General features: G+C 27.7%; 2 protein-coding genes and 2 long non-coding RNA genes across 4 annotated transcripts; 3 read left to right on the top strand and 1 right to left on the bottom strand.

Moving 5' to 3' along the window:
• Nucleotides 1-15,102: 15,102 nt before the first annotated feature.
• LOC112685067 (nicalin-1) lies at nt 15,103-18,254 on the top strand. The gene is made up of 12 exons (XM_025556837.1): nt 15,103-15,542; nt 15,619-15,803; nt 16,074-16,221; nt 16,288-16,382; nt 16,448-16,531; nt 16,593-16,793; nt 16,861-16,968; nt 17,035-17,172; nt 17,234-17,377; nt 17,560-17,780; nt 17,967-18,045; nt 18,106-18,254. The coding sequence occupies exons 1-12, from the start codon at nt 15,371-15,373 to the stop codon at nt 18,202-18,204; spliced, it is 1,674 nt and encodes a 557-aa protein (XP_025412622.1). The 5' UTR covers nt 15,103-15,370; the 3' UTR covers nt 18,205-18,254.
• Nucleotides 18,255-35,857: 17,603 nt separating this feature from the next.
• LOC112685078 lies at nt 35,858-36,761 on the top strand. Its single transcript, XR_003148757.1, has 3 exons — nt 35,858-35,969; nt 36,049-36,194; nt 36,666-36,761. It is a non-coding gene; the product is annotated as an uncharacterized LOC112685078 (long non-coding RNA).
• Nucleotides 36,762-41,884: 5,123 nt separating this feature from the next.
• Nucleotides 41,885-42,929, top strand: LOC112685071. The gene is made up of 3 exons (XR_003148753.1): nt 41,885-41,995; nt 42,081-42,228; nt 42,810-42,929. It is a non-coding gene; the product is annotated as an uncharacterized LOC112685071 (long non-coding RNA).
• A 2,713-nt stretch (nt 42,930-45,642) lies between these two features.
• LOC112685080 lies at nt 45,643-47,760 on the bottom strand. The gene is made up of 3 exons (XM_025556849.1): nt 47,757-47,760; nt 46,400-46,555; nt 45,643-45,762 (listed from the first exon to the last, which is right to left on the bottom strand). Exons 1-3 carry the CDS (start codon nt 47,758-47,760, stop codon nt 45,713-45,715), a joined length of 210 nt encoding a protein of 69 aa, XP_025412634.1. The 3' UTR covers nt 45,643-45,712.
• Nucleotides 47,761-72,089: the final 24,329 nt, after the last annotated feature.

Genomic DNA, 72,089 nt, shown 5'->3' on the forward strand with positions numbered 1-72,089 from the left:
GCCAAACTCTGTTTTATTATTTTGCCGTTTTAAATATTTCATCATGTTTACATTAATGTGTTTTAGAACATGTTTGAGATTCCGAACGAAACGAGGAATGGGTTGATTTTACAATAGCGCTTTTTTTTCATTGCGTAAACATTTTTTCGGGTTGTAAAACTTCACCAAAAATTTCATATAGTATTCCGTAAGATTTGAAATTGATCACAGATGGTACTTTAAAAATTTTTTTTTATATTTCCTCACTAGATATGAATAAAATACTGAAAAAAACTCAGCATTAATGTCACATTTCGTCTATCAAATATTTGTATTGTTTTTTTATTTCGATTGAAATGCTTATAAAATTAATACGCAATTTTAATAATTTATAAGTTATTAAATTTAATAAATAAAATTTAAAGATTTAAACTAACCTAGCAGAGATAACTTTATCACACTTTATGTACAAAAGTTATAGAATTTATATTTTAAGTTTAAAAACCTTTTTTTTCCTATAAATAATAATATTATTTTAATTTTTAATTTTTTTTTGTTAAAACATTTTTTTGGAAAATTAACCAATACACTTTTTTTTTGTGTTATAAGATTTATGATCTTAGTATAAGTATATGAATTATTTTATTACGGCGAAATAAGTTATAACTATTAGAGGTAATGTAAGTTATATACTGCATCATCAACTTCTCCATTCGTATACATTATAATTTAACAATTTTAATAAGTATGTATGATTATTATGAAAAACACAAAAGCAGAAAAATATTTGGACTCAATATCTTACCGGATTTTTTCTGTTTATTATGAATGTAAAATACAATATTTTATAAAATCGGCAGTAGGAATTTTTTTTTTAAAGATTTTATCAAAATTAAAATTAATATAATTTTATCATATTAATTTTGTATCAAAAACGATTTGACTAGAGACGCTTGGTAATTGAAATGAAGCACATGGTAGGGGGGAGGAAAAAAATTGTAATTAAATATTTTAAAAATAAAGACTTATTAATTGGTATAAAATTTCACTATTAGTTATATATAAATATTTATAAAAAAAATATAATAAAGTAGAAGCAAAAAACAACATTATTTAATCAAATATATTCGATATGAATTTGGGATCGACTTTATGTAAACAACTTTACATTTTGTAAATGACATGAAAAATAGGAGAAGAAATAGCTTCCACTGTCTTCCCCTCCGGGCATTTTTACTCTTGACGATTTTGCACACTTAAAAATATATTTTATTACTATTTTATAACCATTAAATTAATTTTTTTCAATCAAAATGTTGACGTAATTTACTAAAGTAATATTTTTTTTTAGATATTGTTTGTTTGCAGGTTCTATTATAAAATGTATATGCAATAAATAAATTATGTTAAAGCTGAAAAGTATAGTAGACTATTTTTGCTAATTTTAAATATAATTTATGAAAACAAATTCTATAAATTATTTTTTTGTATTTTAAACATGTTAAAAATTTCATATGATTTTTAAATATAGACGTGCGTAGACCTGTATTTCAGATAAGGAGTCTATAATACTTTTAAACCTTATTTTATCAAAACGTATAGGTATATATTTAATAAATTATAGCGTATAAATAATTGAATAAACATAACTTTAATTTTTTTACCTAATATTATGGTACATTAGCCTCAATGAATTTGTTTTCCTTAGCTAAAAGCTGTTATATTATCATAATAATTTTTTGTACGAAAATTCATTTTTTTCTTTCTTTTTATTACAAAAGTTTATTTTGTACCAAAAATTTTAGAATAAATTACAAAATTACATTTAATTTGAGCAATATTAGTTAAAATAGGGGCTCCTTAATCTAATTATAGTAGCCGATTTACAACAATTATAAAGTAGTGCCCGTGCATACCTGGAACCCTGCACACTCTTGTGCTATCTAGTGTTGAAGTATAAAAAATAGGAACAGATTATTATATACTCGTATTTGGATGTTTATTCATTACTGCTATTATTAACAATATAACTTTTGTAGCTTTTATTGTCATTTATTTTAAGTTAAGTAAATTAATCTTATCCAGTTAGTCCAGAGTTAATCCATCTTAACGACTAAAATACCTTTGAATAATATGAAAAAAAGTCTTTTTTTTTATTATAAAATTGAGTTAAACAATATTTTTATATGTTTCCTATTTTGGTTTCAAAGAACCGGTTTTTTTTTTTTTGGATTCTTCGTGGTCTAGACTTTACAGAACGTGTGTGCTCCAAATTGCTGTAGTTGGATACTGATGTACCCTTAAGTCTAGGTAATTTTGTAAATGGTCGGTAGAGTACTTTCTAGTTTATCTACTTATATAGTATATATTATAAATTATGCATGTATCTATATTATATTTATTGGTTTTTAAATTGAAAATATAATCATTGATTTTTAAAATGTAAATAACTATCTTTTAAACCATAAATTTGATATTAATGTTCACAAAATTAGAATTATTAATGATTTTTAATTTTTTATTTCGTGTATCTTACTATCTCTACATAGTTTGTGGTATAATAAGGATAAGTGATGATTATTTATTAATTTTGTCTTGATTGGCTTCGTATTTTCAGAAAGAAACCAAATAATGATGAAACTTAGTCACGGATTTTAGGTTTGATTAAAAATTTTAGGTTGATTATATACCGGATCATCGTGACTTAATTATTTTAGAGGGGTTTTCGGGAATAGAATTCGTTAAAAAAATTTGAACATCTTTTATATATTTTAAAAGCCGTTTTCTAAATTTTAGTATAGTGCATTTTGATGGTTTATTTTATTTTGGGGATGTGAAAGTTTGTTATTACATTTATTAAAATATAAATAATAATACAATTTAAGAACACTATTGTTCAAAAAAATAAAGCAATGTTAACTCATAAAATTTACTTTATTTTCCAAATAAATATTTTAACTTGATACTTTAACAACATTAAGGAGGGGCTTTTTATCTTTTTGGGATATACTAATTTGATTGTGGTAGTATGATAAATGTGTTACAACAAATTCCATGTAGTTATTACTTCAAATTAATAAATCTTCATAAGATACTTTCTATAATCCTTTATTTTCTATAATGTTTGGTCAATAAATAATAATTAATAATCATCATAAATTATTTAAGGCTTTCATTTTCATGAATTAGTAAAATATCAAATTTCCTTTTTCGGATGTGTAACTATGTTTTTTGATGTATGGTAAAATTTCATTAAACAGTGAAAAAAATAGCTTATATTTAAATTAATATAATTTTTTAATTAATTAAATTTATATATATATATATATATATAAAATAGCTTGATAAAATTATCATTAAATTGTTTTTAGTTATGATAGTTAAAATGTCATCAAGTTTACAAAAATGTTCAAGTCTAAATAAAATATAATTTTATATGATTAATCCGAAAATGTAAATTCATTATTTAATACGAAAAAGCAATGATAAATATGAATTTCGAGGGGTTAATTATAGAATTAAAATAGTACCGTAGCTACATAGGAAAGGGCCCCGATGCAGTAGGTAAACTTGGCTCCTTAACTTATATTATCATTACCTACATAAAAATTCAAGATATACGTGTCATATTGTTTTTTTCTTAAATGTGATTACTTATTACGAATTATTAATTGTAAAAAAATTAACAAATAAATAGACGTACAAATTAAAAAGAAAATCCTGTTTTATCATAAAACCTAACAAGGTACTATAAAAAAAATATCTCAAATTTCATGCAATTTTATTCTACTTTAATATCGATTGTAATTGAAATCATCACTTATGATATGGTAAGATACTGTTAATAACCACTAATTTTGTCAATTATTTTAAGGAAGAATTGTCTCAGAAATTTCCAAGGTCCCACTTAGCCTTCTATTAGGTATATCACTGGATTAAAAAAAGACAGTATATTATTGATTTATAGTGAATAAGTTCTTCGATGTTGATAAATTACTTAAAAATTGTATTCGAAAATCGATTTTGTGCAAAAATCGGTGTAGAATAAAAGTGTTATAATAATTTACCTAATAAGTATAAATGTATTTAAAATGGATAAAATAGAATATTAAATGAAACATGTAACAGAATAAAAATAATAAAAATATTATCCTTGTACTAAAGTCTCGTTAAAATATATTCCAGATCCAATTTCTAATCTAATAAAATATATATATAATTTAATGAATATTTCAGACTTTTGACAAAGATTTTCTAAGTTTTGAAATTCTGAAATTACAAACCAATTATTTTAATTACGAAAAAATAGATAGATTAAATAACATAAACGTTTGACTATAGTTTTTCGATAATAAATGTATAATAAGTTATATATAGTTACTAATTCTGATATTTAAACATCGTTGAATTTTAAACAAATAAAATAATGAGACATTTACATTGGTATTTGCTGTTCGATTTCGATTATTAAATTTAATAAAAATAATGTAAAATAAACGTGTATATGCAAATATTGTTCAGTAATATATTGTTCTATATGTGTGTATAACGTCCATATTCATAAAAATGTCTACATTTTACATTTTTGCAGTATTATTTCTATAAAATATACTATCAATGTTTACTCGTAATTCGTAAATATTACATAAGACTGTTTATTGTAGGGAAAAAAAAATAAAAAAAACGTTTTTCGGAAAACGAATACTCATTATGATAAAATTCTTCGTTTTTTTTTTACTTCGTTTTACCATAAAAATGTATAATTAATTTTATTATTTATTTAATTGTTTTAATAATTTATAATGTAATTAGAATTATTTAATTTTTTCCGTGTATTAACAAGTGATTTTATTTCAAAACTATTTTGTTTGTCAATATTCCGAAAGCTTTTAAATTTGATAAAAATAACTATACACTTTATATTTAGAAATGTATTGAATATCTTATAAAAAATTTACTGAATATATTTATAAAATATAGTTTATCCTTAAAAGTTTGAGAACCTCTGATATAATATATACATTTAATACATAATATATAAAAATAAATGCATCGAAAAAAAAATTCAAGTATTAAAACTTATTTTAAACTTAAAACTTATATTAAAAGTATTCATTATATTCTTATTAAAATAGTCTTAATAATAATATATAATTTATAATAACAAATATTATGAAATTATTATATGTTACACATATCGTGCGTTTGATTTTAAATTTAATACGATATTTTATTTTACATCGATAATTTATTTGGACTAGTATTTCATCCATAATATATTTATGTATACAAAATTAATTTTATTTTAAATATTGGTCGGACATAATATGTACTTGTACATATATCAATTATATATAGAGAGTTCATATACCTTCTATACTAATTTTACATTTTCGTTTTCATGACAAAATATTTTTTCGTTTTGTCGTGAACGGTTAGATACAACTGGACATATATTTAAAATGAACGACTTCATAGTATAGTTACTTTACACTCCCCCATTAGACTGTTCATTTTTCATTCATATCGTATGACAATTCTGAAAATGATTACCTAAAACAGGGATTCTCAAACTGTTATAAACACTGTACCCTTTTTTACCAATAAAAGTTTTTGGATAATCCCCCTTAGTTAGTAAACTAAAATAAATACAAAAACATTTAAAAACTAACACACAAAAAACGTTAAAAACAAAAAGAGCTTACTTTCAATGAAATTAGTGAGAAGGGTGAGCTTGTTTTCGTTGGCACAGTTGATCAATATAAGAGTTTAATTTAGTTAAATACAGTTTTAAATCATATTCAATATTTCATTTGTTTCTATATTTACTTTTAACATAAATTAAACTTGAGTAACCGTTTTTTACATGAATTATTTAAATTTAAAGGTTTGTTGGCCAACTCGTACCCATTAAAAAATCTTGGGTACCCCCAAGGAGTACACGTACTACAGTTTGAGAACCACTGACATAGGCGTAACTAGATCCTAAATTTAGGGGGTCTTCAGTCTTTACATGTTTAAAATAAATAAAAATGTGGAGGGCTCTGCCCCCCTTCCAAACTCGTCCCTCGAGTGATATTCATTATTAAATTATAATATTATTTTATTAATATACAATGTACCTATAAGACAAATAATAAAAAAAGTGATATTAAGGTAAACATTAAAATATTAACATATTTATTAAGTATTATTTGAGATAAAAGTTAAATTTTCTTAAAAATTAAAAACTTAAAGGAATTTTATAACTATTACAGCTTAAGCCTCCGCTCAGTATTGGCAAATTTATTTAAAATGTCTTCTTTGTTAAGAATGTTTGACAAATATCTTTCAATTGCTATGATTGCTAACTTGGAAAATCGATTTGGTAATATGGTTGACATTATGTAAGTGTTTATTCAACGAATTTCTGAGAATGTTCTTTCACAAGACGCGGAACTTGTTGGAACTGCAAGCGCTAAATGTAGCATTTTTATAAGTTTGGGAAAACAGATTTTTTAATGATACTCTTTTGCTGCTTTAAATGTTCCTGATTGTTAATGTTTTAATTGATAGTCATAACAATTTTTTGCAACCAAAATTTCTGATTTTAAGTCAGTTTCATTAATATTTCGTTACTCATTAATCGTTATCACACGTTATTAATAATCGTACGTCTTTTACGACTATTTTTATGTTTAATTTATTAATAATTTCTAAGTCATATTTATGTAGTAAAACCTTACATACAATCATCGTATTACAATGATACTTATAACCAAAAAAAAAATAAATATTTTTTTAAGATATAAATAAAAAAAAATAAAACGATATTTTAAATTAAAATTAAAAATGTAGTTACCGTTAGTAAGACTAAGAATTATGACAGGGGGGCTTAGCCCCCAAGTCTCTCTCTAGTTACGCCTATGACCACTGACCTAAAGAAATAAAGTTTCATAGCGTTTAACGTAGTGTGATATTAGTTAAAACATAAAACTTTTGAGCCACTAACTATATAACGAGCTGTAAATTATGAGAACCTATATTTATTTTGTGAAAACATAATAAGTATAATACATTTGATCTTATTGGCAACATTAATGTATTATTTTGTAATAATTTAAAATTAATTGAATATTTTTAGCAGATTTTTTGTGGTAAAATTATGTTAATATTTTAAAAATGTTAGTATGTGATCAAGCTATATAAATTGTAAATTATTGAATTCATTTTAAATAATTACGAACAACTTTTTCTTATTACATTAATCATCTAATTCTAATTCATTTGGTATTATATTAATTGCTATATACTTGTAATTGTATCTCATACGATTGTAATAATGTTTTTGGACCATATTATATACTGTCATATAGACTCCTGTGGTAAGGTCAATATTAACAATAATTATTACTATTATATGTAATGACAATTGGCATTTAATCAACACACCAAGCGGGCTTGTTTCACTTTGATGGTGTATACCTAATTCATTACCAAATAATATCTAATAAATACCTAATAAATGCGAGCTAATATTTCGATAAATATGTGTCGGAACGAAATACCGTGTCAACTTAGTATCTAATTGATATGAATTAGTTTTGCCTCTGAGTCAGTAAAATTATTCTTTTAAAATAATTTTAAACATTCATAATATTCTTTGTTACGGGTGTATCACAGCGATCAAGTTCAATAACATTATTGTTGAATAACATTAAAGAGTTAACGGAAGAAAAAGTAGTAGTTTGATATTTTAACAAGTATCAACATATTATAACCTTATATTTTAACAAATATATAAATATAAAATATAATATATACAAATATAAACGAATTACGAAAAAAACACAAGATTTTCTTTTAAATATCGATAATCGTCGAAATCCTTTACTTTCAATTAAATTGAATATTTTAAATTTGATTGTTAATTTTTTTACGCAGTAATTTTAAGCAAAATGATATGATTTATATAGAAGTAATATCTAATAAATGATATAAATGAAAAAGAGGAAAAAAGATCTTCCTCTCATCTACCTACTCAATCAATAAATTACATTTACATATTTCGTCGTTTTTAATCGGTTTTCTTTTATTTGTACTTTATGTATAACTTTATGTTTATATATACCATACACCAATTTCTGTATTCAGTTAAAACGTAAAATTAATTTGTGTAATGATAAAATATGTATTCGTATATCCGTGAGGATGAAAACCATACGAAAACTTATAATGTTAATTTTAATTTTTGATAAAAATGGATACAATATTTATTTAGTAAAACTATATTTAAAAATCCATGTGAAAATATAACAATTATATTTTGAAACATATTATATATGTATACATACACATACATCTCATGCTATATAGAACAGGACCTATTGAGGGAAATTATTGACAATATCAGTTGGTCGTTTTTTTCGATCGTGTATGTACGTAAAATAAAGTGATATTTCAAATCACAAATGTCACATAACTTTAGTTAATGATGACAAAAAATAAAAATGGTAGTGCCAAATTAGACACAAAGAAAAATGGTTCATTTAAAACTATATTGGCATATTCTGAACTTCTCAGGAATAAAATTCCTTATTAGAAATAAATAATTAAACAGTTATAAAAAAAAAAAATCATAAAGTCATACGATTTTATTATCAATAACAAATTTAGTTTTATGTTATCTACGTATCTTTGCTATGTCCTCTTAATGGGTGTGGAACTATTTAGCATGCATTTTAGTGTTCATTATTTATAACTTACATTTTCATTAATACCTTGAAAAAAAAAATTTTTTTTAAAGATATAACTTATTATTTTTGTCACCGAACGTAATGTGTATCTTGTAAGTTTTAAATAAATTTTTAGACTACTACTGTATAATAAATTCTGATATTAAAAACTCTAAATTATATAAAAAATAAATTGATTTTTTTATAATCAAAATTTTATTGTTTTTCACCAGTCTCATTTATTATCTCATAAAATAAAAATTCGACTCAAAAATAGGTATGTACTTAAATCTATTATTTTGTTTCTTTGTTTTTTGTTTTTTAAATATTAAGAAGTAACAGTAATAATACGAACCTATTTTTAATAATCCCTTACAATTCTAGATTTTTTAACACTTTTCTTCTGAATATTATGTTTTTATATTATATAATATGTGGCAATGATTTTTTGAACATTATTTATTTTGTAATAGTTTATGTATTTAAAATATTCAACTTAATAATAAATCTGAATTACCATCAAAATTAATTACTTTAAGTTTCATGGGGACGTGTGTTTCAGTTTATGGGTAGTAGTTAGTTATTACATAGTCTTTTCTTTTTTTTTATATAAGATAAACCTGTTTGATTATAAACAGGTTCGTTGAAAAATAAAAGTTTATAGATCATGAATTTCGATTTTTTTTTTTTTTATTACATTGAATGTATTTATCAAAGATGTTAAAACTACTTTAATAAAATCTGTAATTAAATGATTTTATCAGAAACTAATTAATACACACATTTTTCAATAAATCAAGGAGTGAAGTACCAAACACCTATACTTAGGTGGCTGATTCAATGTTTTTATCTTGTTGAACATCTCATTTTTGATTAAATTTATACTACAAAGTAACAAAAACAATTTTCAATTAGAAAATATATTGGGTGAATATTATTCACAAATACAATTTATAATATTTATATATGCGAGTAATATTGCGTTATATGCAGACCGAAAATAGTAAAATAGTTTCTTTATTGTATATGTAGAATCTTAATAATATTGTTAATATATCGCATTTTAGAAGTTAAAGTATACCTTGAGCCGAACGTTGATAACATTAATGGTGCAAAGTAAGTATAATGAAAATGCATACTGTATTATAATAATTATTAGTTATTAATAATAATAATACTAATTTGTACGAAAAACCTAAAATAAAATAAAATTACCATTAAATAAACTACATAAACTGTTACTATTTATAACTTGAAACCAATAAAATATCCCGTAAGTGCAAATTACTCGTTGGCTAGTGACCAACATCAAAGTTTACGTATCTATTTAAAATGGAAATCATTATTATTATGTGTAACATATGAATTTGATATAAGCGCACGTACACATATACGAATAATATATTATTACATATATGTATTAAATACGTACAGAGTCCTAATATACTACTATGTACATTCGAATTGATTAACTGGAGTATATTCAAAATTCACATCGAATTCTCATCGCTACGCAGTTAAAATACTGTGTAGTATCTACATCGGCAACATCTTGAAAACGAAACCGTTATTGATTAAAATACCTACTGTATACGAGTATTTTGTGACGTATCCTATCTAATTTGCAGTGTGTTTACGCATATCTATATGCATACTAAATAGATTCGTATTTAGACTTTTGTCATCGTCAGGTAACTAAATTAAGCCGTCCATTTTTCTTTTAAAAAAATGAATACATTATTTTTGCGAACATACAATAAAATATAAAATAGAAGTTGTAAAAATATTGATTTATGTAAACAGTCTTATTTCCAAAAATGAAATAAACATTTAGATTCTTTTATTGTACTTTTTTAAAACTAATAAAAGTTTGAAAAACTGTTGATAACTTAATTAAATATCAAAGTTCCTATAATGTTCTAATGTCTTGTGAGTTACGATTGAATTAATACATACGAGTATAACTTATAATGCAGAATATGTAGGACCTACATTGTAGGTATTACGTTTTTTATTTCAGGTCCCATTTTTCTTCAAATAAATAAAATAAAATATTTCATATTGATATTTTTTAAGATGTTTAATATATTATTTAATAGGCCTATTATTTAGATTAATCTTAAATTGGTGCTATATTGGTGGCACTGGTATATTGCTACCTCTAAATTCCGCTCAGATACTATGATTTGTTAAATGTACAGTATCGAACGACAGGCAAAGTCATTTAAAAGTTTTTTTTTTACATCTTATATACAGATTTATTGAAACTAAAAAAAATTAATTATTAATGAATATTATGAAATCGTTACCAGGAGTATTATAGGAATTAGAAATATTTTCAGTGCAAATTATGTAAGGAGAACACTGGTATTTTGATATATTATTGATGTTCTATAGTTCGATTTTAGTATTGAACATTTTGCACTTCCCTGATATTTTATTCTTAAAAGTAAAATAAAATACAATTTAGTGATTTAGTATTTAGCGTTTGTGATTAAATCAATTTTATTATTTCTAGCTGTCGTCGTTATAGATAACATACTATCCTATCGAACCACCAATTATTTTAACAAGTACGAGTAGTATAATCTTGACATACTTACACCTCATGTTTTTATTTAGATATATACTAAAAATTCCTTTGCATAAACATTTTTTTATGATAAATCCTTCTCCTTGTTTAATAATGTATGTAATCTTGTACCTATTTTAAATTGTATTCCAAACGAATATTTGTATTAAAAAACTTTTGATAAAATTTGGGTTGAAATTAATAGTTTCCTAGGAAGGTTTAGTGTAAAATTATAGTAAGCGCAGTGAACCATATCAAGTTGTTTAGCTTACTAAACTTCAAGGAAGTAAAGGTAGAGGATATCAGGGCATGCTTATTTCCTTCCAAATATCTCATTGCTCCTTAAAATCTTTGATATTATATCCTGTACCAGTAAAATATTTAATTACGGAGTTGATAATAGTGACGTAAATAATTCTAATCTTTTATTAGAAAACGTTGTTGTATTTCCTCCATTATTATAACGTATTAATTTTTACTTATGAATGTTTATTAATTTACTCGAAATAATCAAATGTAGAATACACATAAAAAGTGAAAATATTTGTATTAGTTTCTAAGTTTTATGTATATTCTCTACTGTGGTTAAACGAATGTGCCTATTGTTCTAAAATTTATAGGCCTTTTTCATATTTTAGGGTCAAGGATATTGATTGTTATATAATTATAATTTTGAGGTCATTAGAATTAGCATTATGAATTTATTCGTGGAATTTAAATGTTTAATGAAATAGATTTCATTATAAGTACAAACAACAATAGGTCATTAGATTATAAATATGCTCTTAGAATTATTTTTAATCTAGTTAATATTATAGTTTGTTTAATTCTTGGAAGTCGTTGTTCTTTAAATTTTTATTGTTTCAATAAGTTTTCACGCTCATAAATTGAGATTTCTAGTATGCATAGTAAACAAAATATATTAAATGGATTTATGCTCGTTGTATCTGAACGTTTACTGCACGTTTGTTGAATTTTATATATTACCACTCTTAATCTGTTGGTTGTGGTTAGAACATTTTATTGAAAAACAGCCTTTTTATTTTTATTTTTAAATTTGATATTGTGTTCCCTTGCATCGTAAATCCCACCAGTATTTCGTAGACACGAGTCACAATCAGTTATGAAATACGTCGTATGTTCTATAGAATATTGCTTTGTCAGCGGTGCAGACGAAATCAAACCATATATTGTTATGATAACAATATTGTTGAAAAGGCGAATTGTTGGTCTTATTGGGGTTTTAGATGGTATTTTAAGAGATGTTCGTTTTTAAAATGGTTAGTTTATAATTCTCGTCTAGTATTGATTTTGAATGTATACTATTGTATACATATACTTTAAAAATCCATTATTTTATCCGGAAAATTGATACAAGATGTGTAAGTTGACAATGGTAGATCTTTTTTTCTTTTTTTCTTGTAAATTCTCACCAAAAACAACTGCCGACGGCAACGCAACTTCGACGTGACTTGTATTATCAAATCGACATGTTCTCACCGGTAACACGACTATAAAGCAATTCATCTGTTAAAAAAATATTTTTAAGCAACTCGACATGTCACTCTCTTTTTATCAGTTGCTCGTGGTAATTGTATCATAGTTTATTTAATAAGATACAATATTCTATTTTTAAATTATTTATTTAAAATGACAAATGAACAAGAAGAAAATGTGAATTTAATACATTATATAGAAAGTCATAAATGTCATTATGATATAAAATCATATAATTACAGCCGACAAGATATAAAAGAAAAAGCGTGGAATGAAATTCTGATTAAAACAAATAATTCTAGTAAGTTAATGATGTCCTTTTTATCATGAAATAATGAATAACTAATTTATTTTATACCTACGAGTATTCGATATATTCGACATATCTATAATAATCAAATATATCATATTATACTTAAATAAATAAAATTAAAAAAATAATAATTGATATGAAATTTATAGATTTAAGTTAATGGTAAATTAAGTTTATTTTCAGTTTTTTTTTTATGGGAACATGGCCTAAAGTTAGGTTAGAATGGCTTTTTAGAACGAATAATAGAAATTTAAACATAGTATTCCCTTTATTTATTTTCAGTTATAACTTGGTACCTATTATAAATTACGAATTTATTTAGGACAAAAAAGTTACAGCTTTTGCAAAAAAAAAAAAGTGATGTCGATGTTATTACATTTTATTTCGATAAAAAATATGAACAAATATTGGTTTCAAGTGCAAGTTCTTATTTTTGTATCGTACTTATTTATCTACACAAGAGAGCGATAATAAATCATCGTATATAAACACGTTTTCGAGCGAAGGTCGGTGTAATATAATAAATAATATGTCTTTGTATTAAATATCTTATCAAAAATATCTACCTACCTACTTATTATGTATTCACACTTATTTAAAATAATATCAAATCCATTATAGGTAGGAAAATTATTTTTATTTCGTCTTAAAAAAGCTTAAAAAAAAACCACGTTTAAATTTAAAAAAATGTTAAAAAAATAATCTATGCATCAAATATACCGATTTTTGACATTAGGTTACGTTCAGAGTTAATCTTCTATTAACCGTTTTCAAACCATAGAACACAATTTTTTTTTAGAAAATAAATACAAACATTTGGTGGTTGAAATTTATCACCGGATGACATTTTTTTCTATTACGAAAAATTACCGAGGAAACCATCTGAGTAAATTTTCGTTTCAAGTAGCAGAGGCGTAATTTTAGTTTTTGGGTTTAGATTCGTAAAACATTTCGAGTAGACTAATCGTGCCGTTTTCAAAACAAAAGAAAACATTTTCTCGTTTTCATTATAGCATTATTGTCGGCACATGAAGATTTGATTCTGGTTGACCAGTCGGTATTTAAGAGAAAAATAACAGTTTTTAGAATCGAGGTATCATTGGATACCCTAAATTCCTGTTCGTTGCTAGTCTTCCCACTCTCGATGATTTAAGCCGCTAACGTTTTCGTGAAAATTGGTCGTTCGAAAATGTGTTTACAAAGGAAAAGAGATACATCATAATACCAATCCGTCCGGGGCATATTGAGTATGGATGGAGCGGCCATTGCTCCGGTCACTAAATGTTGGATGGGTGACCGTTACGTGTAATCAGTGGTGTAATGGAGCGTATACGTGGGTGTACGGCGTATAACGACTTTTCCATTTTTTTTTTTTTTTTTTGGTTGATGCGTGTAATTGTAATTCGTACTACCTACACATGTATACAGGTATACTAGTATACTATAACATTTATAGCTATTAACAGAATTAACGAATTCCGACTTTTTTTCTATAAAAATCAAAAATACCAAACATATTTCCTTGTCATCACGTTTATTAGGAACCATTATTACACTTGCGTTTTACACATCTATTTTTAATTTTAAATTCAAAAATATAAGACTAAAATTATTGCCCGGAAATATAGTTCGAAGAGCCGTTGCACTGCTGCAAGTCGCTACAATAGTTTTAACTGTGTTTTATTGATTTTAAATCGGGATCATTATTGAGTTTGATAATCTTATAGCTCGATACCAAAAAAAAAAGGGATGGGATAGGAACTACCCCGTTTTTACTTACGAAGTGTATATCTAAGACTTTGTTTAAGGACTAAAACACTACCTATAATTGTCGTAGAAGAAAAAACAGTGGACGCGGGAAATGTCTTATAAAAAAAATTATACACGTACACTGTCGTGTATGTAGTACGCCATCTGTGCGCAATTTTTGTCGGTACATGCATTTCGTTTGTTCTATGAAAATCGTGTTATTCTTCCATTCGAAAATTTGATAAAGTCTGTAGAGTTGTAGATTCGTTGCGATAACAGCCATAAAATAAAATGCTAGGCAAGAAGCAAACAAATACCGCCGGTGCATTCACTATTATTATTAATTATTAAAACTATTATTATTATTATTAATATTCTTCAGTACGCGTGCTTTTTTTAGTCAGACCGATGACGGCCAGTAGTAACTAGATTTTTGTGTTTTTGTTAAAGAAGTTAGTTGTTGACATATTTTTTTTAATCTCCTTCTATCGTTTTTTAATTTCTTGTCTAATACATTGTCCATAATTTAATTATAAATCATAAAGAATGTTAGGAGAATCTGATGAGTTTTCGGAGATTCTTAAAACTGGTTTCCCAGTGTATTTGCTAATCGCGATACCCTTGCTGTTAGTGTTGAGCCCTGTTTGTCCGGCCAATGCAGCTCATGAGTTCTCCGTATACCGCGCCCAACAGTATAGTTTGCTAGGCACCACTTATGGTAATGTCAAACATATCACTTCTGTGTCTCTTGCTTAATTTATTTGTATTGTTTGCTTATTTGTTTTCGGTTATAGGCTCCAAAAGCAGTATCATCAACCTGGAAGCTAGATCATTGAAGACTTGGAGTAGTCGGTCTAGACATTGTGTGTTTGTACTAATGGACAACTTTACTTCTGAGGAGTATGAACAAATATCAGCAGGATTGGGTGCCTTAGTTTTGATTGTACCACCAACACCCTATACTCAAGATCAGCAATTAGTAAGATGTTGATTTTGTTACTTGGCACCTGGTATATATCTGCAAGAAATATTTGAACATTATAAATTGGTATTTTTAAATGTTCAAATATTGCACTAGTAGATGCATAACCATTAATTAAAAATAATTTTATTCAATGGTAAAGCCTATTATTGTTGCAAATGTTTAGAACTATTCATGTTTTTTATTCACAGAATGTAAATGATTTTGTGAACACTTATTTATTTTTTTTATAGTTTTGTAAATAATTATTTTTTTAATTAATTTTAGAAAATGTTAGAAATCGAACAAACTATTTTGGTATCTGAAACAGCCATACCAATATATCTCATGAATTGGTCCCCTGAAGTTAAAAATTTAATGGATGATTTGGATGATAGTAAAATAATTGATGAAAACGCAAGTTCAGCTGCTAAAGGTATAAGTTATAATTGAATTAATTGAATATTATTTTATATATTACTTTTAAACATCTATTTTGTAGCTTTTATTAACTCAGTTTCTGCTAATGGATATCAAATAGTAGTATCAACAAGTAAACCAGTTTTGCAGCAGAATATTGCTATATCAACAATTCAAGTAAATCAGTCAACATCAGATTCAATTATTTAATTGTTGTTAAGTATAAATGTAATTTTAATTAGGGCCAACTGATTGGTTATGGATTTCAAGATAAGTTACCTAGTATTTTGATTGTTGCTCATTATGACAGTTTTGGTCTGGCTCCTGTAAGTAATTAATTTTGAATAATTTTTCTGATTACTTTTATAGCCTATGAATCTTTTTTAGGAGTTATCATATGGTGCTGATAGTAATGGCTCAGGAGCAGCTTTACTTTTAGTTTTGGCTAAAATATTAAGTCGAATTTATGCAGAAAAAAATCGACCAAAGTATAATGTTATGTTTATATTGAGTGGTGGTGGTAAACTCAATTATTTAGGATCTAAAAACTGGATCGAACAAGAAATGGAAAAATCTAATACATTACAAGTAAATATTTAGTAAATTTAATAACATAGTATAAATGATATTTATTAAGCTAATGTTATTATTTCAGGATGTGTCGTTTGTGTTATGTTTGGACTCTTTGGGTACGGATAAAAATATTTATGCTCATGTGTCAAAACCTCCAAAAGATGATTCTAAAATGGGAAATTTTATGAATGTAGTTTTATTTTGTTTTATTTCAGTTTTTCAATTGTATGAGTTTATATACATATTTTTTTTCTAGGAACTTAATAAAAATTTGGGAGAAAATGGACTGAAAATTATTCACAAAAAGATTAATTTGAGTAGTGACACACTTGCTTGGGAACATGAGAGATATAGTATTAAAAGACTACCTGCATTCACCCTTTCTAGTTTAAAAGTATTATAATTCTTTTTAATTACAATTGAATATGTTAAAGTTATAATTTATTTAATAATAGAGTCATAAAAGTTATTCAAGGAAAACTATTTTGGATACAAGTGAAACATTGGATTCAAAAATTGTGTATCGTAATGCTCAGATTATAGCTAAAACTTTAGTAGCTCATCTGTATGATTATAATACATCTGAAACACCTAAAATTGTGAGTATTATAATGGTATTTTAATTTATTAAATGCAATAATTTAGTAACATAAGAAAAAACATATTTTTATAAAAAAACATAACTATCATTTTTTAAAGTTTATAGTTCACAGTTTATTGTATATACTAAATGCATTTCATGTTATGCAATTAAATTTATATTAAATTAAAATATTTTTAGAGTATTGATTTTGAGTCATTGCGCAGTTCATTGGATTTATTAGTATTACAGCCTAGATCTCCACAAATAATTGCTCAAAAAGGTCACCCTTTAATTGAAAATTTATTTTCAATTATGAGCAAATATTTAAAAGACGTTAATGTGTCACATTTGACAGCAGATAAGGTCGATCCACAATTTTCTTTCTATACTGTTACCAGAGCAAATTTACAAGTATACAGGTTCGTGAAATATATTATACAATACAACTTTTGATGTTTTGTATCTTGAGCTATTACAGATGTATATAAGTAGTTTATGATCTGAGTAAACAAGATTTTAAAAATAATATATTTCTCTGCAAAGTTATAAGAGTAAAATATTTGTTTTATATTATGCTCATACTGCTAATTTTTTTTTTTTTTTAGTGTTAAACCAGCAGTATTTGATCTTATTCTTACTTTGGCCATAGTTCTTTACTTGACTATAGTCTATTTCTTTATTCAGGTAATAAATTTACAATAAAATTGTTATTATTTTATTAAATATTATTAATTTTGATTTTAGCTTGTACCAGTGGTATATGACTTGTACATTGGAACATCAAGACCAGAACCTATTATAAGTGCATCTAAGAAGAGTAATCGCAAAGAAAAACAACGATAAATAGTGATATTTATTTTATTTTATACATCAATTATACAACGCATCAATAATATATTGTTATAATTTTTTTTTTTTTTTTTGCTCAAAGCACAGTTTTATAGTCAATTTAAATTATATGAAATGTTTTTTTCTTTCTTAGTTACGATATTAACATTAGTATTTTATGTTACAGTAAATATTTTGTTAAGATTTCAGGTTAGTGAGTTATTAAAACTAGTGTAATCTATTTATTTACAAGTGAACCCCTCAGTTTATTTTGTATTATTCTGATTTTGACTGATTAGATTATTAGAAATTTGATATAAATATAATTTTGTTTCAAAGTATAATGAGATTGAAAAAAAGTTTTTATAAAGAAACAACACTGCCTATCTTGCTCATTTTTGAAACAAATAATTTCAAATGTCTAAGTTGGAATATCAAATCAAGGAATTAAGTAATTTGAAATAATGCTTTTAGGTACACCTACCCCGGTTTTGATTGTTTTTAATAATAATAATAAAAAAAAAAAAATGTGTTGATTGCTTATTTGTAATATTTAATCTTAAATAATTTATTATAAATTGAAACTTGAAATTTAAAATATAGAATTTTTCAGAGTATTCAGGTGTTGATGAATTTTTTGTAACAATGATTTATTTTTATTCTGTCGTAAAAGATACTTTTAAAAAGTATTCAAGTACAATTAAAAATACTTTTAAAACTATTTATAGATATTTTTAAATACTTTTTTTTTTAAAAGTGTTTTACATTTTTACCTTAATGACCTTATAGATAAATTTAATCATTAGAAAATTGAATTAATTTTTTGTTTTAGTTCTATCTAGTTTTACTTAAATTAATTAGAATAAGGGTGCAACATTTTTTGGTTGAGTGTATCTACTATCAAATACTATAACTTGGACAAAAATGTATCTAATGTAAACACTATACAGTCATTAGTTATTTAATAAATATGGCATAGTAGCTATTGTTATTTATTATCAAGATAATATAATAACAATGGCGATTAAAATAATAATGATCTATAAATAAAAATGTTGTACAATTTTGTATTATTTTATTTAAATATGGCGTACCTGTACATAAAATAAGAGGAAAAAAGTATTTAAAAATAGTATTTGATTTTAAATACAGATACATTAAAAAAAGTATTCAAATACTAAATACTAAATGATCTTTACTTTTTGTACCGTAACTACTCTTTGTGGTGCCCTCGGCGAATTTTATTTTGCGCTTGTTTTATATACAAAAAAATAATTATAATTTAACTAAAATGTGTCCTCTTACTTTTTTGTACCCTTGGAAACCGTCCATTTCGCCAACCTCTAGTTATGGCACTGGTCAGAAGCAGTGGTGTCTCTAGATTATATTATTGGGGGGCAAACTCCTTATATGTATTCACGTTTAGGTGAAATTATTGGTCAGAGGTAAATATTGAGGATGAATATCGTACAACAACAATATTCAATGACTATTTAAGATACGATACATTGCAATTTTAATTATTTATTTTAATAAATAAAAAGTAAAATTCCTATGTCCAGTGAGACCTCATGGTTGGGCGAGTTACAGGGATGGATTGATGGTATTACTATATAGATTTTTTAAACTAATTTACCATTACTCTTGAAAAAACGATTTTAAGTCAAAGAGGTCGGATGAATCAGTTAATAATTTTAAAGATGGTTGATAAAATAGGAGAACCATATTTTTTAATAAGGCAGATTAAACTTTTAATGTTTTAACTTTCGTTAATAAAAAATGATATCTAAAATTTGGAAAAATCAAATATTCCAAGTGTTTATAAGCTGCACTAATTTTATTTAAATATCTCAAGAGTATAAAAAATATTTAACTAAATAAATAATATTGTTTAATGGAGATTTGTTAAAATATCCGATCTCGTAGAAATTTCATCCTGTAACGCTTATAAACTGGTACGTCGAAAATGGTGCTGTATTTATCCGTTTTAATGCAAGTATTAAAAAAATTGTTGGGAAATTCATTAAATAATCTCTATCATAGTATCGTTTAGTCAAAATTTTCTTTCAGAAATCTCTCACAGTTGTGATTATCAGAGCACTTCTGGTCGAAATCATATACATAGACACACAAAACAAACCACATATATTTGTCAGAACAATACATTCCTCGTTTACTCATAATTTAAAAAGTGGAACCTTCAATAATATTTTGTATAAAATACATTTTCATTGACTTTATTTATTATTTCATTACTCGTTATTGATCAACTTGAATTTAATTATTCATTCTTCTACAGTAGTGTTATGTTTTTACTGTGCATTGTTGACGCAGTACTAATTATTCAAATGATTTCGACACAGGCACTGTAGAGTATAGGTTAGGTTATGTAGATAAATAAATATTATGAATAGTTGAGTTAGTGTACATGTGACACTTGACACGGTGAAATCTTACTCCAAACTGATCTTTGACGGTGGACGAAGATGAGCAAACACATAGGTGCATAAGTACCTAATATTACCCACGACGATGTATTGCGTTTCTCAGTTCCACGTCTATGCTTTTATCGGGAGATTTATAATTTAAGTCTGACGGCGAACGTACGGAACGCATTCAAGTCTCAATATTGCGAAACAATTGTTTTCTTTATACCTGACAAATTATCGAGGAAAACAATATATGGTCTCGTTGGGCGTCACCTACGCGTTTAACATGAATACATTACTCTATTTTGTCGTTAGTTATTCCACCATAGACTTTTTGCTTAACGATCCTCGGCCTTTGAATTTTGAACGGTTATAAATTTGTAATCGGTTTATGTTATAATCTAACATTTTATGATTAAATAGTATTGTGTACGTGATTGGAACATTATAGTTTAACATAAAATAAGTTTAGTAGTTGTGAAGATGATCGACCAAATAAAGAATAGGTAACCGCAGTAGGTACGAGGGATAACTTGCTAGTGATATCAACCGTGGACAAAGATGAGAAAATATCAGAGAGAGAAAGAAAGAGAGAGGGGTTAGGTTAGTGGGGTAGTGGAGCAGTAAGAGTTATCATTGTGGAAATAGGAGGGAAGGATCCTCTTTTAAGTCAGGAGATGGTTTGGATCGGTTAAACGTATTTATAATGCTTGATAAAGGGTTTATGTACATGCACATATGTGTTATAATATCCAACATATTATTCAAAAAAATGTGTCTATGTATTCAAGAGAACGTTATTGAAGTTAATTTATGACGTATGAATGATCGTGGTTCGTGATTTCGTAATGAATCTTCCCGCGTTACACTTTCTATACACTTCTCGCAACAGCTAAATGAACTACCTACTAGAGATCAGCACGGGCCAGGCTAGCCCGACCCACATCGGGCTTGGTCTGGGCCGGGTCATAATTTAAATATTACGAGTTGGTTATAGGTGGGATCGTAATATTATTCATTGGACCGGGTCGGTCAAACCAAAACTAATCAATTTAATTTGTAGCACTATGTATTCTATATCTATAAATAATTTTATATTTAAATTTTAATAAAATTTAGCGTATTTTTTTTTTTGTAAAACATTTACTGTCTTTATGAAATGTTTTATCTGCTAAGTCAATACTGGAAAGAAATACAGTTGATGTATATTTTTATTTACAAACGGGCATGGTCGGGTTGGACTTTGAAAAAAAAATTACAAACGGGCCTGGTCGGACTAGATTTAAAAAAAATAAAATATGGACCGGGACTGGACGACGACGATTTATAAGTTTAAGTTTTGGGCCGGATCGGGCCGAAAAAAAACGGCCCGTGCTCATCTCTACTACCTACAAATAACAGGTATAGTATACCGTTTTACGTAATATTTGTATGTTCCACAATTCCAGCGGGTACATTATCGACTTAAAAGACATCGCAGACTACAGACTTTACATCGGCCGATACATTTAGTCGGGTTGGGCTGCTATCGCGCTCACTGGGCCAACTAAACAGTTTGGTTGGTGGTGAGTACGCAAACTGGCCAATAGTCGGCCGACTGCTCTGGAAAGATTTTTTAGTTGTGCTGAACTCTGCTGACGATAGCAGTCGCTTTTTAGTATACTTTTACTACAGCTTCCCGCTCCAAAGCTCCGGTGAATCGGCCGAGTCGACAGACTAAAAATCGGCAGTGTGCGCGCGTGAAATTATCGCCATACTGATTAAGCAGTCGGCCGATAGTTCGCCGACTGTTTAGTTTGAAGGCAATCGTGCAGCCCATCGAACTTATTAATCGGCCGATACCAAATCGTTATAATGTGCGCTCTTGCGCATAACTTTGTACCGATTAAGAGCCCGACTAAACTATCGGCCGATATGAAGTCTGTGGTCTGCGATGTCTCCAAGTTCACGGGCCGCTGCGCGGTGGTTCTAAAAACGTGTGCCTTAACTGCAGGGGGTCGGCAAGTGATTTCAATAGGAGACCGGGTGATCGAAGTGTAACAAATAAACGACGTGAGTTACAGAGATAAAATGTCGAATTGTGTCGTGTTAACGCGATAACTTAAATGCTTTTTTTTTTAAACAAAAAAAATCACTATACCAACCACGAGACGGTCGTCGATTGGAGTCTGGTGAACCGAATAAAACATTGATTTCATTTTTGTCCAACGAACCGTTGGGGTAGGTACACGGTATACGTTGTGACGGTCCTGCGTTCCGGGTTCCGGACTCGGACCGCGTTTCCACCGGTTGCGGACATCACCGAACGAGCCGAACAAATTTTTTTTTTGTTTTACCACCAACTATCATAGTTCGGCGCCGCGACCGGCAACGTGCACCGGCGAAGCGTTCGCTGAAGATAAGTCATTAAGACGAACAGGAGATGGGAGGGGGGAGAGGACTCGCGCGACGAACGTACGTAACCGTTTTGAAATTCAAATTCTACTCGAAAACGGCGGCGGGCTCGCGCGAATATATTATATACGTTACGTTTGCTCTGGCATCGGCGACAAATTTATTCACCCTCGTTCAAACGGCGGCGCCGTGTAACAATATAATGTCGTATAATCACAAAATCGCATTCGTACGTGTGTCATACTCGAGCACACATAATTTCATATACACGCGCGCGTATTATTTCATGTGTGCACGAAATAAATATACGTGTACGTATCGTACGCGCACATAATTGAGTACGTTAAAACTCGTGGTTGTGCCCGTACGGTAACCGTACGCGAGTATTCGTGCGCGTACCAGTCGTTTACTTAACAATATAGTGCTGCGGTGTGTTGGCGCGCAGGAGCGGATTTAAAACCGTGATGGTGGCCCTTTGACGATGTTTATCGCGGGGGCTCTCCGAACAGATAAACCGAACTGCACGGGGGCGTATTTACGGGGTGAGAGGGAGGGGCTTAGTGGGCTGTTGCCTCTCGATGTTTCAAAAAGTACAAAGTGTAGGCATTGTCGTTGGAAAACCGCACTGTTCGATTTTGCACCCGAAGTCAGTAAAAGTCGTCAGCCACATCTGGTAACAGTTAAAAATAAAATCTATAACATCAACATTTCAAGGAACGAGAGAAAGTTGTCCAGAAGTATTCAATGAAATTTACACCGAAACCAAAGCAATCGCAACATTATTAAATGTTGAAAAAAAATCTAGGATGTGGATTAACCAAAGAAACTGTTCAAATATTCCCTATAATTCCACAGAAGAATACTACAAGACTATTACTTTTATTTCTCATTTATAAATATATAATGTCATTGTAAAATTATCGTTTTATACCTCGTAAAAAAAAAAAAAAACCAATCATTACTTCACAACATGTATTGCTTTATTTTTGCGTCGACAACACTATTTATTGTACCAAAACAGCAGTACATTTTTACATAGATGATTTATCAGGTTTTAATGATTCAATAGAAGCCGAGTATCAATTATAGATTTCCAAATGAAAAACACTAGAAAAACTGTCACGACCAAAAATATCAACAGATACTTTAATTAACTGTGATAAGGTGTATTTTCTAATATACAATAATTGATAAAATACTTATAATACTTCCTGTATTAACATCATCAGCGGAATGAAATTTTTTGAAAATGCGTATCTAGATCGAAGACATATTTAAGAAGCTTACTTCAGAAAATCGCCTCGTCGGTTTAGCATTATTAGACATTCATAGAGATATTTCAATAACAGATGAAAATGTTTTAAATAAGTTTTCCAACAGCGGAAGAGCCAGGCGACTTTCACTTATCATATAGTTTTGTTTTGTAATAATTATATATTATATAATACCATGGTACATAGGTAATAATACAAGAGAATGATTTTTATTTTATTTTGTGCTTCATGGAATATTCTTACATCTTTATCAGCCCCCCCCCCTCTAAAATAAAAAAACTCTAGATACGAGTCTGGAACAACACATTTTTTGCTCGTTAAAATAATATATAACTTTTTTTTAAACTTTCTTCTCACTACTTATTTTGTGTATGTTTATTTAAATAAAATACATTTTTCCATACTTACAAGTCTGAGGAGTTAAAACCAAATCGGTGGTGTTCTCTGGGCTGCAGATCACTCAACTTCTCTTCTCAAAAGTGCCCCCGGTCGTATACAATTATATTGTAACGTGTACAATATATATTATGTGATCCGTAGTAGTACATGTAGTACACAGTGTATGAGTAAATTATAATATTTTATCGTACGACTACTACGTTAAAAATGTTTTCGGGGCGACTGTAATAATTGCGCGCATGTTGTTCCGCTTTTTGTTTTTATTAAAAATTTTAAATTGTGTAAAATATTATTTTGTGCTAACTCCGTGCTCGTTCGCCATATCCGACCATCTCTCACGCCCTCGCGCCGTCCCGGACTTTTTAATAAACGTAGTGTATTTCTGCGGCCATGATAACGGCAATAGAGCATTCCCGTAAATATTCCGTTTAATGTGCATCTGTCATCCTCGTGTGTAAAACCGCGTTATTGCTACTTGGCGAACTTATCTCGGCAAACTATTACAAATTCGTTTATGTGTACTTATAATATATATATAAAGTCCTAGTTACAAGGGGGCTGGTAATTAAAATACCTCTCTCTCCTCTCCCTTCCATTCTCTATCAATCCTTATTTTTCTCTTTTCCTTTTTATCTCTTTACAAGATAATATATATATATAATCTTTATACTTTATATATTTTCTTTCCGTTTCGTGTTTTTGCTTATTTTTTGCATTAAAAATATTTGATGTCCTTGTAAAATTCACACTTCATATCATTGAATTCTTTAAGTGTCCTACATTTGGATATTTTCAGTTTAGTTTCCTTTGTCTATTCTATTTTTGTCTATATATTTAATACAACAGATCTAATGTGTAATAAATATACAATCATTTCGTAATGATTAATTATTTGTGTAGTATTTTATACGTTTTTATGTGGTTTTATTTATATTGCAATTATAATTTCCGGAAAGAATTTATTAAATTTAATGTTTTAATAATTTAAATTCAGTTTTTGTTTTTTATTATATTTATAACTCTTATGCAATACAATTTTCTTGTGTATCACTATATATTATAACTTAAAATTTATAAGACAGATTCGAGAACGGTGGTGGTAGTGGTGACAGTTATTGGAAGTATCCATAAATTTCTGATTATAAATCATAATAATACACTTTGCGAATAAGTTTCATATAATAAAGCCGGGGTATGTTTAAAACTTTTCATTTGATCACTAAAATATGTTTATATATAAACTCGAGTAATTTTATATTACAGTGATTGAATTACTGTAGACTTGTTTTAAAAATTAATTTAAATTAGAGTTTCGGCGAGGTTCCAGTTTCCGATGTTGAAATTATTATTCGGTTCTTAAACCGGTTATTTTCAGTACGGTTCTAGTCACTGTTTTATATGTTCAATGATCAGTGCATAGAGAGTGAAATATAAGGGCCTCGATTTCAACACGACAGAGAATCCATCAAAACTTTGACACCCCACACATGTCGGTCGCTATCAGATAACTTTCTACGAAAACATATACCAAATTCACATCATGTACCGTTATTTTACTAACAGTTAAATTCGCATTTGCACTGTTGCGATGATACAAAGCGATTTCAATATAGTTGAATGAAGTTATACACTTGTACGAGTGCAATTACGTTATATAATTCCAAATGGCAAAACCGTAATTGCACGCGTTGCTCCTCTCTAGGCACGTGCGTATATGCTGAACGTATTAATGTAGTTGTACAATATTATTATACGTACTGATCGTTTGGATTTCCTACGAAAATGGTGCGGTGGCGAAACGATTCCGGCTCGTCCGGAAGGCGTGAAGCTCGACTCGGCCGACATCCGGCAGTAACGTTCGGAGTGCTATAACATAATGCATTCGCGTTGGTCAAGGATCTGGCGACCGAGCACCCCGGCTCCCGTGGCCGATACAAGTTTACGTATATATCATGTTTTATTATAAATCAAAAAGATGCTGTTAAAAACTTTGCACTGTCAGAACAACTCGAGGGCATAATAATATATTATGTTGCAATGTGACGCGAGTATCGTACTATCATATTGTGGGTGGTTATATTAGATTATGGTACGCATTATTGTGTGCATTATTTATTCTGTATCGTGTACGATCTAATATTTTCATGATTGATTACGAAAACCGAAAACGCTTTGAATTGATCGAATAATCGGTCGACGTACAAAATACGTCGCACCACGTATTGCGAATGATGTATCGGAGAAGCTAAGAAAGTATGATTTTTACGAATGCTTGTTATAAATACACTTTGTAATGTTCGATTCTTATAATATGTCAAACCAAACGTATTTATTGAAATATTTATAATATTATTCGCGTTTTCGGAAGAGTCGGTATGATGATGGTGATGGCTAACGCGGAATTACTATCGGTTCCCTGTTATTGCAGTTATGATTTTAATTAATTATTAATCATCGGAAATTATTGACGTCGACGTAACATATCGTTTGTTATGTGCAACATTTCAATCCTTATTTTTAGTAGTATCTACTTGGATCTACGATAGTCATATGTAATATTCATAAGCATGAGTACAAAGGAGCAATATTTTTTTTATTTTTTTTATTTTTTTCTGAGGGGTGGTAGGATTTCATCATGAAATACTTATTGCCAGGCATTTTAATTGATTAATGTATTGTTTCTTTGATTCAATAAAAATATTGTTTAATTGTACATAAATCCTGTCTATATCAGCTATGCATAATACAATATGCGTCTACATTGATGAATAGCTGTTTACGGAGTATTTTTACAAAAGTAATACATTTTGCGTTCAATCGGCAACAACTTTTGATTCTGCTGGCAACATTAGTAATTAGAAATATTTCCCCCTACATTAATTTCTTAAGTCTAAAAAATGAATATGAAACGCTCTTAATATTATAATATACCTTATGTAACCCAAAATATAATGAGAAATAATCAATGATACAGTATACTCCAGTATATATTACAAGGAAAGATAGAAGGACAAAGAAGTGTCGGAAGAAGACGAATATCTTGGATGAAGAATTTCCGCGACTGGTACAATATAACATCAATAGATTTATTTCGGGCAACACTTATCAGGAATGACATTGCCAATATGGTATCTAACATTTGGAACGGATAGGAACTCATAGAAGAAGAATCCAAAATAATTTCCACTTGAAATTTATTATCTTTTTTTTTTTTTTTTAATAAAAAATTCTAAAATAAACTTGTACAAATATTGCAAAAAGTCTTACATTTATTTTTAATGCTTAAATTTAGCGTATAAAATAGTTTTTAAGACTTATAAATTATAACATGGCGTTTTACTTGAAAAATAATAAAATTTCAAACAAAATGGTGAGGTATGTATAACTTATTCTGATTCTTATAGTAATAGTGTTGGTGGGAAATCGTCATTTTTGGACTGATTTTTTTTTTTTATATATTTTTAATTTGTTATTAGTTATGTTGTTCCATCTGGACTTTAATTGCTGGATTGAGATGTGGTCGATTATTCTTGATATGTTTGTATGATAGTTTATTTACTTCAGTTGATTCGGGAGATGCTATAACTTGGTTTGCTAATAGATCGGTTTATTCATTACCGATAATACCGGTATGTGAAGGGACCCTTAAGGTCTATTACATAAGCTCGATGATATTTTTTGAGTTGGCTCTAATGATGTATTATTTTGTTTGATGTTTTATGATAATTCTACGTAAAAATCTAAAAGTTTCTTTGAATATGTAATTAAATGAGTTTTGAATAGAATTTTAATTTTTTCAATCGATTTTTTATATGTTTCGGTATTGGTAGTACTAAACACAGCGAAAACAATTAGAGAGCTTCGTCTGGCCATGTGTTTGGAACTTAATACATTTAGAACACTTTTTTACAATAAACACATGGACACAGTATAATGTGCTTTACATGGATAATTCTTAACTTCAATTATTATAAAACATATTCAATCATATGAACTCGGAAAGCGCAATGCACATATATTGTTACGGGTGCACGTGGACGGATTGTAAAATATTGTATTATATCAGTTGCCCTGGGGACAATATCAATATCGATATTTACCTCAATAAGGCCGTTTTATTAGTTGTGTTACGTTTTTGGTATTCATCGCGTTGCATTCTATAGCATATTTTAAATAACGAATCAAACATATTAGAACCTATCACGATAGTGATGGTAATGTGGATGGAGTTGAAGTACTTCGGAAAGTGGATTCGGCCATGTAGTGGATATTTTATGAAAATTATTTATCAAAGCCACTGGTCAAACTCGAAGATATCCACGAACAGATAAGGTTATTACAAATTTTCAAGGCCTCTGAAAAAGAACTCTGTATGGGGCACTGAAGTTTTTCTATATTTCGCTATACATATAATTCGTTTAATCTATGTTATAATAAGCGTCAGGAATTTAAGTCCCATGAACTGGGTAACTATGGATAAAATATTTTTTAAAAAACTATTTGAGCAGATGATAAGACAACACACATAGATCTCGTAAAGGTAAAAACATTAAGGATAGATTGGTGCACAAGTTTAGTAAAATTGATATTACGTGAACTAGACGCCCAAATTGAAATATTTCTCTAATACCGTGATTTAATAAAGAAACGTAATGAGAACATGCAGTTCGAGATGTATACAAATTTTTCCTTAACTTAGTGTGGACTAATATCATATGATTTATATCTGATGTTTTTCAATGACGATTATTAACTATGGTAACGATTGTGATACGGTATCATATTTTTCAAAGATGTTTATATATTTTAAATCTTAACTTAAATTTATCGATATTTTCATAACCAATCATTTTTAGATTCAATATATTATAATATATATAGGTTAGGTCAGGTTATATATATATTATAATATATTATACAACTTACAATTATACCAATATAAAATGAATCTGTATTTATAAAAATAATGTTTGAAAATCTTTAATTATTATATTTGATAATCAGGAAACGTTATTGTATAATATAAATTAAAAAACTTGGACCGGTTTGCATATGTTATTATGAACGGATTGTAAATAACCGCATTTTTAGGATTTTAAAATCGTTATAAACGAAAAAGAATTGTAGTATATAATGGAGAATGTTACATAAGTTGTGCCATTATTTTATTATAAAAACGTTGAATATTAATTTATTATTTAATAGTTGCTGTTTCAATCAATTATCGCACGAAAACAAGTAAAGATTTCATTAATTAAGAATTTGATTAATTGCACCAAGTTCATCAGATAATATTTTGTTTGTTCCACGTTGCGCATTTTCGTTAAATCTTATTATGTAGATGCATTTCAAAATACGGACATATAGTTTATGATAACATTGGTTTTACTAAGTGGACGTGACGTATACATTTTCTGCGTAACATATAATAATATAATATCGATAGAAATCAACAGCGAATCAATATGTTACGATCATGTCTTATTAATTAAAATAATAAAACTAATGAAATTGTATTCATAATATTTTTGTAGCTGATGAATTTTAGATGGAATAATAGAAAAATCGTAAATTGCATAGTAAATATTCAAATCGTTTATTTTTCGATACTGTATATCACTCGAAAAAAAAAATCATAACTTTTAGACTCCAAGAGTATTACATTGATTGCACTTGTAATCAATTTACTTTCACATGAAAAATGAGAGCATTTGTCATGTGAAAGTAAAAAGAGCACGTGCGATACTTAAAACTGAAGATCATTTTTTTTTTTCTGTTAACAGCCCAAGGGCTGGTTGGCAGCAATTCTCCACTCTTGACGCTTCTCCGCTTTCCTTTTCAATTCGCAATATGATCTGCAGTCCATATCTCTTAATATTTGACTAATGTAATCCAGTGGTGGTCGCCCTCTGCTGTTGTTCCCTTCAATGGCACCTTCTATTATCCTGCTAAGTAGACTGTTTTGCCGCAGTATGTGTCCAATTAACTTAGCTCTTCTTGTTTTTAAGATCTTCAGAAAGCTTCTTGTTTCTCCGACTCTTCGATAAACTTCATCATTTGTTATGTGTTCTGTCCAACTTATTTTAAGTAGTCTTCTGTAACACTTTGTCTATGATCATGAAGATCATAAGCTCTGGAAATTTAGGTCACTGGTAAAATATATGTTTACTTGTATCTGTTTAAAATGAACTGAACATCGCCCGCAACACATTTGTGTAGTACTATTGCCTATATACTACGCCGTCGTGGTATTTTTCTAAAACAAATTAAAATTAATGTTGAATTACGGTGTAACTGGTAAGTAAAAATTGTACTCAGCTTTAAAAAATTCTTTTAAGCTTCAAGTGAGGTGTGGAACCACCTGTTTTACAGTGATTTTTAGGTTTTCCGTCATTAAGCTTTTGGATGGTAAATCTTTATCAAAAGTCCCAATGGTATTTCACGAGGTCAAAAATCCAATTAATAAACTTTTGAATAATTATTTTCGATTTTTTTCGTATTAATGAAAAATTGAAAAAAAAATCGATGAAAAAATATTTGTTTTTATTAATTTTGTTAAAATAAATAATTGTATGTGTTTTAGATGAATAATATGTGTTTAAAATAATAATTAAAAAATTTAATCTACCATAATAACACACAAGTATCAATATTTTATCAAAAAAAAAAAAAAAATTAAATATAAATTAATTTAATTTAAAACCGAATAAAAATTATATTAAAAATTACTCTATAATTTATTGTATAAACATATAAAATAAAACCAATATGTTTTCAGATAAATAGTAAAAATAATTTATAATGTCTAGAAATACTGCAGATTATTATTTCGTTTTCACATAAAATTTCAAAATATCGTAATATTCATAACATTATATGTATTTTTAATTTTTTTATATATTGATGTTATTTGAAACCAGAATCGATGTGGATTTGTCGTTCATCAATGATACAAATAACTGGAGAGTTTAAAATATACTTATTATCAGTTTTACCTAACGTACGTTTGATTCAAAAGCCATATAATAAATAACACATAGGAACAGTTCATCAAAAGATACATCAACATGTATAGGTATATTAAAATCTATTTCACTCAAATAAGCAAATCGATATTAAAATAATCAATTAAGATATTTAATCAGTTTGGGATTCTACACACGAGAGCGCGTAAAATAGTTATTAAATTATTACAAAAATCGTGCATTGAGTTTTGTCGTTCGGATGTGTTTGGAAACAAGGACGTTGGCTAAATGAATCTTCGCAACTTGTTATCGCTATTCTTTCGGTCTCGTGGTTTGGGCTGGTATTGCGGTCAGCCTGTCGGAAGGGGAACGGGGAAAAAATGTAAACTGATATCGGATGTCCAAGTCCGAGCGACGGTCGAAAGGACCGTGGACGATCGCAAATCTTGAAGATACCGTGTCACGGCGACGGGCGCGGGCGAAGTCATGACAATATCGCGTTAAGGTTTCCGTCGGAACATTAATCATACGTTGCGCGGGTCGTTTCGATGTTTTTCTCGCCCCCGTTCTCGCGGACGTCTTCGCTCACCTCAGCTTCTCACCCCTACTCACAACCCGTGTCATTGACGACCGTCAGTCCTCCTTCCAGGTCCCATCCCCCACCTTGCTTCTGTCCCCATAGTGCGCGTCAACGGGTTTCCCCCGCAAAGATTACCTACGCGCCGAGAATGCGCCCACGCTATTTCGCTAATCGTCACGTCCATCAGGGACGGTTTTTTTTCTTTCTCGCCACTTCTTTTCGTCCTGTCCACCACCCGCACGTGGTGCGTTATCTTCTCCGAAAGGCCCGATTTACATGTGTTACGTCGCGCGTACCGCACTTACGGGCATGGAATATTGTCGTAAGTCCCCCCCACCACTCGACCGTGTGACGTTTTCAAAATAATGGAACGTGGCGAAAAAAAATATTTAGCAAAATGCGGAAACGGTCGCTTTTTCGGTTCGCTATGAATCAATAGGCGATCGTGAAATGTCCTCGGCGTGGTACCGTCACGAAATTTGAAAATACACTCTAAATTTGCGTCCGAAACGTATAAATCATATTGACTGCACGTAATTTGCAATCAAATGGCACTAGAACTAGTATAGATTGAATCGATAATAACTGTTATATGAACTCAATTCTCGTAAAAACGGTTTTGTGATCGGTATTATTGTTCACCGGGCACGTAACAGATTTGAATAATTTTACGTTTTCCATGTCGTCTAAATTTAAGACTAGCTTGTTGGAATTGGTGTTCAATTCAAAAATTATTTTTGAATTCCCTTTAACCCATGATTTTTGTTTTGGTGTGGTTTCCCAAAAAATATATTTGACTATTTATAATGCATACAACTACCGGCAAATGTTGTACCAAAAATTTTTTCATTTACCTTTTTAAAAAAATATTAAAACTCAATATAAAAATTAAAAGAAACACTATATCAAAATAATTCAAGCTACATGTTTTTTTTTTCATACCTTAAGTTATGGTACATAAGAAAAAAAACTGTTTCGATTTATTGTTGAATACTCTAAAATTATAAGCATACAATAATTAAAGCTTACACTGTTTCATTCTGTACAAATCTTACGGTCTAAACGAGTGATCAACTAATGCAAGATGAGAAACCCTAGGTTGTTTTTTATAATTGAATTTCATTGTTTATAATAATAATTTCATCTACTGAAATTCACAGTTTTATCCATTTTATGTATTGTAAGTGATGCTTAGAAATCACACATGAGGTAATAATTGCTAAAATTGTTTGTGATTTTCCGGCGTCGCGTCGGTGCCATATGATGCGGTAGTATGACCGGATGGCGCTCCATTGCGCTATTTTGTCGGGTAAAATATTACGTCCATTTAACACACACATATATATGTATACATGATATACAAAGCATATTACGTATTATAATGCACTAGAGGATTATAACAACGAGCGTATACATTATATAATATTCTCTCTCTCTCTCTCTCTCTCTTTTTCTCTACTATAGCTCTACTATAAGTCTCTTTCGGTTCGTAATCACCCACGTGTATCCCTCACATGCAACCCTTTATAGTCTACACCCCTTTACACCCTCCTACAATTACGTATACACACACAAATAATAACTAATAAACTCTTACTACTATTACTACTACTACTACTACTACTACTACTACTACTACTTCTGGCTGGAAACAGAATTTCGAGCGTTGAAGTGTATATATGACGGTCGGGTGCATTCCATTATCACGCAGTGTCTGTATATGGATGAATATATGTATTATGTACGCGCCGATACAACAACGCGTATGTCTCCGTGTATCTCAGCAACAGTAGCCGGTATTGGTGAAGAGACTAGATTATATAATTCTATATCGTCACATGCCAATTTTCCAGTTGTTGGCCGTCTCGATTTTTTTCCCAGGCGATTTTCGAAATCCACTGCCCCGTTTTCTATAAATCCAATACCGTTCCCGCATACGTCGATCATCATGGCGTATTGTTTCCCGACGAAAGCTTGAGCTTGTAGTCGATTTTATTGGCCGGATACAACGAAACTTCTTTTCCCGATGAATAAACCCTTTTATTGTCACGCGTCATTTAATGCTTATGGTTATCATTTGCAACATTTATGAGCACAATATATTTGGTTTTTATACACGATGTTATAGTCTCAACAATGCGAACTTAAAACCATTTCTTGTTTGTATGTGATTTTTCTTTTCAGTTGGTTTACAAGAAGTTGTGCATTATTATTATACAATACAATGTTAATACTTCCGTCAAGTTTTCTTTTATTTTGCAATATTTCGAAGCGCACAGCGAGATTCTTTAAATTGTAAACCTATTAAATGTATTCAGTATAAATCACGTTAGATAACTTAAAATTCTGTTGAACACTTTATACGTAGAAACCCGAGTTATCCCATCAATATAAATCAAAATAAACACAACTGCTGAAAACTTTAAAGTGTTTAATAAGGCGATATACCGTTTGAAACATAAATAAAATGCGAATGAAAATAATTTCAAAGTCAATTAATAAGTTTTGTTATTAAAGTTCGACAGAAAATTAGTATTCAAAAATTTTATGTAACTTTTATCCAACGCAATCATACAAAGAGCTAATAAATGTATATTATACACAAGGCTATATTTAATTTTAAATTCTTACCGTCGGATCATTCAATCGTTCGGTGTAATTTTTAGATACAATTTACGAACGTTATTTTATATTATATATATAATATTTATTATAGTATTATATTATAGTATTATTTATTATAGTTATATTTTTACACCATATTTAATTGCGGGGAAAATATCTATTACATACCATAATATTAGTTACAGACACGGAAAATATGGCCCATATATCATTCGTCACGTTGAATATAGTTTTAGCATATAAATATTTAAAAATAATTACAATTTTATCCTAACAGAATGGAATTTATTAATGTTATTGCAGAATGTAATCATACGTTTTATATTTATATTATTTTTTAAAATACTGATTATAGAGTAGGGTTTGAGTTGTTTTATTGTATTGTTGACATTTTTTTATCAGTAAATTTACCAATATTCTCTAAATTATTTATCTACGTAACTTAATAATAATTTGAGATTCAGCTGTAAACATCAAAAAAACCTACTATGCAAACCACTATAATGTAGGTCCATAATTTTCGAGAACAATAGAAGGAATAAATAATTGATATTTACTTATTGAACTATAGTTTCGTACACAGTGTCTAAAATAAAGTGGACTATTTATCATAATATTACAACACCATGACGTCGACGTTGTTCACAATATTCTGTACAATGTTTTCGAAAACTAACCAATATATCTACGTTTCGGTTTTCTGAAATCATATGCTGTACCGGTAGACGTATTTTAAATAACAAAAAGGATGTTCGAAATTTTTCCGTTCAACTTGAAAACCACACTCGCTGCGTATAATAAGATTAACATTAACTACCGGGTAAACATGCAACACGATGTAAAATTGGATATTTTCCACCCGTTATATATATATATGGTTAACATCACGTTATTTTAACGAAGATTATATATTGTATTTTATTTCTTTCATGATAAGTGAACTTGCCATGAGCTGAACACGTCAAAATTATCCAATCATAATTCCAACTGATACGATCAAACCACATGGTGTGTCGTTGAACAAAACCGTACGTGTGAAAAATTATGAGCATAAAAGGAAAACGGCTCTTGGTTTTGGCATAACACATTTTCGTGCGAATATTTTACTTTACGTGTGAGTATCGCTGATTACATTATACTAAAAAGAGCACTCGTGTAAACGCGAGAATTACGTTTATTTTTTTTGTTTTCAGGTTTCATTTCACTCAACAAAAACAATCCAAAATCGAAAATGGGCGCTGAAAAGGTATCCATGAATATCGTTGTCGTTGGACAAGTACAATCTACTAAGGCCATCAACACCACCGTCAAAGTCATCGCAGCCACCAGCCAATTAATGGTGAGTAAATATTATTTTAATAAAAAAAAAAAAAAATTTATTCAAGTATCATTGTTTTTTCGATAACTTTTTAAAATAAAAACTTACATTTTTGCATGCAAATTTTTGCGGGCTTTTAATTTTGGTTATGTTAATGATCGGTGCATTATAAAAGTAATTAGTGATTTTAAAACGGAAAAGTTACTAATTTTATAGGCATAATTGTAATTATTTTATAAAATCAACAGATTGTATGACGTACAATAATATTTATAGTATACGTTGCAATTGTTTAAAAGAAACTTGATATAGTTTTTCAGATAATTTTATGCAATTTATGAAATTAATAAATCTGTATTCCATTAATATTAATAATAATAATGATAATATCTTATTAATGAACATTTTAAGTTCATAAAATTTAAATATTTATCTAATAATTATTTTTAATGTATATAATTTATATTACATGTAGTTTTTATTTTGTTTCAGAACTATTGACCATGTAATCCATTGAAAATTTAAATATTCCATAGTCCAAACAATGTATATTTTACTATTTGTAATTAATATGTATTGATAAAAATAATAAACAAACACGTCTGGTTATAGTATTATTTTATTTATTACTTCATTCTTATCTTTGCTTTTACGCCGATTACGAATCGTTATATAATAAAAAACACTAATTTATTATGGCAGTCAGGTGAGCCGAGATCAGTCATAAAATTAATATGTTTGAGATCTGACTTAATTTTATAATTTATATCTATATAATTAATATTGGGTAGGCTGAAAAAAAATAATCCATAGTGTTACATTTTTTTTTAAATATATTATAAGAGAAATGGTTTTGAACGAAAATAATTATTATTCTTAGAAATGTTTTTTCAACTAAAACAACCGTTATCGAAGTATTATGAGACTGGCGAACCTTAATTATTTTGAACTATATTATTCGGGTTTGACCAAATTTGCTATTTGAGTTAATACTTTTATTAATATTGTAGTTATTGAAAATATTGAATCAGTTAAATATGTTTTAAAATAAATTGAATAATAAACAAGATCATAAGATATGAAATTTATATCTTGAATAGATCACTCAATTTTTTAACACATATAGTAATAGTAATATTAGGTTATTACTATTACATTACTAGTATATTATCACCAAAATTGTGTAATATTAAAAATACAATTAAAACTATAATTAAAATTGTCATTATTAATTATGTAAATATATTAGTAACTATATTATTTTTTATTATTATTACTATTAAAAGAGAAGTAAAAAAATTGTTAATACGAAGAAAAATGTCTAAAAAAAAATAAAGAAGATATTCGGTCCTAGGCGTCAGAAATTGCCGGTGCAGAAAATTAAAAATATTTTATATTATCTGAATAAACGGAAAAACTGTCAGAAATGAAAGTTTTTTTCGGTCCATTGAATTTCTGTTTTTGACAGTAATCATTGAAATAATAAAATAATAATAATAAAAAACGTAATAATAATAAGGTTTTCACTAACGATCGTTTTTTATATTGTATAACTTTTAAAATAATATTGAAAACCAATATTTAAAAACCAACAGTTAAAAAAATAGTATCAACCATTTGATTTTTAGCTCATGATTTGAATTTTCAATAAAAACAGAAGCAGGAGAGAAACTGCAATCTGAAATAAACGATTCCACGACCGTTTTCAAATCAACCATAACCAAAATAACCTACCGATAAAAAAAAAAAAAAAAACTATACACGCACTTCATATACTTGGCAACCCCCACGGTCAGTTAAAAAGGAATTGGTTTCGTAACTTATTACATACATAAACATGATGTATAAATATTTTTCTTCTTTAAAAAAATAATGTTTCATTTTAATGGGTGACTTTAAAACCACTCACGCCTGTAGCATTATCTCTTGCAGAAATACTGAACAACTTAATGTGCCATTAATACGCAGATCGCGGGAATATCATAAAAATAAAATAATAGTTACATCCTTATATTTTGTCTAAAAACCACGTTGAAGAATATTTAACTGATCGCTTTCTTATCCATACTGCTATATTAATATTTATGTTTATGTTCATTTTAAAGCTTTAGAAAAAGTAAAGGCATACCTTAATAAATTAGTTTTTTTATTATTCTCGAGTTTATTGTAAATTTAAAAATATCACATAGGTTTTAAATAATTTTAATGAAAGAACAGTTCATGTAAAAACGTACAATTAATATACTATTGTTTAAGATGTACAATATAATTTTAAGATAAATTCCATAAACTCTATTATTCAATAGAAAAAAAAGTTGTACACTGGAATAAATAGGATCTTTTTGAATAACTGAATGGATACTATCTATTTAATTTTATTTGAAAAAATATTTTCAAACAAGTTCAGTGCATTCATAGATTATATACTCGTATATATATTATGTATATTTAATCTATGGTTCATTTTAATTGAAACGAATGTTCAAATATGGAATATATATTAAAAAAATTACTATATTTATCAGGATATTTGAATTATTTTTAATACAAAGGCTTAATTGAAATATAATAGTAAAAATTTTTTTTACATTAAGACTTTCAATACATTAAAGTATTATTTATATTATTAGATTTTACACAAAATAAATATAGATGAAGACTGATATTGTTTGAAAAAACTTAGTATTTTTTTTTTTTTTTTTTACTTTTGTCGTTAAATTAAATAATAAGCATGTAAATATTTCTTGGGAAATATTACTATACAATTAAATTATTAATAATTGGGGATATCATGAAAAGAAGCAGTAAATAAAATTATTAAAATTTCAATCGTTTCAAACGTTTTTTGATAAATAGGTAGTATTAAGCAACGGGTTGTACAACTGTGCCGTACTGAGATAACCGGAACGAAATGAGTGTTCAATATAGAAATCATTGGCGCAACATATTTTACTATCAAAGGCGTTGGAAAAAAAAAAACTTAAAATATGGCGTGATGATCATATTCCGATACGACGATATGGCGTGTGATGCAATATGTAATATTCGGTAACCTTGACAGATAATATATTGGTTTATGTGTAAGACTGTTTATTGATTTATTTATTTTAGGTATATACTTAGACATTGTTTTTCGCGTAAAAATCGGGCCAATTAATGTATTAATATCGACATATATTTTATATATTTAAGTTGAATATTTTTGATATTTTTACACTGTTTTCACGATAGATTAATAAAAACAAAATTGACTGAATTTAATTAATTTTTCATCAACACAAACTTGATTATAATTGATAGGTGTATTGATGATTTTATGAATGTTCTACTATTGTTCATAATTTTCATCCTTTTGATGTCAAAACGCCATAGAATTGTATAATTATTTGAGATTATTTAATATTTCTGAAATACACTGAAAACTTCTAAAATTTATTTATGACATATTTTCATCTTATCAATAGATTTTATTTATTGTTTGAAAAACAACATCATTATTTCTGCAGGTTTCACAAATTGATGTATATAATCGATGTTTAAAAAATTTTTCTCAGAAATGACGTTTAAACCATATACTTAATATCGATACATTTTGCTCTCGGAAGTGAATATTAGTATTTGATTATTGTTTTAAAAAATGCATTAGGACTTTGATTTTTCATCAATCACCAGATTTGAGTCTTAACGGTACTATATGTTGTATAATAAATGAAAATCTATGCGATTTAAACAACGGGAAAAACTGGTTTATTTTGTAGTGTTAGTATTTTATATGAATTACGTATAACGTTGTTAACGGCACAATTAAGTAACACGTTGATGAGCTCAGTAATTCGAAACAAGTTCTAATATGAATAACTATATTTCAATTAATTAAACTACAACACAATAATGATGACAATAATCTAATGCAATTTACAGACCTAGTTTTATACTATTATTAAAATTATTACTATCCATATTACAATGAAATAATGGAATCAATGGATTTAATTTAATTGAAAATTTAAATTAATTTACTTTATTGTACATCATGTATGTATAATAGCCATTAAAGGTATACAAAATTATTTAGTTTGAAATTCCGAATTGTTTTTTTTTTTAATCGAATATAATAAATCGTATCCAAAAAAGTGTTGAAATAAAAAGATATCCGTTTTACAGAATGTCGAACAAAATAAAATTATCTACCATACTTATAACAGACAACAGACATTTGCATGAATAAAATGTTTACTACTAGTTCGTATTCATTTTAATACGTTTTGCGATAGCTAGATTATAAAAGTCGAGTGTCATCGTAGCGTGATTGCGTGATTAAATTAACAAATCGGGTTATGCAGTAGATTGAACTTAAGGGTGTACGCGGGTACGTGCGATATTAGGATTATAAATCATTTTATAATTTTCTAATTGATCCGAATTCAAATGAGATTAATTAACGGACATCACATCACTGAATGTTTAATACTATTAAAAAAAAAAAAAAAACAGTTTGATTAATTAACACGATGTGTGTACACACAGTGTGTATAACCACTGTAACCCATCAATAAGATAATCAATATTACGAGTATAAATTAATATTCAGAGTTAACATTTTAGTTGAATATTTATAACACTTGGTAATTTATTTCTATAAATTATTTTTGAAAATAAAATATTTTTACGGGTAGTAAACATTGTTGTACACGTAAAACTATTATTTTGTATTATAAGTGATATTTACTGGAGTAATAAAAAATAAATCTGAAGTCAATCAATCTAAGACTCTTGACATTATATTATATTTTGAAAAATTAAAGAAAATCGATTTTTAGAAATCAAATATTAAACGCAATTAAAAATAATTTGTTGAAAAATTTATCGTTCATCCAAATTCACAAAAAAACTAAGTTATTAAGTGTTTGTTTTTTGCTTTGTTCGGTTTGTATTTCTGAGTTAGATCTGAACATTTTCTTTTGAACATAGTAATAAGAAAATATTATAATCAAATATTAAACTAGTAAATAAGTAGAAATACAGCAATAATTTATTAACATAACATTTCGTGAAATAAGAATCATAACATATATAAAATAAAACTTCATGAGTATACTTATTAAGAATCGTGTACACAATTATGGTCGAAACTTTGAACTTAGAAAAATAAATTTCTACCAAAGAATACTACACCTAATTATGATTGTAAATTGTTCTTCGTTAAATTCATATACAAAATACATTTTACAAAAATGTCATGATGTAATAATGATGACTCAGCAAGAATAAACTTTGGAAATGTACTTTCTATAATATTGAAAGTACCTACATAGAAAGTAAATAATATACATTGTATTCGAGAAACATTGGATTTAATGGAATCTTAAAATATTTGTACGACTTCTGGAAGAAAATATCCAACGGTTTCCTAGAAATTTAAAGTGAATCATATTTAATGCTGAAGAAAAGTAGATTTGTTTTTGTTTGTTATACCGTTATTTTTGAATATAATACATACATTGATAAATACGTGACTGGAATAATAAATCTTGCCAAAAAACCTATTGTAAATATCGGCAACTATTGTTATTTGATCGTGATAAGTGATGTATGAATGAATAATTTCTGCGTCGTTTCCATCGAGAATTAGTTTAAAATGTTCACGTTGCACGAAATACTCATTTATCGCCGTCCGAAGATTATCGACCTGCCAATAGCCGAGAAGAAATCCGTATCGCGCCACATCAGACCATTAATTGGTGCGCGTGTAGAGTGGGTATATAAAGGCGCTCGTGATCACTATTCCGGCATAACACATTTTTGTGCGATTTTATTCATTGGTGAGTACGAAATAGTAATACAATGCTTATGTATATAGTGATTTATATTATAACTCATATTTTATTTTTTCCATATCTATCGTAGTCTTCACTTCACTCCAAAAAAACCAAACCAAAAATCAAAAATGGGCGCTGAAAAGGTATCCATGAACATCGTTGTCGTCGGACAAGTCCAATATGCTAAGGCCATCAAAACCGTCGTCAAGGTAGCTCCAACCACCAGCCAATTGATGGTGAGTGCATGTTATTAAATTCGTTCAGTCCGTTTTATTTTGTGGTAATATTAACATTATTTCTCATCGATTTCTCTGAACCGATGTAATCTAAATATTTTATAAATATTATTACAATATGAGTCGTCAACTCATTAATCATTTATACAAATGTTGACGTTGATTATTTCATTTTTGTAGTATTATTCCGTAATATCAATGAGAAACCTATAATATTATAAGATATATTATTATTAAATTTCAATAATTTTGATATTTATTCTACAAATTTCATTGTTTATTTAAATATTTCCATTTACAATGAATAGAAAAAATATATCTTATACAAAACATCGGCCGTTTTTTATTAAACATGAAAATAAATCATATTCATAAGAACAAATATTTTATAAAAATAATAACAAAATACTATTAAATATATAAGAAATGTATATCATATTTTTAATAACATCAATAAGATATATTAATATCAATATTTTTCTTAGCTTGTGAAATATAGAGAATATGTGTTTAAATAAATATCTTTACCTTTTTATTTTTTTACGTAATGGTTTATCAATTATTATTTTGTTTTGTTGCAGAAGTGTTAAGTTATGTGATCCATCAATAACAAACCTAAAAATGCCATAGCCCAAACAACATATATTATATTTATAACGTATGTTGACATTGCAAAATAAAACAGTCTTCTCCGTAATTTATTTTGTTTTGTTTTTTATCTATAAAAATGCCCTTTCTATGTTTATACCATTATAGAGTCATCGACTAACAATGAACAGTCGGAATAGATTAAAAATAATAATATTACAAACATACTTATATGCACATTAATATATTTATCATATGGTCATCAAAGTTACATTATCGGTTATAATACTGATTATAGGAAAAACTAAATTAAAAAAGGTTTAATTTTAACTATATAACTATAATATATGTGTGTGTCGTATTGTAGGTTGAAATTGTTTTTGTTTTCTTCAAAATATTGACTTGTCCGTTTCTATTTTTACTGTAAGTATTTAAATGAAATAAGTCAACATAATTGTTACTTCAATATAATTGTGTTATTCACTATCGTGGAAATTACCGTACAAATTGAAATAAGTGAAAATAATGTAATTCGTGATTAAACAAAACGATAATAAGTCGACGAGTGAACAGCAGCAACGTGTTTATAGGACAGGTTGAATAGGCTCGGGTTTGTCTGATTTTTATTTTATCGATTGTAGGTTTTCGAACGTTTATTTATTAAAATACATCAACTACGGGTAAGGGTATATTTGGTAGGTAGTGAAGTATTCAAGACTCTGAAATTATGAAAGTATTCAATCATGGAAAACGTGTAAAGTTTGCACTTAAGACCACCATCAGTCGATAAACTCAATAGTTTAGACGTAGCGATAGTTAGTCTTCACTGACGAAAAAACAACGTTAAATGTTCGAGTACTGTTTGTGGTTAACCTCGCTAAAGTTGTACGTCCATAAATTACACGAACAGGGAACAAGTTCACTTTTCTAATTTTAGAGGTAAAAAATTAAGAACGAAGTTTTTCCTTCTTGCGTTAAAAAATATTTTCCACGTACCATTGTTTGATGTCTATACTATTTGGATGCATCTCATTAATATAGTAAACCACGTATTAATGTGTAATTCGTACAAACTGATAAAAATGGATTTGTACCGGATTATCTGCAGTTAGTGATCCACTTGTGTATAGTACGTACTCAGCGGGTGGTATAGATAAGGTATACACATTTTATACGGGTCTAGATGATATTGTTAAAAATGCCACTGCGGCCGCCACGGCACGATCTTGATCTCAACAGTTATAATAAAAATAATAATAATAATAATAATAATGTCGTAATCATAATCCAACGCTTTCGAATCGTCCGCATTTTGCAAAGGCTTAATGCATTTATTTATATATATATATATATATATATATATATATATTTAAATGTGTAATGATTTATAGTAATAAATTGTTGTCGACGAGTTTTAATTTAAGCTTCCAAGCGAACATAACGTCTCTGCGTTCATCCTTTGCGTTTGTACAATACGATACGGATCGTGTTGAGATGTACTTTTTAATAAACGCTATTCCGCCGCATCTTGTTTAATCGTGGGCACCTAATATTACAATCGAAATTGTTCGTCATCTTTTATCGCGATTTCAGGTGGTTTTTTTTTTTTTTTTTTTGTTCGGTCGACGAACTCGTACCGAATTCGTTTGCGCGGAAATCGAGCATCATAATATGCTTCCGTTAACGGCACTTCTATATTTAAGACGGTCGGCAGTCGTTTTTCGTAACTTATCAAGACATTGTTGTATTTTAACAACGCCATCGGTGCAAAAGTGTAATAAATTCCAATTTATTTCGTCGTGTTGTAAATAAGTTCGTGTTTAGAAAATAAAATGATTTTATTACCTGACAAAAACATCGGAATCATCACATTAAAATGAATACAAAAATAAAAAGAGAACAAAACCGATAAATTGTGCAATATAAAAGCCAATAACCATTTATACGCATATAAAATAAAAACATAATTATTATACACACGCGGTTTTATTGCACTATATATTATCATGGTTCGTGACACATATAAGTAATGATGGTGTGATAAAATGTTTCTAGTCAAAATTGTATTCTTATTAAAAGTAAACGTTATTTATTTTTCATATTACAACAGTAGTAGATCGTGCAATAATCTAAGACGGGTAGATATTATCATTATATTATCATATTAGTTTCCGTATTATAGAAATGATGAACTTTAGAAAATGGCTCAAAATCCGCATTAACCCATGTACTTATTAGAAACAAAACACTCAACTTGATATCAACGGGAAAATCTTTGCCTATAATATTTCACTATGATGTCGACATAATGACGTATTTGCATAATATTACATCAATGGTGTATTGTTTGATTAATAAAGTAGGATATATTTTATGGCTCGTACAATATTAACGTTCAAATTGAAGTTAATAAGTAAAGTTCGACAAATATACAGTTCTTGTCATTATGTTAATCTAAAAATTATTATTTTTTATTTAACGTACATGATTTAAAAATATAATTTAAATTAAATATTGTCTGATAAATTGTCTCTTGTTGAGCAAAAAAAAAAAAAATTTTCATCGAAACAACTCGTTAAAGTAATATTGCCGTTATACAATCGACAAATAATACCATAACGTTATTGGTGTAAGAGTGTATCAACTACGTAGGCAGTATATATGATACTCTATACTATATTATTTATTAGTTGATTCTGTGAATATAAACATGCTTAATAATAAATATAAAATTTTTAAACTTTATTTATGACGGCCTTTTTTCCACAAAAGTTTTATTCGTTTGAATTAAATATATATAGATAGAAAGTAATAAAACACGTTAAATATCGGAAAAGGTTTATTTATTTGCAATGTCAATACAAAATGTGTTAATTACGTTTCGCATTGTATGAGGCTATGGCATTTTTGAGTTTTGCGATGAACGAACTTCATGAATTAACAGTTCTGAAACAAAAACATAACAAATAAAAGTCAATAAACATTATTATGTCAAAACATTTACTTTTTTTACGCTTAATCATATACGCCATAAACTATTATACTGGTTTTAAAAGGAATAATAATTACATTTAAAATTAATTTGTAAATCAGATTAATGATCGAAAAATACAATAATTTTTACTGGATTGTTAAATAGTAAAAGTTATAGTCCCATATTGTCAATATAACGGGTCACAAGTAATAAATCAAATATAATCACTATAAATTTTATTTTTTCCATATGTAATTTAGTTATTTCTATGCTCGTAGCATGTTTATTTAAAAAACAAAATAAGAATATAATAAGAATTATTTGGAAAAAAGAGTCAGTTTTGTAGACTGAAAAATTTTTATTGGTGTAAAATGTAACTACGTGATTTAGTTAACAAAAGAAACGATAATAAAATGAAGCGAAATGAAAGTGAAAAACCCGCAAATAATTTGATTGTTGAACCGAAAAGTTATTTTGACATTTTGAAAAAAATAAAAAAAAGTATAATAATAATAATAATAACGAAAAAGAAACTTCTGTGAATTATATAATAATATTTATCTAACACATCGAATATTGAAAAAAATCGATTTAAATGTATGTGCTTACCATCAATTGGCTGGAGGCTGGGGTTGTGGCTTTGGCGGCATTTTTGACAGCCTTGGCAGATTGGACTTGTCCGATGACAACGATGTTCATGGATACTTTTTCTGCTCCCATTTTTGATTTTTCGCTGATTTTCTTTTTGTTGGAATAATGTGATGGCTGCAAGAAATAAATAATACTGTCAATACCTGCAGCGCTGAATGGTTAAAATTAAAAAAACGACCACTCAATTCTCACTCACCAGAGTACAGATTTGCACGATTAATTTGTTATGCCGGACTAGAGAAACCGTACGCTTTTTTATACAATCCAGACGGCCGTAAGACGATGGGATGATATGGCGTGATCGTGATAATAACACCTCATCGCATCAGCGTTTTGTTCATTAGCGAACAATAATTTGCCGATTTTTTTAGTGCATTACATAATTATGATCCTCCTATCCGTTCCAAAGACCATGATTCGTTTGTTTATTTTAACTTTTTATCTCGAGTTTACCGATATACTATTGCTATTGAGCGGTATAGTTAATATTTTAATTTTGAATACCAATAAGTATAACAATTCTTATTAAAAATGAACATTTCCGTATTATTTTTTAAACGTTATATTATTGCTTGAATTTAATAATATAGTAATATTATTCGTTGTACCATGGGAAATAAATTTTTTTTCATTAGAATCCAAACATTTATTTTGGTTCATCTTTTTATGTTAGTTTTTTATTGCAATTTATTTTATATTGCGTGCGTGTGTCCAACGTTTTAGCGGATTAGCAATAATTAATTTTCAATACAGTACAAGCCCAGTATATAAAATGAGAAATTTGAAGTACACGAACATTTTTGCACAGATAAAACCATAGGAAATAGGAAAAATTTAGTGAAATAACTGTAAAATAAATTATTTTCCTCGTGTGGACGAGTACATTATATAATATTATACCTTTATCACCTACTAGATTTAAAATATCACTGATTTTTCAATCAGTAGATCTATATTTTCATATATTCATTTATTTTCACACCGTATTTTATTTGTGTTTCATTTTTTTGTTTTTTATATCCGTAGCTTGTTTTAAAAGAGGGCATCGTAATTTGAATTTCAAATCGATGAATGACACATTACGCAGTTAACAACTTTCAAACAAAATTCGTTTTAAATGAAATTCGTTATGGTCTTTTGTCCGATAACATGAACGAATTATGGTTAAATAATAGATACACCTTTTCCCACCTTAACCAAAAAATAGTGACGGCTGCAACCTTTTAACGTTAATAAATGACCGCGTCTGTTGTGCGTATGTACGAGTTTTAGATGAAATATTTGTTGTCGGTTTTTTGTTTCAAGGAATTTTTACTCATTTTGAAGGATTTTAGTACTGACCAACTCTTAGGTGAAAAAAACACAACTAACTATCTATCCCGGGAAATGCGCAATACTCAATTAAATAATAATCAATATTTTTCGTTACATCGTGTAATACACATTGGTTGTTTTTCAAAGTTTGGAATACTTTTTTTTAAGAAAATAATATTTTTAACCAACAGAGTATATAATTTTATACAACTTTAAACATGAAACGTGGAAATCTGAAAAAAATCTTGAAAAATTGTATGCGTTTTTGGTTCATTGAAATAATAGTATAATAATACGCTTTGTGTTGTGTACATTTTCATTTTGTATTTGAACACTAAAATTGACTTATATCCATTAGGTGTATCCATTAAAATATTATATTATGTACATGACTGTTGCATTTTTTAAACAGATCAAGTTTTGTATAACGACAGTATGAAATGAATAACAATTTACAAAATATGTATTAAAAATGTGTATTACACTTTGCCAGTATTAATGTTAAGGAAAAGAAACTTAAAAAACTAAGTTTTATTTTTATTAACATTAAAATTTTTTCGCAATAAATTCATATTAAATAAAATGTAGAGTACATTTTTTTGAGAAAATTCGTTCTTATATATTTATTAAAAAATTAGGATTGTTAATTTTCAACGTCATGGAATATTATTTTATTATCTGAGATAAAAATAATGAAAAATTCTAGTAAAATTGAAATATATATGTATATAATGTAAATTTATTTATTTATTTTCTTATACAATTAAATAAATGTATAAATAAATAGATAAATATATTATACATAGATATACATAAATAAATTATTTGTCTGGAGAATTATTATATTAGTAAAGTATGACTAGTTACTATTTACTTATTTAGTTAATAATTAAAATTCTTCTTCAGGTATAAATAAAGATGATAAAATAAAGCCATGGATTTATTAAATTAGTATGTTATATACCTGACGATGAATTTTCATTAAAAGCAGGTCGTACTTTACAAATATAATATTATTTCAAATTAAGTATTAATTTATTTCTATAGATAAACTTTGTTTATTTATTTATGCATACATTTGCAAGTATTAACTATTTACTAATTTTTTATAGTAATCAAATTGTTAATTAATTATTAAAATTAAATAAATAAAAATTAAATATAAATATATAATATATATATATATATATATATTATATTAATTAAATATTAATCATTAAAATGTATTTATTTGTATATTTATATTGAAATATTTATATGTACATAACTAATTTTAAAAAAATTATACTCATTTTATATGAAATATATTAATATTTTTTCTGTTAAACTTATATGATTTAAAGTGACGATGTTATATCATCATAATTGTCCAACCCACCCGCATACCTAATAAAGCAACTTGCCGAGACCAGAATGCAGCTACTTTTGGGTTGAATAATGAACGAATAATTTTAAAGTCGATAAAAAAAAGAAAAACCTATTTGAAACGATAACTGATCGTGTTATTAATAACAAATAAACATTGATCACCTTCCGATGATTAACCAGCCAATAGCGAAGCGAGCAGTATTTACTAAAAGATCACGCCACATCGACCCACATTTATTGGCCAGAGTATATAAAGTCGTCTGCGATTCCTACTCCGGCATAACACACATTTGCGTGATTTTATTCATCGGTGAGTGCACGAAACAATTTATTTATTATTTACTTTTGTACGATTTTATATGTAAAAATTTGTTTTTATGTTTCTACTTGCAGTCTTCACTTCTTCACTCAACCAAAACCAACCGAAATCAAAAATGGGCGCCGAAAAAGTATCCATGAACATCGTTGTCATCGGACAAGTCCAATCTGCCAAGGCCGTCAACACCGTTGCCAAGGCTACTCCAGCCACCAACCAATTGATAGTAAGTACTGGAATCTGTTAATGTGAATATGATTACATAGAATTGGTGGTGGGTTATATATTATTGATTTATATTAATAAATAATTTATTCAGAGAAATTTGAAATTTTTATTTTATTATTTCCATTATCTTAAATTATTTTTTCAGTCAAAGTTAGTTATAAAGTTAGTCAAAAGCTTTACTAAATGATTTTAATAAAACTTTTACCAACATGTTTTACTGTTTAATTGTTGAGCTTTAAAATTTAAATTAAAAATTTTTTTCGATGAAAAATATGTGTTCTAAACCGTGATATGTGATTGTAAACAATTTTTGCTAATAATTGGTACTGAAAAAGTTAAACAATTATTTGATTATTTAAGTAATTACACATTATTTTAACTAACACACCGCATCAAGTAATGGCCTTAAAATTTATATTGGAAATCGCATCAGAATATCAAAGTGACTGAAATAAAATCTAATGAAATAAAATTAATTTAACATCACACTTTAAATTGTGTACACATTATTTTACATTATCAATTTTTATCACAAAATGAAAATTAACCATAAATATGAGCCAGTAGTGTATAAATATTATAATACATTCATTGTGATTTGATTTTTTTCTTGCACTTGCGTAATACAACGACGAGTGTAATATAAATTTTACATATGATAGTATTATGCTAATTTTTCTTTTATATGCTACTATAACCAAACATTAATTTGTTTTGTTTCAGAAATGGTAATTTATGTAGTCCATCAATTGCAAACTCAATAATGCCATAGCCCAAACAATACATGTAAATAATATGTGTTGACATTGCAAAATAAACCAATCTTTTAAACCGTTATTTATATTGTTTTTAATTTATGAAACTATTTGAATGGTACACTATATCTTTTATTCGTTATTGCTATAATTTGTGATATCGAGATCCATGGTTATCAATCAACCGTTTAAAGTTAGATGAAAAAATTAATATTTATTTATTATATTATGTGTAAATATTATGTATATGCTAACATACTGTTGCATCATGATATATTGATTTTTCTTTTTAAACAATTTTACTGAGATCAAATTATACAATTATGAGTTTTTCACATGTCACTACGCAATAACAGTAATTAAAGCTGTACAAAACAAGCATTATTCAATCTAAATCACAATTCCCTTATATAATATTGAGCCATATTAAAAAGCTAACCTATTCAATATTTATATACTTTTATTGTTTTTCATCGTCTACACATTTTTTTTAAGATAACACAGGAGAAGAATATTTGTTCGATCGGTTCATATTTAGCTGTTCGATAAATCATATCCTGTCAAAAACTAAACTTAGAAAACTGACAAAATAAATAGCTCGCATTCTGTAAATTATATAATCCGTCTGTAGCGGTGAGATGTTGACTGTAAATATTCGGTAATCTTATTTTACAGTAGATTTGGTATAAAAATGTATTCGGACTCACAGTACGATTAGAAATTGAATTCAAATGCTGACTCGTTGAATTGGGCTACGCCAATATAACTGGCCCGCCAGTACATCCGAACGGTGGAAAAAGTCAACGTTGCACGGTGTAAAAGTGTTGATTTGTTAGCGGAAAACGTGTATATATTTACTTAGGTGTGAATCGGACACAATTCAATTTAAATTACGAATAACTGTTTCGTGAAAGGTAATGATAAAATAGGTGGTATAACAGTGTCTTACCAACGCGTAATACACATACCAACTGACGCTTTCATTGTACACGACGCGCGTGATTATATGTTAACAGTCCGCGATCACGGTACCTTTCCTTACCTATATTTTATACTTATCGATTTGTACATTGAATCATTGAGTCATCATAGTTGCACGTGCCGTCAGCCGATAACATTTGCAAAATTCAGACGATTACGGTAGGAAAAAGTAATCGAATGCGAAGTACAAATACGTTATACATTTATCTACTAACAACTGCGCGTTGTGTTGTGTAAGGATCGTGTGATATCTAGTGGTGGCTTGAACTTTCGTAACTCAAGAGGTAAGCTCGAGACCACCTATCCACCAGTCGAATTCATTTCACCGACGACGATCGTACATAAGCGCGTGCGTTATCGCGGTTCTGGTACGGGTTTCATACCGTAGAACATGGGTGTTACGAACGTATGTGGTATGTGGGTTTAACGAAAGTAACTATAACGGAAATCGAGTTACGTCAGGACTCTTTAGCCGTGGCGTAATAGTGTCGGGATTGTACGCGGAGCGTGTGATATGCACTCGTGGCTGACACCGTATTTTGAAAAATTCCAAAGCTTTTAGTTCCTTCTACCGGTCCGTCGTCGCGGAAATACATCGATTGTTTTTTTTTAAAAAACGTTATCCTCCGATGGTTTCAAGTTATTCGAAAAGTTAAAAAAAAAAAAAAAATAATGAATATGAAGTCATAATTAATAATTGTAATAATGATTGGGTTTTTAGATTCTAAACCTACGGTTCACCATTTAAGCTGTAGACAATAACTAAAGGGTAGGTGATTTATCGAGAGACATTTATTTTCTAGTTACGAGTTATATATCTTTCGTACAAAATCGTTAACTCTTATTTAATATGTGTATACAACGATGGATGATATACTAATTAAATGATTCCGGAACAAAAATAAAAGTTTTGACAATTCGCAGAGTATTTGAACTAAAAAGTGATTAGGCGATCATGTTTTGTTTTAATTAAAACGGATTTTGAATTAAAAATCAAGTGTCAACTATTCATATTTTCATTTAAAGTTTTCAAATTATTTTACTTAAAACATAAAAGATACCGTAATTCTTAGAAAAATCAATGTCCCTAAAGAAAGAACAAAACTTTTTTTGTAAGAACTTAAGAGTAATTTTATAAAATATTATTATGAATAGGAATTTCCATTTGAAAATTGACATAGATATGCACGCAATAAATGAATGCGTTTATACACGTATAAGAAAAAAGTTAATAAAATATAAATTGTAAATATATAAATACGGTATGTCCCATAAGTCCCGTGTCATCCTTAATATCTCCATGGAAAATCAATATATTTAAACGTGGTTTTTTTTTTTAGAATACTTAGTATAGAAATTTTGATTGAATGGCATAAAATTTAATTTTTTTTTTAAAAAAATTCAAAAATTCAAAAATAAATTATTTATGCATTAAAGAATTTTCAATTTTTAAGATAGCTATTTTCTTGAGCATATTTTTTAAAACAGTTCGAAAAAAAAATATTAAAATTGAATAGAAATTGACTAAGTTAGAGCAAGTTATGTTTTTGAATAATTATAATAATAGTCGTTACCTAGCAAAACACGAATTGCTCGATTTAATCAATCTTGATTGGAACGCTGATTTTTTATGGTAATTTGTAAATATCTAATTATTAGTGGAGCTTTTAGGAAATATTAAAATTAAAATTTATATAATATTTTTAAACTTGATTGTTAATAGAAAAAAAAAAAGATTTTATTACATAAAAACGAAAATAATGTATTATATTTTTTTTTTATAAATGTTCGAAGTGACCTTCATTATTTGTAATACAGTGCTGAAGTTTTTGGACCCAAGCGTTTTTAATATTTTTAATATTTAAAATATTTTGAATATTTTATTCAATTTTGCCACGTAGATCAGGCAATGAACACGATAGATACACAAGATTTTTCAAATAACCTCATAAAAAAAAATCTATTGGTGTTAAGTCAGGTGACCTAGGTGGTCAAACACTGGATTATTGAAACGTGAAAAAATTCATTTTTTTATTATAATTATTCAAAAACACAACTTGCTCTAATTTAGTCAATTTTTATTCAATTTTAATATATATATATTTTTTAATTGTTTTGAAAATATTTTTCAAGAAAATGGCTATCTTAAAAATTGAAAATTCTTAAACGCCAAAAATTTTTTTTTTTTAATTTTTGAATTTTTTAAAAAAAAATTGAATTTTATGCCATTCAATCAGAATTTTCATACTAAGTATTGTAAAAAAAAAAACACCTTGAAATATATTGATTTCCCGCGGAGATATTAAGGGTGATACAGGACTTATGGGGCATACTGTATATATATTAAGGAAAATAAATTATATTATTATGCATACATTTTGTTAAATATTATAGAAAGATGTTGCGGTTTTAATAGTTATTTACTATTCATTTAATACATGGTCTAAAAGTACATGGAATAATCCATGAAGTCTTAAGTCCACAATCAACAGTTTTGCTTTTGACCTGTATAAAAATTAAAATTTATTGATACAATGAATACAATGAATACAGTGAATACAATTAACATTTTTCATTGTTTATTTTTTTTATAAAAATGTATTTCATTCTGTAGTAAGTAGATTTGTAGATGAAAGTTCAAATTTATTAAAAGTAAGATAAAAAATCCAGGTTAAACAAGGTTAAAGATTGATGATTTATTGGGTAATGCTACATTTTTATACATGTATAAAACAAAACCATTGAGAATTGTTTAGAATTTGAAATGTTTGAATTATTGTTGAATAATTAAAATTACTGATAAAAACCTTATAACATAATTTAGTATTAAAAAAGAGTGACAGTGACAGGAAACAAAGTTTAACATTTTTTTATCAATTTTTAGGCACGAACTTTTTATGTGACCATCATTATCATACAAATCACATATCAGTTGGAGTTTAATTTTTATCGTCGTATAAAAGGTTGCTTTCGCTCGATTTTCATTTCAATATACATACATATAGTAGTTGCACGGATCGTTTCAAACGGAATTTATTAAGTTTTTTCGTCCGGATCCTGTACAGAATTACGGTAGACTAGTTTTCGCACCTTACCCGATAAGTACGTGGTGACGGCCGCTTTGAGCCGATAATAAACGACACCAAGACCATCGCTACTGCTGTGCGTAGACGATCAATAGAAGGATCTTCGTTTTTTTATTTTATTCTCGTCTTAAAAAAAAAAAAAGACAACAGATTTATACGCTCGTAGGGTCGGTGTTTATCGTATGCTATCTTCGCGCACGCAGGACTATTTGTTTCCATACTGTCCCATCCCGTTACTTTGTCTAAAGATGCGGCACGACTAAAAGCGTTTATACAAAGACACGTCTCCAGGTAATCGAATTTATCGTAAATGAATTTCGACGGGAAAGGCCAAAGACACGGTGGAATAGCAGGTCCGCATTAGCTCGAAAAATCCGACACCGTGAATACCAGTCCATTACCGGGTACATACAGAAAACATGCAATGAATGTAAGGACAAGTTGGCGCTTTTCATTAGCACTCCGAATTCGTGGTGAAAAAAAAAATGTTTAAATTAACAAGGAATCATTTTCGAACGTGACCGTGATAGGTCTTTTGTCCACGTGGATGTCCGAGTGCTACCAAATATTGGATCATGTAATGTGTTGCATATCATATGGCATTAGAACGAAGAACGATTTCAATTCCAATTCCAATCGTACAAAAATTAAGGAATCAGTTTATCGGTTGATTATTGGCACATGTTTTTTCATTGTTTTTGTTCATTGTTTCATTGTTTTTTCATTTTTTTCATTGTTTGGAAATCGTCTTTTCATAGCATAATTTTCAATACATATTTTACTCCACGTTTATAAAATTATAGATACTAATATCAGAATACATAGTATTTAATAGACTATATTAATAGAAACTTTTCTGTTCCCCGTGAATGCGACAGTGGTTATTGTAGTTAATCGAAGGTGACGTTGAATGAACAACAAGATCAATAATGGCCGTGATTGTCAAAAGCAAACCAACGATATTTAGATGATAACGCCGCTGTCGCCACTCAACCGCATCGACCAATAACCGACTCGCCTTATGCGATCACGTCATTAGTTTTGTGATAATTATTTTCCGTAAAAAATCGTAATCATTGTAAATTTCACACAAAACGTTGATTTTAGGCTAGTCCATTATTACGGAAAGTACTCCGACTACTGAGTTTACATAATGATCTTTCACATGTGATGCTGTTATGTTTTTTTTTGTCTGTATGTTTGCAGCCTTAACTTCACGAAAACCATTTAAAATCTAAAATGGGCCCCGAAAAAGTATCCTTGAACATCATTATCTCGGGACAAGTCGAACCTTAATTAATGTATTGGCGTATATAAAATTATATTAATATGATGTAATATAAATCGTTCCATATATGCAACAGGTGTTTAAATACGATTTACATCCGATTCGTGGGTACGGCCTAATGTATTATAATTTATTTATGGAAAAATTGAATTAAATTTTTTATTTTCGTATTACTTTACTTCTACGTATTTATGTTTATCGTTCAGTATAGAATATTATTTTTTAACGCTAAAGTATAATTTGAACTTATCGTCGTGATTAAAATGATGATATACATTTCAATACTATATATAATCAAGTTATTATGAAAACACAAATACAATTTAAAAATAACATTAATATTAAAGTATTGTTTACATAAATTATGTTTCAATCAAGTATAAGTATTATTATAAGTTTTAATATTTTTTAAGTTCTATTTCAGTTAAAACGACTGTTTAAATAACTAGGTTTTTGATCTAACATCATACATCATAAATTTTTTGATGTAGTTTTTTTTTCAGAACAGTTATTCATGTTGTTCATCCATAACAAACTTAAAAATGCTATAGTACAAACAATACAATATGTTATTAGGTGGTACGTTTTATTTATACTGTAAATTAATCAATATTTTTTTTCATCATTTATATTGTTTTTATTGTTGTTCATTTAAAATAAATAAAATAATATGTCCAATATTTGAGGATAATGATAAATGCAACATATTTTAACTAAGATTAGATACCTGGATTGTAATAAAGTGTCAAATAAAGTTTGACTGCACAATTTTTCCCGTATCTTGAAGTATAACGAAAAATAATTGTGTGATCAGGAGAGGTTTAGGAGGGAGGGATGAGTCAGTAATGTGTGATTTGCCTGTGAACTATTCTCTACGTGTAGTTTAAGTAAAATATTCTATTAACTAATAGACATCATCCCACATAATCCACCATGACCCTTCGCGCGTAAATCATTAAAATATGAGTAAATTAACTCTCCTGTTTAATAATCCTAATATTTATGAATGAATATTTATTAGCATATAATATTACATTCAAAATGTCCACTGTTGTTATATTAATTTATTTTATTCATATTTTCCTATCTTCTATGTAAAGCGATTTAACGCATACATTTGTTTAATAATGTATATTTTTCACATGAATAAAGCTATACTCATATTATGATTTGAAAGTTTTAAATCAATCCGTATCCGTTTGCATGGACCAATAAAATTAATTACTCTAATATTATACTTTTACTTATAAAAATAATGTTCGGATTCATAATGACATGCACGAATGATATTTTCAAGAATCAAACTATTATTTTTAATATTATATAAAAAAAAAAAAAAAATACTTATTTTTAAAACAAAATTAAATAGAATAAATGTTGTGGAATTAAATTAGAAGTAACATTACTCATTATCTTTAATGGTTTGTATCGAAACCAGAGATTTGATTTGTACAAAATATACGTATATTTACATTATGTTATATCAATATTTTCGTCGTATGTTTAATTATATTAATAGCTTATGGATATTTCAATGGTTGTAATCAGTACAACAGCAGCTGGTATATGTTTATTGTATGTTAATCAGTATAATTCGATTATATAAATTGTCGAACTGTAAGGCGGGCATGGTTGAAGACCACAAGGTGACTTTAATATGATGATTGAGTCGACGGAAGGAAATATTCAAAGAAGATTATTTCACAAATGTGTTTGATAACATTTAATGTTTCGCGCAAAACCGGGTATACCTACGAATAATGCAAGCAGCTAACGGTTAAACAAACATTCACCGCTGCCTTACCATGCTGTAATCGCATGTCATCATGTTCGTACTGCTTTTATTAATCCTCGCGAGACGAACGAATAAAGTAAGCACGAGATGTCGATTTCGGCAAAGATATATTTTATTTTACACCAATTTTTTTCTAGTATTAATCTTTAAACACATTAAAAACATTGTCCGTTACACAGACTGTGAGGATGAAATCACAACCAGTTTGTTCTATTAATTCGTAACCGAATTAATCACTATTCGAACCGCAAAAACCGACTTTGCCGTTCATTTACCAACATCGCCAATCCTGATAGTAGTTTTCACTTCACTTCATGAAAACTGAAATCGGTGCTTGGAATTATTATCGTCGAACGATTTAAATTTACCGGAGTATTTAAAATCGGCGTCAATGCTTTTCCAGCCATCATTCGATTTATGCGGCGAGACAGTTTACATATAAAAAAATGTTTACAGTTCTTTTGTTGAATACTACGGGTACTAAATTAAAACAGAAAAATTTATGAAAAATTATTTAAAATTAAAAATTAAAAATCGAAAATATATTATATTTTTAATATTCATTTTTACATGGCACATTAGTAAAAAAATTATATAATTTGTTTTATGTAAACGTTCTGTAATCGGTACCGTAATAATATTTGTTCATCAAATGTTTTTCAAGAAAATGCATTCTTACGTTCTATTGTCGTTTACTTTATAAACATTACCAAATCTTATTATCGAACTTCAAGGACATTTATTTTAACGGAATACAGTTAAATACTTTTTCAATTTTGTTATTTTTATAAAAATATTTTTATTTTTGAATATTATAATATTAATTTGGTGAAGTCTAAAAAAAAAAAAAAAAACTTGATTGTATGGACCAGAAGTTATTTACGGAAATTTATTTCAGTTCAATTATTCATAATTATTTTGTGATCTGAATTAAGTGAATATTTGTCTATATTCTTTACACCAATACGATTAGGAAAATTAGGTCTGAAACAAAATTCACGGTAGATTATCAATAATTACTCGTATATGACGTAATAATAATTATTCACAATAATAATTCAAAACTCATACGCACAACATAATATATAGTGTGCAAAATAAAAAAATTAACAGCTGATAATTTATAGCTAAGTTGAAGATAACGATAATACGAATTGAGAAAACAAATTTTCCTTGCACTGAATTGATTCCAACCGTAGTTCCACAGAGCGTTGATACATGAATTTGTTACAAAAATAAATTAAATCTTTATGCAATAATAATATTATTGCAATATTATTATAATATTGTATGAACCACAAAATCAATTCTTTCCCCGTATTGAAAATTTGCTTCGTGTTTATTTATAATATACTTGGCGTTTGTGTAATTTTGTTTTACTTGAGCGCGATAAATAATTAAATTGGATTTTGTTTCAAAACTGTTAGTTTATATAGTTCGTTTCTGTCACCACTTCAAAAATGTCACATCCCAAACAATACGTGTAATTAATATAACCCACGTTGACATGGTAAAATTAAACACTTTATTTTGTTACGTACTAGTGTTTTATATCTTGTTGTGTGTAGTGCCCTTTCTATTTTCAACAGATAAATAAACACAATTGTCTACAATTAGAAAAACGGTTTTGTCGTAATTACATGTGAGTACAATTAAAGCGGCTATTACTCAAGCAAGGTTTAATCTTTAGCAAATTTTCAAGTATAGACGACTTCATAATTCGAGAAAAACTATACAATAATAATAGCAACATGATGATTTTAGACTATCCTTTGTTTTTCTACATCGACTCCAATTTTCAAACACACACACACACACATACACACACACACATACGCATATACATACATATACACACAGAAATGCTCATGGAAGATAATAATAATAATGTAATTTATTCCTGAATAGAAAAAAAAAAACCAGTTAAGAAAGTCCACCTTGCGATCGTGCTATGTCCCCTTCTTCTTAGACTTTTAAATTCATTCTGAACAATAAACTGTATATCCATATAAAATTAAAAATTATATGGTAACTTATTGTATTAGATCACGTAATCTTTAAGAACATCTACAATTGTAAATGTTGACTGTAGTGTGAATATTTATCGAACACTGATGTTTTGATATTTTTTAATACTGGAACTTAGTAAATATGATTCAATATTTGGTTAATAACGGACGAATTGACGATGATAACAAAGATATCGGATATTCTAATGTTGTATTTGCAAACCTTAAATACCAACTTAACGATAATAGTATGATGGGGTCGCCAACCAAACCAAAAAGGTTCGGAGTGATCAGTTTGAATTATATACGATATATATTTTGTTATTGTAATAATATCAAATGATTCGGCGAGGAGCTATGAGATGGGATGTTATTTATTTATTTATTTTTTAATTTGATAACAAAATATTACTAGGCCTCATGGATAGGAAATTGTGTGGAAGTGCAAGATTATCTTGCATTACAAGTATTACTTATTAAATTCATTGAATACATATGATGTAAACCATAGATGAATGCAGAATATAAATAAATTTCTAAAGAATAATAATTGTCTATTTATATTGAATGTCAGGGGGAAATGTATTATGAAAATTGGTAATGGTATGTTGGCCACATCACTGGGCATCAAGTTGTACAAAATCTGAGTTATCTTATATATTTTTTTTTTAGAAGTATAGGTTCAACTTGTTGCTGCTCGCAACCCGTAACGATTGAATAATGAAAACAACGATGGGTTATAATAATATTATGTTACCACGTATTACCATAATTTTATAAACAATGAGGTTTTATTTTTCTTCCGTTACGCGAATCATACTCGATTCTACGCCGAAGTCTATACAACTATTGATCTTGCGTCAACACTCTAATATCGTTTCCGTTAAACTATCCTGTACCATAGCATTTTAATGTATATACTTGAATTGATGTATAGTTTAAAAATTATTTTTATTGAATCACATTATTTTTTGCTTTTCACAGTAAGCAATAAAAATTTAGTCTAAAAAACATTAAATTATTGCTTGAATTATAAATTATTCGTGTCCTTTTTGGTTATAATATAGCTTTAGGTATAATAGCTACCATAGTAACATGGTGTCACTGCAGTTATCAACCAAAATCCCAATTCGCTTTCAAATTCATCTTTACAGCAGATCTAATAAACGAAAAATCAGCATCAACTCCATAGGTTTAAGTTTTAACTTTGTAATACACACATATATTTATTTATAATAATTTAAATACACTGCTATCATACTAATACCACTCAATGGTCATTGCTGCTAGGTTTTTTTTTGTGAATTAAAAAAAAATAAATTATCATGATGTATAGTTAACTTGAGAACTAAGGATGTGTGTAGAGTGTATGTTTGGTGTTTAGATTTCATTTTATGTTTTGATTTAGAATAATTTTAGCCGTATTATTTATATTAGTTGAGCTTTTGTTCATAAATAAATGCATTTGAAGTCAATTGATTAATTTAAAATGTAAGTTATGATCTATACATAAGTACCTGTGAAAAAGTTTCAAGCAATCATACTTTTTATGAGCAAAATAAATTTTAAAATTATTGAACACGATAAATCTGGTATAATGCAATGTCACCAATATTGACGTTTGCTAAATTCAAATGATGTAAAAAAACATATAACAGCCTATGTGATTTATTGCGTTTTCTGTATGGCCATGTGGGTATTGTAAATTTACTTTATTTAAAGAAAAACAATCCATTTCGAAGATTATAACACATCATCTCTCGCAGGGAACAATACTCGATTTATCATAACTGTTGCCCGAACATACATTTATATGTTAGTACATATGGGAGTTGTCTTATTTTTATTGTATGTAATAATTATTTTTTATACTTGTGTACTGCTTTTTTTCATTAATTTTTTTCTCGCTATGGATGTCAATTGAAAGGTTACACTCGTAAGAAATATTCATCAACTAGGATTGTGTAAACGAGGTCTATACATTTAAATTAATATGCACATTGACACTGCAAAATAATCCGGTCTTTCCAACATGTTCATCTTTTAATTGAATTACTGTAAATTATCATATTGAAGAAGAAGTTCGATGGGTTAATGGAATGAATATGAAAAGATTAAACTATCATCGTTCTCGATATTATCATATTATTAATATCAGTAACATAATTAATATTATAATTAACGTCAAATTCCATGTCATCTATGTTCAGAGTTTTAAAAACAGTTTTTTTTTTTTAATGTTAGTTTACGTAAATAATGCAGGGCAATAGAACAGTTGAATCAGTTATTGGACTGTGATTCCGTGAAGCTAACAATATCTTTATAATACCACTTTGTTTTCGTGTCAAAAAGAGATGAAACGCAATTTATATCAAAATTTTAACTTGTACTTCCAAAATATGAACGTGGACGACAAATATAAGAAAGTCGTTTAAGTTCAAACTGTTTTAAATCAAATGTCAACAGAGTATTTAATGTTTCGGAACGTACTCAATCAGATCATTCCCGAATCGTGTCTAAATATTATGCTATTATCAATACTCAATTTGGGGTGGAACTTTCAAAAATTAAAGTTTGAATTTATTAACTGTTTAGAGCATGAGAAAAACTACATAATTTTTTTTATTAGGAATAAGGTCCACCAACTTTTATTTTTCATTTCGAGCTCTGAGTCTTTTACTTATTTACGCAACTAAAATTAGTTGTATACTATAAAAGGCAAAAAAATGTAAAAAAATGTTTTGTTTTTTTTATTTTAAATCCAGTTTTTCATATTACTATTATTTGACGAATTTCATGGTTGTCATAATTCTTATAGAATATTAAAATCCTATGATACAATTTTATGTCGAATATAAAATTTATTTTTTTAAGAAAAATGTATGTAATTATTTACAAATAATATACTATTGTATCGTGATGTTTATTATTAACTTAAAATTATAGTTTACAGTTTATATCGGAAAACAAATTTTTGTATTCGATACATCAATTTTCATTCAAAATATTTTATAAGTACTACAATTGTCAAGGGAATGCATGGTAATTGTATGTACCAATTATTGTATGCATGCATAATACGCAGTCATATAGTGATTAAAATATAAATTAATAAAAAAACATGTTGGCATTTATTTGAAAATTAAATATCGTTTGAACAATGAATTATCATTGATTTGTTTTGTAATTTTTTATCGAAACATTAAACGCACACTATTCAGCGGATCAGATGACATTTTTAATATTTTTTAATTAATGTGTAAACCAATGAAATTGCAACTGGAACTAAATACATTAAAAGCAAAATGATTGTATTTGTTTTGGGTTTAAACAGGAATCGTGTCATCGCGGGGAAACGGTTGATCAGATGACGGTATTATTGTATTGTGTACACGAACTGCAGAACAACAACTATGTAATTATTGGCAAATTCGGGACACCCACCGCACGATCACACGTACCAAATTAATAATATATTATTTTTTTCTTTGATTTCAGATAATCAAAAATGAGTTGATAGAACAACATGGAGGTGCAGTTGTAGTTTATGTGATTATAAATGCAGACTGAACACGCTAGATGGTTTGTCTAAATTGTTTTCGGATTAAGACTTGAAACAGTTACCACAAATACTACATAAATAATATTCTACTAAAACAGAAAAAAAATGCATATATAGTACTAGATTATAGTTAAAAGATTATATGTTTTCATACTTTACCGGTCGATTTGTTCGAGCTCAAATCTAGTTTTAATTACCCTTTTTTATATCTACCTTTTACGTCCATGGGGCCATATAAATTAATATATAATAATCCAAATTAAAGTAGATATATGTACGTGGTTTATGCGTAAATATAGAGTGATTTTATTGAATATTGATGTGATGTACTATAATATAGTAATAATTATGTTATAATAGTACCGTAATACACAGTTTTGGTTTAATTAATATCGTTAAGTATATTCGTTAATTCGCTAAATGACACATAGAAATTTTCACTAAAAATCTATCAGAATACATAGCATGTAAATATTTTTTAAAATATTTTGTAGTCCATGATTTCTGTCTATCATCTTCAGGCATAAAAGTCGTATGGGCATTTTTTTTTTTTTTATCAATATCAATATCAAAACAATTAACATGTTTATAAACATTTTATATATATATATATATATATAAAATTTAACAAATTACTAGTATACCCTTCGCAATGGGTATTGCGAAAATTCGCAATCGATAATTTATTTATATAATAAAAAGTGAGGTGCAACCGAATCAAGACATAAACATATTTCAACAAAAACAAAATGAGTAAAATATTGAAAATTAAAAGACATGTCGAAAAGACAGAGAGTGTTTATTAAAATATATATTCCGCAATATTAGGATAGACTATGTATGAGAGGGTGTAATTATTACATAAAATCATTTTATAGTGCTTCCTTCCAGACAATATTAGCTAATATAAGTAATAATATTAGTATTGTTTGTTGTTATATTACTGAGTAAGAGCCAATGAGAATAAAGTATTTGAAAAAAATTAAAAGTAAAGTTGACTGTGTACACATAACTTTCCTCGAACTCAACAACTTTAAGCAGTTAATAGCTCAAAAAAAGAGCTTGATTCGCCGAGTATTCTGAGAGTAAAACGATCAAGATCCATTCATTAGAAGAGGAGAATTCGAATTGCTTGAGTGAATGTGTCCCATAAGAAATGTACAGGGAAGGATCGCGTTGGTGGGAGTTGAGTAAGTTTCAATGATTGATGACATATCTTTGTCTAAATACCTTTTATAAAAAAAAAAAAAATGAATGAAATCAGCCGGATAGAACGGCCAGACGGACTTTAGTTTACATACATTTTTTTAATATGTAAGATTATAAATAAATATTTTAATTTGTTTATTATTATAAAACAGTGAACATCTGTCGAACTAGACTATGCTATATCAGATATACATAAAAGCAAGATTGAACAAGTTAAAAACATATTAAATAGATTAATTATTAATCTAGAGCAACGTATTAAATTAAAAGTTAAAAATTATTTTATATTTTTGTTAATTTGTAAAAGTTTTATTTTAAATAGAAAAAAATAAGTATTAATAATATATTTTTTAATTAATATATAAAATTAATTTTATTTTGATTTCTATTTAAATCCAAAGATGTGCCAAAATTATAATCTCGATTATTTTTATTAAAAACAATAATTTTTTGTAAAAAATACACTCATTTGTATTTTTAATCTCTTGAATTCATAATAGGAAAAAATTAACACAACATAACTATACAATAAATAAACTTAAATCATAGAATGTTGACTCATTAAGTTAGAAGTTTTTATTTAATAAAAAAAAGCTTGTTAATTAATTATTAGCTTATAGTAAACTCAAATCTTTGTCTCAACTTTAACTTTTAAACTCGTTAATGCTCAGCTTCGCCTAAAAATACCTATACACTACCATACTATATTTTATCAACTTACTATCACGTCGTATTAATTTCATCCTATTTTTAGTGGTCGTATGTCCGTGTATGGATAGTTAGAATGATTGGAGTCATACACTGAATACGTTTATTTATTTATTTTTATCTTGCAGTATCACTCGGTACGTATATTTTTTTGTATGTATTTGTGCGTTCGTCTACGATATAATTTGAAAATATATTATAACATCAACCCACGTCGAAATTGGACTGTGGGAGCCGATTTAACTTATAACTTCACATGGAATTCATAAAACAATTTTGTCTCTCGCTGCTATAATGCTGCTGTGTATATTTACATTATTTATGATGTATATATAAGTATTACACAGCGGAAAATCGTATAAATTTACAAATCAAAAGGTTCCCCTATTTTGTCTCCCTTCCCAACTATACCCTGAACACAAACATGTTTTTGAGATCAAAGCGATATCACGAAAGCACAACATTAAATGACGGACAATATTGCTGGTTAATTTTGAGGTGTCAATGCAATATGAATTAATTGCGTGACGTATTGTTTGAACTGTGGCAATTGTTCTTAATTTTTTTTTAGGAATTTGAACTACACGAATAATGAACAGAAAAAAAATTTAAATATTTAACAATAGCTCTTTTGCACAAATACGAGAAGGAATCTGATTTAACCAAACGCATTGTTGTATATATTGTGTACATATTTTAATATACATGTATGATAGTACGAATACTGTTCGATGGATAAATAAAATAAATCGAATCAAGTGGATGTTTGAATATTATTTATTATATAACTCTGGAAACATTTCTCGAGTCTTCATATGCAATTGTTTGTCTAAATATGAAAAATTAATAAATATTGTATATTTCATATTATTGCGATATCAAGTTCCATAAAAATAAATAAGAACGTATTATATTAGTTTTGAAATACAATTTATACTATAGTATAATATTTATTAATTTATTTTTATTCATATTGATCCGTAGAAATGTAAAACAATATTGTATTATCTTTACAACGATGATATCATATTATATTTTTATATGTTTGGTAATTAAAATTGAGTGCTGGCAGCCATGCAATCGAAAAGTAATAATTTGCTTTGTTACAATATTGGCACACGACTATTGACCTATCCGAATGCAGTTCATAATTTTATGTAAATAAAAAAAAATAAATATATATATATGTAAACATCACGTTGTAGGTGTTTTGTGAGTTATGTATTGTAAGAGTAATACGAAGAAATGTCGTCTGCTCGGATGCTTCTGAGAGAATAACATCATAATATCGGAAAATGTAAAAAGGGTTTGTAGTAAAATAAGAAAATAACAATATTCTGTTTACTGAACGGCAAAGGCATTGACCATATTTAGCATAGCAATAACAAGGTTGAAGTAAATATTGTACGGTAGTTCTCGTTTTGTCGTAAAAAATATTCAACCACGCTTGTTTAGTCGTGTATAAGTAAATAAAATCGTTATTGCTTCTACTATTCCACCCGACTTTTTTTCCAACGACAATCAATTATTAATAATTTTTTTTCTTCGCATACCACAGAAATTCACAACCAGATGAACGTGGTAAATACATAACTCGTATACAATTTAGTTTCTATAGAACCCCGAATAGCATTAAGTGTCATTAATTAAAAATACTATGGACGGTATACTCTCTTAGTTCGGTTGGCTTTGATCCAAAAATAGAATTGCCACTGATGAAACGTTCTTTTTTACATGTTTTATGGAAAATCTTTTTTTTTTTTTTTTTTTATGAATACTTTTAAAAAGCATTTCTCTAATTGTTACCATTTTCTCAGAACGAATCTAGAATCACGTCCGATTTATATTAATCTCTTGATATACGTCTTATTATATACGCAGATCGTCGGTGTAGAGTCTATATATGTAATATTAAACAGACAACACAGAATTATCACACTAAATTTTAATTTTAATAAAAATATGTAACTATACTGACAGATTTCTTTTAACCTGACCTTTTAGTTCAAAATAATTAATTGGAATTTGTATTTGTGTACGATATTGGCAATATTTTGTTCATAATTTGTTTATCGTATATTTTTCATTAAAACAATTTTACTATTCAAAATATGATTTACCATTCTTTAATTCGGTTAACTGGTTTGAATACAATTAACCTCAGATCAATGATTAAATATAATATTTACAATCAGCTATCATTAGTAAAATAGAATATAATTTTTACTTGCCCATAATTTTCATTTCGTTTAAAAACTTTAATTAAAATATTTTATGTAAATTTATAGTCAAATTTATCTTGTAATACTCGTATTTTATGAAATTATATTTGATTGATTACCATATTACATATTAAGAAAGTTTAACTTATTGTTCAAATGATTAACATTTGCACTTATATTTTCTATAGTTATTAATGAATTGCTTGGTAAATAAACTAAAAACAAACACAAATTACGAAAAAACAATTTTATTTTGCAATGTCAATAAGAATAAATTATTTTTAACATAATGTAATTTGTATTATTTGGGCTATGGTATTTTTGAATTAGCAATTTAAGAACTACATAAGTTAACAGCTCTGAAACAAACAAAATAGATAAATATAATTAATGCTATACAAAAATATTAAAATGCTATCTACGTATATCTAAGAAATAATTATATGGTTCTACGTATATTTAAGAAATAGTTATATGGTTATGATTATAATTTCGTTCACTACTCTATGAATACCATTGTATTTGCGTATAAGCATTTTTATTATTAACTTAGTATTTAAAATGAATATCCTTTGGAATTTTGCTATTAATCCGAGTACAAATTATTGTAATTTAGTTTACGAATATTATATTATCGGATAAACTATATTTTAATAATATATTGATGTCATTTAATACACTATATTAAATTATGTCCATATCTTTTACATATATTTGTATATTTTAGGTGGTCTACAAGTTAATAATATATTATTTATCAATAGAATAATTTTGATTTTCTAGAGTGTGCACTTTCATTATGAATTGTCATTATTTTAATAATAGTTATTGTTGATATTGTACTGAACAATATTATTATTAAATATGAAAACAATTATAACAAATATTCACCAAACATGATTATAAGTACTATTCGATTATTATTTTGGTCGAATTGTACTTGGTTTCAAAGATATTGTTAAAATAAAATTAACTTAATTTAAAAGTATAATTATGATAATAGCTGATGATTTTCGTAGAGGAATAATGTAATGGATTTTGTGTTTTTTAATAAATGTAAAATGTCAATATATTTTCCCTCCAAGTGGCCATTTTAATTCACATGTAGTCACACTAAGAACATTCGTCAGAAAACGCGTGATCTCAGGAAACGTTAATATCGCGTGTTATTATGGCGCAGGCAAATATTTAACATTTAAAATTATCATCATTATTGTTTCACATGTAAATTAGATTTTCAAATGAAACTTCAGTGAACAGAATTTAGAAATACGATCGTATCGGGACTATTTTCTCGTGAATAAATCTTTAGGTACACTACAGCGAAAAGTAAAAATTTGGTTTACATCCGTTTCCATAAAGTAAAACGTATTTTACTCATATTTCTGTATGTATACATACATGTGTGTGTGTATATATATATATTAAAATGTTAAATTAGTGAAAAATGTAGTTAAAATTAGTAAATTCTAAATACACTTATCTACGGATTTAATTAAAACTTATAGACACACGTAGCAAATATGAATAAAATCGTGTCTCGTATTACGTGGGATTTTTTGATAAATTTAATTTACAATTGCCAATTCCATACGGTTTGTGTTGAAAACTATTAGTCCGACTTCAAAAAACGTCCCCAAGTGTGTTTTTAGATTATTTTACAGTATATTTTGGACATATCACATATATATATATATATATATATATATATATATATATATATATATTAATGGCGAATTGTGTTATTCGATTTTTACAGTCGTCCAGCGTACATTACAATGAACACGAAGCGACATGTTTGCTTATTTTATATATTTTCCGATATTGTTGTTTCGATTTTCGTTTTAAATACATTGACGAAAAACTGTGTTGAAATATTCGTTAACTTCCAAACCATAATAATATTCTAATTCAACGTGAAAAATTAAAAACAAGTGTTATAAATATTATTTTATATATCACAGTTTATGATGGCTTAAAATTAAATGACAACTATAACCCCACGCAATAGTTTCGAAAGCTTGTATCGAGCAAACACTTAGGTTTAAATTCTAATCGAAAACGTTTATATTTTAACAGCTATTAATCGGTAAGGCAATGTAATATAATATAAACTCATAAACTTACAACGCATATAACTTATTGTATTTTAAAATATACTACAGAACGAGAACTAAGATACAAAATCAGATCATAGAATTATAATGGTACGTGTATGAATTTCAAACTCGTTAAGATATAATGAGTTAAATACATTGATAATTGTGATTGTGTAAATTATATAAAACATTCGGATTATTTGTTTGTTTTAAAAATGTCATTTGAAATTCATCCGACTTTATAAGTCAGATAAATTTCAAATGATAATCATATGTAATTCAATAATTGGGATAACTTAAGTTATCTTAAGCCAATAGGATTTTCTTGTAGAGATCCCGATGAGTCGAAGAATATGCTTGTTTTACACATTTCACTATTCAAGTTTTGTAAGTCTGTTCCACTGGTGATCATTTTTTTTTCTTGATTTTTGATATACGTTTCTATTTTGAAGCTTTTATTTTTTCGCTAATAACGTCAAACAGTCTTGTCGTAATTACTCTCGGCGATATTTGATGTTGATTTTTCGTCCGGCAAAAAAAAAAAAAAAATATATATATACGTACATATTTTCTTTTCATTTAATATTGATCCGCCGAGATGAAAATATTGTATCAACAATATAATATCACGTCACTGGTGGTAATCGATTAGTTCTCTCACATGTAGTATACTACTTTCATTATTTATGTTACGTAAAAGAACATTGTTTAGAATCGTTCCGGCGAACATTTAGAATCATTTAAAAAGCGTATATGAACTTCGGCAGGCGTGCTTTCGAAGCGAATTCGTGAAATTAAATTAGTAAAATTATTATAACGATGAATTTCATTCGAAACACTATGAATCGTATCTCTTCTGCGTAAGAACATTGAGTTGCACTATACCGTTAAAGTATCCAATATGAGATGATTACACGCACACTTTTAAATTTGTATACTGTATTAATTGTTACTGTTCGCGCGTGGAATACAAATAAGTCGATTTTAAAAACTCATTAGGATTTAATATGAAATTTCTAGACACTAGTGCAATAATCGTTTACACGGTAAGCAAAAAAAAAAAAAAAAATCAACGAATTATCTTAATTTTCGTTTGTAATTGTACGGTGAACACCAAAAAGCGTTGTATGTTGTCGAACGTTGGCGATAAAATTAATTGAAAAAAAAAAAAACGTTCAAACAACAAAATATAAACGTTGAAATCGATAGTTGATTATTTTTATTACTAAAGCATTTTATTGTTAATGAGAGATAATTTAAAAAACAAAAAACAAAACATACAAAAAAATTAAATAATATTTGTATAATGGGCAAAATAGTTAAGAACATACGAATAAACGTGGAGTAAATAGAAATAATATTTTTCTCGGGGGACTTGAACATATCAGCAGCGATGTGCAGAGGCGTCAAAACTTATACCCAGGTAGGGCGGCTGCTCTATCGCTATAATGGGGTAGGTTAGTTTAAAAAAAATGCATTAATTATTGATATTTGCCATTTTAGGCTGTGCAAATATATCATGAGCCTTTTAGCATTATTTCATTAGTAGTCTATTATCCTATGGCTATATATTTAAGTGACTTGAAAAAAATTCTGATTTGAGATTAAACTAAGTATATGGATGGTGGTGTCAACAATTTAAAACGTAACTATTCCCCACCTTAGATTTTAAGTTTCGGCGTCACTGGCGATGTGTATACGCGTGCAGAGAGTTAGAAAGTGTATAGAGTTAAACGGTTATAAGACGTGGTGAAACGAGAATTATATTGGATTATAAAGCCGTTTGATGCTGGTGTACAGCTGCTCAAATGATAAATTGACTGTCAGTATATATTTTTTTTAACTGTTACTATTATTATTATTATTTATAATATTATCGATAAATTATATAAAATGACGTGGCAGTCGAAAACTGACCCCGACGGTATATTTTATCGTGGAGGAAAAATACACGCACTTAATAATGCACTTGGAAAATATTGTGCTCCGCACAGCTGGGGTTGTGTAAAACACACTGCCGCAAACTAACTCGTTTTTAAGTATGAGACCGAACAGATAACGTATGAGTGTTATCGGAACAATGATAAACTGTTCAACGCGTTACACGTATATTTTAATTATTTTTCGTCTACATGGTTATTGTTTGGTTTTTTATTTTTTTTCTCCGTGCACAAGATTTTGACCAGAAACATTGTTTAAGGTTCCTCATAATCCAAATAGTTTTCTGATAGAAAATTATATTTTGTCAGTACATTATTGAGAGGAATTTTACGTATTTCTCAACAGTTTTATCAATAACTGGGAAAGACCGATGAAAAATTACAAAATCTGGCAAAAGTCACGGAACATTGGTTTTCGACAAATTCGAAATTCTAGTTTTATCGTAATTTGAAACTTTGAAAATTTTTGATTTTTACTAAATAATAATATAATGGTTTTTCTACACGCGGTAAAATTTTTGAAATATTTTGATTTTTTGCAAGATGTTTATAGATGTTTGAAAATATCATATTTTATTAGGTTTTTTAGTTAAATGTCGATAAAATTATTTTAATTTGACAACATTTTTTGAAAATGTAAGTTCAAAGTTTTTTATATAAATATATATATATATATATATATATATATATATTTCAAATATATATATATATTAATTATTAATATATTAAAATAAATAATAACTAACTAAATAATAAATTATTAATTAT

This window comes from Sipha flava, unplaced genomic scaffold, assembly GCF_003268045.1.
Source record: "Sipha flava isolate LNK unplaced genomic scaffold, YSA_version1 264_pilon_pilon, whole genome shotgun sequence".
NCBI classification, from domain to species: domain Eukaryota; kingdom Metazoa; phylum Arthropoda; class Insecta; order Hemiptera; family Aphididae; genus Sipha; species Sipha flava.

What these genes read in the sequence shown, in the direction of transcription:
- LOC112685080 (XM_025556849.1), bottom strand. An exon ending in CAGCCTCCAGCCAATTGATG is followed by an intron (nt 45,763 to 46,399) that starts GTAAGCACATAC and finishes TTTTTGTTTCAG; the next exon opens with AACTGTTAATTCATGAAGTT.
- LOC112685067 (XM_025556837.1), top strand. Translation starts at nt 15,371, where the DNA reads ATGTTAGGAGAATCTGATGAGTTTTCGGAGATTCTTAAAACTGGTTTC. An exon ending in ATACTCAAGATCAGCAATTA is followed by an intron (nt 15,804 to 16,073) that starts GTAAGATGTTGA and finishes AATTAATTTTAG; the next exon opens with AAAATGTTAGAAATCGAACA. An exon ending in AAATGGGAAATTTTATGAAT is followed by an intron (nt 16,969 to 17,034) that starts GTAGTTTTATTT and finishes TTTTTTTTCTAG; the next exon opens with GAACTTAATAAAAATTTGGG.